This window comes from Trichosurus vulpecula, chromosome 5 (genome assembly GCF_011100635.1).
Source record: "Trichosurus vulpecula isolate mTriVul1 chromosome 5, mTriVul1.pri, whole genome shotgun sequence".
NCBI classification, from domain to species: Eukaryota; Metazoa; Chordata; class Mammalia; order Diprotodontia; family Phalangeridae; genus Trichosurus; species Trichosurus vulpecula.
The window spans coordinates 104491340-104563428 of NC_050577.1; the positions used below are offsets into that span (position 1 = coordinate 104491340).

General features: G+C 41.2%; 3 protein-coding genes across 3 annotated transcripts; all 3 read right to left on the reverse strand.

Moving 5' to 3' along the window:
• Window positions 1-23861: 23861 nt before the first annotated feature.
• LOC118851004 (tripartite motif-containing protein 43-like) lies at window positions 23862-42439 on the reverse strand. The gene is made up of 2 exons (XM_036760600.1): window positions 41249-42439; window positions 23862-24062 (listed from the first exon to the last, which is right to left on the reverse strand). Exons 1-2 carry the CDS (start codon window positions 42437-42439, stop codon window positions 23862-23864), a joined length of 1392 nt encoding a protein of 463 aa, XP_036616495.1.
• Window positions 42440-44853: 2414 nt separating this feature from the next.
• LOC118851005 (tripartite motif-containing protein 43-like) lies at window positions 44854-46233 on the reverse strand. Its single transcript, XM_036760601.1, has one exon. The coding sequence runs from the start codon at window positions 46231-46233 to the stop codon at window positions 44854-44856; it is 1380 nt and encodes a 459-aa protein (XP_036616496.1).
• Window positions 46234-64074: 17841 nt separating this feature from the next.
• On the reverse strand, window positions 64075-64254 carry LOC118850489 (small integral membrane protein 20-like). Its single transcript, XM_036759921.1, has one exon. The coding sequence runs from the start codon at window positions 64252-64254 to the stop codon at window positions 64075-64077; it is 180 nt and encodes a 59-aa protein (XP_036615816.1).
• Window positions 64255-72089: the final 7835 nt, after the last annotated feature.

Genomic DNA, 72089 nt, shown 5'->3' on the forward strand with positions numbered 1-72089 from the left:
GACTATTCATATTTGTTACATTTTAAAAAGAATTTTTCCCAAAAGAGTTTGTGGAAGGGGGAAGGAAGTAAGAGGAAGAGGAAATAAAATTTTATTAATTGAAAATTAAAATAAATTTTTAAAAATAAAGGATATTTTTAAATAAAAGACATATCACAATATATTTTTGTGAGGTGGGGTGGGGTGTGTGTGTGTGTGTGTGTGTGTGTGTGTGTGTGTGTGTTGCATGAGGCAATCTTCTATTTGGGCATTTGTCAAGACCCCTTAATGAGGACAATATCATTTCTTCCTCTCCCCCTTTACCTTTAATATCTTACTTAAATGCTCCCTCCTCTTGGAAGCCCTATTCAATGATTACACATCCTGCATAAGGCCTAACTCTGCCATTGTCCCCCACTATCTTTGAATTCTTTTCGGTTTGTTGCAGGTATTCTTGTGCTCAGCATTGTGCTGTGAGGCAGGTACTCTGAACAGCCAACCCTAGTCACAATTGGTACATATCTGAGGGAGAACAACGTCTTGGATTAGTACAATTGGGGAAATATAACTCATTGTTGTCATATAGTTCTCTTTGTTATATTGTTACCAAACAACTTTAAATTACTAATTAGACTTTCTGAATAGGCTTCTTTCCTAGGAGATTAAGGTGAGAGCCAAAAGGAGCATTTATCTCAACTCAGCAGTTATATTTGTCTTTCTAAGTGAATAAAGTCATTTTCTGGCTTACTAGTCAGTCCTTTTTTGAGTTTGGTCAGTGTGACTACTTTTCCCAGAAACTGATCCCCTCCCAGGCAAGTTGAAAACATTGAGTTCTAGAAGTTGGAATGATGATCATGAGAACACCCACACCCATCTCTGCTAAAGTTCTTCCAGGAAATGAGGTGGGACCTGAGTTTGATGCTCTCCTCATCTCCTAGACCAACATTTCATGTCCCAGGTTTCCTCCTTCTACTTCCTGTGCTGGGGACTGGGGAGGTTTGTGCACAGAAAGCAGGTGACTTTACAATGCTGTGCCTCCCTACTGGCACAGAGATATGTGGCTGTATCCTCTGACTGTAGGGATTCAATGTGAAGATACAAGAGAGAATATTCTGGAGAGCTTGACCTGAAGGATTGGAAATAGTAGTGTTCTAAATAAGCACTTTATTATTGAAGTGAAACATTAGTTGAAATCCCATCTTGGAGTCCTGTCAATACCAGTACAGATTATCATGATCCAAATTCTGCTGGCATGTCAGATTTGTATTCTGTCCAGTCCTTGTGATTAGATGCCATGGGGTCTGGGTGACTCCAGCATCCAAGGGGAGTATGAGAAAAGATTAAAAAAAAAGACAGTACACAAATCTTGAGAGTTAGTTTGATATTAAAAACACAATAGAAAAGCTTGGAGCTAGGCTCCAACAGAGGCAGGACTATGTTATTCCCACAAGTCTAAGCGCTACCTGTCCCCAGGAGACAGGAGGTCACACAACAGAGAAATGTGGTGCTCATGCTGGTGTCAGAGGAGGTTGGGAGCTTCTCTTCAGCATGGGCTCTTTCTCTAGAATGTGCTAGATTCCATTTTATTCCACTCTAGAATGCGGCCAATCAGATCTTCCTTTGTCATCTCCCCTCTCACTCAGGATTCCACATAGATTCCATGGGCATCCTTGTCATCCATGGCTGAAAGTAATCCATGATTGCAGGAACAAGTCACCAGGGTTACCCCCTCCCAGCATCAGACATACATCAGTTTTCCCCTTGCTCTTTTTCTCAAAATCCTGTGGAATATAAAGGCAAATGGGACCCAACTCTCTATCTGTACTAGTTCTATCACCATTTAGTTCTTTCTCCTACCCACCATTCACCATCTCCCAAAAAGAATCATTTGCTGTCCTCTGCCAGCTTCCTTCAGTAGTGGATGTGCAAAAACACACACATACACACACACACACACACACACACACAGAGTCATCCCTTAATATTCCCAGGTTTCACATTTGTGATTTTCTTTATTCATTGGGTTGGCCAAAGATAATTAAGTGGGAATTTGGGGGGATTTTCAGCATATGACAGAAAACTAAAATGAAAATTTAATAAGTTGTAAATGGATAAATACTGTTTGTTTTTAATCTATTTTATCATTTACTACATAAGTATCAATATATAAATTTCTTATAAATAGTTAAATATTGTTAATAATTTCATTGTACTAAAGAATTATGAGCTATGCACTCTCTTTGACGACAGGTATTTTTTGTCTCTCTACCCTCCAGACCCAGTCACATGACTTTGTCCATCAGTGATGATTGTATCATGTACCTTTCATAAAACGAAAGCCACGAAGAAATTGCTGCAGCTACATCCAATACTTTGAAGACTGTAAGCGCTGTGGGAGATGCTAATCTCATGGAGAAACTGCACTTTTTATGTGTGCGGTGTATTGTTTTATTTGTTTTCTGTGTTAAATAAATAAAGGTTTGGTGGGGCCTAGAATTATTCATGGTTTTTCACATTTGCATGGGTCCTGTACTTCTAACCACAGTGAATGACAAAGGACAACTGGGTGTGTGTTGGGTGTGTTTCTGTGTTTGTGTATGTGTGTGTGTGTGAGTGTGTATGAGTGTATGCAAGTGTGTAGGATGACTCTAGGAAAAATCACTTCACCTCTTGTGCTTCCAGGTAACTCTCTCAATACCATAAATTGTAATCTGTATTGTTAAACAAAGTCCCCACTAGTACCTCCCTACATTAGAGCATGCATTATTATAATTCAACAAATATTTATTAAGTACATGCTATGTGTGATATACTGTTGTACATGTTGTATGTGTGTGTATTATGCCGACAAATCAGATAGGTAATGGAGTCAAAGTGTTGCCTAAGGCACCATTAATGGCTCACCTTGGAATCCACAACGGACAAGGATTCAAATGTGCCTGGAAAGAGTTTAGTAGATGGAGTAATTGCAAAAGTTGAGTACTTAAACATGTCGCAGTATCAGTAAAGAACTGGTTTAGTGCATGATGGGGTTGAATGAAAGTTGGAAAGTAAGGGTGCCAAGATCAGATGGGGTAGTGAGGGGAGAGAGTTGAAATACTGGAAGTGAAGCAGTGCCCTGTAGCAGCCCAGTATAGCATCTTCTTGAAGTACACCTGAGGTGGAGTAGAGACAAAGGTCTGTCAAGTCACCAAAATAAGACATCCAAGGAGAGATGAGATTGGGTCATGAGATGGGTTGCCAATGACAATGTTGGAACCAGTGAGGATGATGGCGGGAGACAGGTTGTAGAGAAGAAATATGAACCTGGTGTCAAAGTCATCTGGGAAGATAAAATGAGGGTCAACATCAAGAGGGGGCAATGGATAGCTTGAGGCATTGTAAGACAAGATAGACAGAAAGAGCCTAGGATTCAAATGATGAGGACCAGGGAGAGAATCCAGATCTTGCATTAGATTATTAAAAAGAGGCCTATTCCCTGTCCTTTTTCATAGAGTCAAGGGGAGAGGGAGAAGGTAAAACTTCCAAAGGAATAGCCAAAGAGAAGATGTGTTGTCTTCATCACAGAGAACCATATTTCAGTTAAAGCAAGGAAGTGAAGACAGAAAAAAAATAGGAGAAATTGGATTAAGATATAGGGCAGAGCTTGCCCACAAAATATAACAAAACCAAAAATTTAGTATGCCATAAAGAACAGAAGAAAGAAATACTAGCAGAAAGATGAAGTTATCACAGGAAGCACAGGTGTAGAGTGGGAATGGGTGAGAGGATATTTGTAAAGGTTCAGAGAGAGGGAGTCAGTATGAAAGGTTGGAGTTTTAAGCAGTGGGATTGGGTAATTGAGTGGTGTTGGAAGTCTAGGCATAGGAGACAGAAGAGAGGCATGTGTAAGAGAACAAGAGAAAATCTAGAATGAAGAGTATGTGGAAACTGAAGGATCCCAAATCTCCCCATCCTGAAAAATCCAAACAACACCTTACCAATTCAATTCGATAAACATTTATTAAGTGCCTACTTTGTGCCAAGAGCTGTGCAAGTGCTGGAGACACAAATAAGAAAAAGGAAAACTGTTCCTGCCATCAAGGAGCTTACAATCTAATGGGGGAAGACAATACATAAAAGGAAGCTGGAAGGGGAGGGGAGACACTACGGGTGGGGTGGGGGGGTTACATGGTCTCCCTAAGGTCTTTCCTTTCTTGCCTAAGATTTCATAATCACTAGCAGATTTCTTGGGCCACCTAGGCACCTAGTGTTCTTTATCCATATGTAAATTTATTGTGAACAGTTCAATTCAGCTAAAAGTTTCAGTATGCTAGAGAACTATGGGCTATGCACTGTCTTTGGGAACATCTTTTTGTTTCTCTACAATTAAGGCTCAATCACATGATTTTCTCCATAAGTTGTGGTTGTACCTTGTGCTTTTCAAAGAAGAAGGAGATGCATGAAGTTGCTACGACTATACCAATGACTGCAAAGACTTTTCATGTTCTGTGAAACACTAATCTTGCATAAAACTGCAACTTTTTATAGGGTACAATGTGTTGTTTTGTTTTATTTCTTAAACAAGTATGATAAGAACTATTAAAAATAAGGGTTTGGGGAGACCTAGAGTTATTCATGGTTTTTCAGATTCGCAGGGGTTTTCAACCCCTAACCTGTCAAATGTCAAGGGACAACTGTGTGTGTGTGTGTGTGTGTGTGTGTGTGTGTGTAGCCTCTGACGCTGAGATGCAACAAAGTATGGATCAGTTCTCTGCTTCTAGTGATAACTTTGGCCTAACAATGAACACCAAGAAAACGCAAGTGCTCCATCAGCCAGCATCACACCATCCATATGTGGAACCATTGGTTATAGCAAATGGAGAGGTCTTGAATACTGTGGATAAGTTCACTTACCTTGGCAGTATTCTTTCTGGGGATGTACACATGGATAATGAGATTAAAGCATGCATCACCAGAGCTAGCTCAGTTTTTGGGAGGCCTGAAGGAAAGTGTGGGAGAGAAGAGGTATTAGACTGACTACCAAACTCTGCAGAGTTACTGTGCTGACCTCATTGCTGTATGCATATGAAACCTGGACAGTATACCAGCACCATGCCAGGAAACTGAATGGCTTCCATTTGAATTGACTTAGGTAGATTCTGAAGATCATCTGGCAAGATAGAGTACCAGACACTGTGGTTCTTTCTCGAACTAAACTGCCAAGCATTCAGACTCCACTGCAGAGAGCACAACTCCAATGAGTTGGCCATGTTGTCTGAATTTACAGAGAACTCATATAATGAAGGTGATCACATGGTGATCGGAAGAAGCAATACAAAGACACCCTCAAGGTCTTTCTGAAGAACTTTGAAATTGATTGTGTGACAGAAGAGATACTGGCAAAGGACTACCCAGTATGGTGTGCCCTCATCAAAGAAGGTACTATGTTCTATGAGCAAAGCAGAATTGCAGTAGCTCAAAAGAAATGTGAGATACACAAATGTAGAGAATCTGCCCCAAATGTTCACATGAACTATTTGTGCCCACTCTGTGGTGGAGCATTCCAAGCTCATATTGATCTGATCAGACACAGGCAGACACACTGGAACTTGACTCTAACATAGAGTTGTCATTGACGAAGGACAACAACCAACTAACCATAGTATGTATGCACATGTGTGTATGTATATGTATATGTGTATGGATATGGATATGGATATGGATATGGATATGTGTGTGTATGTATACATATTCTCTCCATATATGTACATATAGAGACTGTATGTATACATGTATACACACAGTATTTCTCTCTCTCTATATATATATATATAAAAGCAACTTCATGTATATATTTATATATATATATAGAGAGAGAGAGATTGTGTGTGTGTATGTATGTATGTAATTGTTGCTATTCAGTCATTTCAGTCATGTCTGACTATTCATGGAACCATTTGGGATTTTCTTGGTAAAGATACTGGAGTGGTTTGCCATTTCCTTCTCCAGCTCATCTTACAGGTGAAGAAACTGCCAAAGGTCCCATAACTAGTAAATACCTGAGGCTGGATTTGAATTCGGATCTTCTTGACTCCAAGCTCAGGCCCCTACTCACTGCTCCACCTAGCTGTACATGTGTATGTGTGTGTATAGTATATGTTTATCTATGCATATATATGTATGTGTGTATATATGTGCAAATATGTATATAGCGTGTATATATGTGTGTGTATATATGTATATATGTATATATGTATATATATATATATATATATATATATATATATATATATATATATATATATACTGTGTATGCATTAATATGTGTGTGTGTACACACATACCCTCAACATTCCAGAGTCTCAAATTCACAATGATTCATGGATTGGCCACAATAAATAAATGGAATTTTTAGAGATGTGCAGCATGCTATAAATAAACTTCCCAAAACTAATGTCATAAATGCATAGATTCTGTATTTTATTCATCTATTTTATCATTTACTACAATAAATTTACATAAAATACATACATTTATTAGAAACAGTTACATTTGCTTAAACATATCATTGCACTAAAGAACCATGGGCTACATACTCTCTTTAGAAAAACCTCCTGTTTGTCTCTCTGCCATCCAGACTCAGTCATGTGATTTTCTTCATCAGTGATGGATGTACCTTGTGCTTTTCAAAGGAGACAGAAATATATGAAGAAGTTGCTATAGCTATACCTAAGACTTCCAAGACTCTGTATGCTTTGCTAGATATTAATATCACATGAGAATTACAATGTGTTAAAGAAATATGATCAGAATTATTAAATATAAAGGGGTTTGGCAGGGAGCCTAGAATTATTCATGATTTTTCACATACACAGAGGTCCTATAGCTGTAACCGCATTGAATGTTGAGGGACTGCTGTGTTTGTATGCCTGTGTGTGTTTGTGTGTGGTGTCTATGTATGTGTATGTATGTGTGCGTGTGTGTGCATGCACGTATGTGTTTCTAGATAGTGAATAATGCTTTCATGCTTTCCCAGTCATCAATAAAGTGAAACAAGGCTGTGTGCTGCTCCCAAGCTTTTTAACATGATGTTCCCAACAATGTTGTCAGATGAATTTCTTCCAGTTGAAGGCAGCTGCCACACCAATGATAACTTAGGTAACTCGGAAAGGCTACAAACCAAGACTAAAGTAGAGGGAGAGTTGCTGTGTGATTTTTTTTGTTCCCGGATGATCGTGCACTCAGTGCAGCCTCTGAAGCAGAGATACAACAAAGTATAGATTGATTCTCTGCTGCTTGTGATAATTTCCGCCTAACAATGAACCCCCCACCCCACAAAAAAACCCAGGTGCTCCTTTAGCCAGCACCACACCATCCATCCATGGAACCACTGATTACAGCAAAAGGAGAAGTTTTGAATACTGTGCATAAGTTCACTTACCTTGGCAGTATACTTTTCGGGGATGTACACACTGATAATGAGGTTGAAGTGTGCATTGCTAGAGCTAGCTCGGTATTTGGGAGGCCTGAAGGAAAGTGTTAGACTGACTACTAAACTGAAGGTCTACAGAGCTGTTGTGCTGACCTCATGGTTGCATGCCTGTGAAACCTGAACATTCTACCAGCGCCATGCCAGTAAATTGCATATGAACTGTTGTTTGGCAAGATAATGGACCAGACACTGAGGTCCTTTCTCAAGCTACACTGCCAAGCATTCAAACTCTACTGCAGAGAGTGCAACTACAATGGGCTGGGCATGTTGTTCAAATGAGAAACATACACTTGCCTAAAAGATTATTTTACAGACAACTCACACAAGGAAGGTGCTCACATGGTGGTCAGAATAAACGATAGAAGGAACTCCCAAGGTCTCTCTTAAAAACGCTGTCGTTGATTGTGGGACATAGGAGATACAAGCGCACAGGACGGCTCAGCATGGCATGCCCTCATCAGAGAAGGTCCTGTGCTCTATGAGCAAAGTAGAATTAAAACAGCTCAAAAAAAAATGCAAAATGCAGAAATTGAGAGAACCCCGCCAAATGTTCAAACTAAACTATTTGTGCATGCCCTGTGGCATCAGCCACAGTCAGACACACCATAACTTGGCTTTAACATAATGATGTCATTTCTGTCCTCTTCAAGAACCAAGGACAACAAACAAACAACCGTACTATGCATGCATGCATGTTTGTATGTATGTATATGTGTGTGTATGCATGTATGTTATTGTTGCTATTCAATCATTTCAGTGACATCTGACTCCTTGTGACCCCATTAGAGGTTTTCTTGGCACGGATACTGGAGTGGTTTGCCATTTCCTTCTCCAGCTCATTTTATAGCTGAGGAAACTGAAGCAAACAGGGTTAAGTGACTTGCCTAGGGGCATATTGCTAGGAAATGTCTGAGGCTGGATTTGAATTTGGATCTTCCTGACTTCAGGCCCAGGCCTCTACTCTACTCACTGTTCCACCTAGCTCTGTGTGTGTGTGCGTGCGTGTGTGTGTGTGTGTGTGTGTGTGTGTGTGTGTGTATGTGAGAGAGAAAGAGAGAGAAAATAACATTTTGTCTATGCTTGTATGTGTGTATGCATGTATGTAGATACATGTATGTATATACAGTATATATATGTATACATATATATATATATATATATTTATATGTATGTGTTTGCACACACATACACACACAGAGTCATCCCTCAACATTCCAGGGCTTCACAATTTTGATTATGCATGGGTTGGCCATCAATAAATAAATGAGAATTTTTGGAGATGTGCAACATACCAACAAAAAACTCCAAATGAATAAGTCATAAATATATATTTTTCAAAAGTTTATCATTTACTACCAAAAATTTACATAAAATACATACATTTAACAGTTAAATTTTCTTAAAAGTTTCAGTGCACGAAAGAACCATGGGCTACATACTCCCTTCGAAAACACCTCCTCTTTGTCTCACTATCATCCGGACTCAGTTATCCATCTTGATGGTTGTACCTTGTGTTTTTCACAGGAGACAGAAAACCATGAAGAAGTTGCTACAGCTACACCTGAGACTTATAAGACTCTGTATGCTGTGCAAGATACTAATATCACATAGAAAGGGCAACTTTTATGGGTTTAATGTATCACTTTATTTGTTTTGTATGTTCAATAAATATGATCAGAATTATTTTTAAAAATTAGGTGTTTTGAGGGGGTCCTAGAGTTATTCATGATTTTTCACATTCAAAGGGGTCCTATACCCCTAACCCTGGTAAAAGTTGAGGGACAACTCTGTGTGTGTGCGCATATGTGAATGTGTGCCTGTCGGCGTGCACACGTAGGCTGACTCTAGGAAAAATCACTTCACCTCTTATGCTTCCAGGAAACTATTTTAATACAATAAGTTACAATCCGTATTGTTCAACAAAGTATCCCCTAGTATCTTCCTACATCAATAAAATCATGTTTTAATCTATTTTTAATATACATTATCATTATTCAACTAATAATTGCTAAGTACATGTTATGGGCATATAGCATTACATATGTTGTCTGTTTGTATTATGATGACAAGTCAGATAGGTGATGGAGTCTGCGTTGGCCAGAGCACCACTAAAATGTCTCAAACTGGAATCCACAATGAATAAAGATTTAAATCTGCCTAGAAGGGGTTTAGTGGATGGAGTAAATAGCAAAAGATTGAGTGCCTAAAAATGTCCCATTATCAGTAACGAACTGGTTTAGGGAATGATGGGCATGAAGGAAAGCTGGAAAGTAAGGGTGCTATGATCAGATGGGGTGGTGAGGGGAGAGAGTTGAAATATTGGAAGTGAAGCAGTGTCCTGTAACGTAGCCCAGTATGGGATCTTCTTGAAGTACACCTGAGGTGGAGTAGAGACAAAGGTCTGTCAAGTCAACAAAATAAGCCATTCAAGGAGTGATGAGATTGGGTCATCAGATGGGTTACCAATGACAAAGTTGGAACCAGTGAGGATGATGGTGGAAGACAGGTTGTAGAGAAATATGAACCTGGTGTTAAAGTCATCTGGGAAGATAAAATCAGTGTCAGTGGCAAGAGGGGGCAATGGATAGCTTCAGTCATTGTAAGAGAAGGTAGACAATTAGAGCCTAGGATTCAAAAGCTAGGGACCAGGGAGAGAATCCAGAACTTGCATTAGAGTATCCAAAAAGGCCCAGGGAAGAGGGAGAAAGTAAAACTTCCAAAGGAATAGCCCAAGAGAAGATGTGTTGTCTTCATCATAGAACCATGTTGCAGTTAAAGCAACGAAGTGACAGAAGACAGAAAGAAAATAGGAGAAATTGGATTAAGATGTAGGGAAGTTTGCCCACAAAATATAACAAAACCAAAAGTGTAGTATGCCACAAAGAACAGTAGAAAGAAGCAGTAAGAGAAAGATGAAGATAATAAAGGAAGCACAGTTGTGGAGTGAGAATGGGTGAGAGGACATTTGTAAGGGACCAAAGAGAGGGAGTCAGTATGAAAAATTGGAGCTTTAAGCAGTGGGATTGGATAATTGGATGTTGTTGGAAGCCTAGGCATAAGGAGACAGAAGAGAGGCATGTGTTAGAGAAAAACAGGAAATATAGAATGAAGAATATGTTGAAACTGAAGGCATCACTTCCAAATCTCCCCATCCTAAAAAGATCCTAACTACTCCTTACCAACTCAATTCAATTGAATAAACATTTATTAAGTGCCTACTTTGTGCCAAGAACTGTGCTAACTGCTGGAGACACAAATAAGAAAAAGAAAGACTGTTCCTGCCCTCAAGGAGCTTACAATCTAATGGGGGAAGAAAATACATAAAAGGAAGCTGGAAGGGGAGGGGAGACACTGTGGGGTACCTGGTCTCCCTAAAGTCTTTCCTTTCTTGCCTAAGATTTCATAATCACCAGCAGATTCCTTGGCCCACCTGGGCACCCAGTGTTCTTTATACTCTTCTGGCTTTCTTTTTAAAAAAAGTAGAATTCTGTCCCACCTCTTCCACCAGATTGCTTCAATTCTCCCACACCTTCACTTCTCTAATCCTCTCATCCCATCCAGGTGTCCTCCCTTTAATCTGTGAATTTTCCAGAAATATTCATAGAGTGATTCACTCTCTCATTTAATATTTCCATTAACCCTTTCTTCCTCTCTTGCTCAGACCAGAGAACTCCCTGACCTCAGTACTTTATCCAATATTGTTCAGTGGCTCAACTGGGAGCCCTCCTTAGTCCTTATTATGCTCATGCCAGTTTTTTAAGAGTTCATGCCCATCTTCCCCCTTCCCCTCCAAGTGGAGTAGGTACAGCCACAAACCTGTTCTAGAGATAGGTTGAGATCCTTAAAAGCCACATTTAAGGTCCCTGAGAGTAGCCGTTGATTGTTGGAGACACAGAAGGTTTGTGCCAATAGAAGAGGTGACTCTGCAGTGCTGTGTTATGCTGCCACCAGCACAGAAGTATGTGGCTGAGTCCCCAACACCTGCAGATGTGATGTTAAGGTAACAGAGGGAAGCACTTGGTCGACTGCCATGGAAGTTATGAGGAGTGTTGTTTCCCCGTGTTTCATACTTGTTATAATAGTAGAAGATTAATTTTGGTTCTTGTCCCATTTCCTGTTGGTACCAATACATATTGTCTTCTTCCTGATCCTGTTCACATCTCAGGACCACAGGCTGACTGGCCACTGTAACCAGGTATTTTGGGGTTTGGGTAACTTTGCCGTCTGTGAAATCTGTGATGGAAAGAGATAGAAGCGAGGAGATTAACAGTAAACCATGAGGAAAAGCTTTCAAACTGGGTCCTGGCCAGTTAAGGTCAGGAAATTTCCCTCATTGGCCCAGACTCACCTACTCTGAGGAGGCAAACAACCACACAGCAGAAAAGACTGGAGCCCATGGTAGGATCAGAGCTGCAATTGGGATATGCCTGTGTGGACTATGGCCGGTCATTTGACATTGCTTGTGTGAAGGCTGGGGCACTGGGAATCTCTTCTCTCTATTCGGTGGGATCTACCTATGATGTCACTGGCCTTGTTAACCATCTTTCTTGTGTCATTCTCTTCACTGCCTTTTACAGAGTAATATGGAATTAAACTAGTCTTTACAGCACCTGGCACATAGTAAGAGTTTAATTAAAGGATTGTTGATTGACTCGTTAATTTAATAAGTATTTATTAAGTGCCAATTATGTGTCAGGCACTATAATGATCACTGAGGATACAAAAAGAGGCAAAAGACAATCCCTGCCCTCAAGGAGCTCAACGTCTAATGGAAAAGACAGTATGCAAAGATATAGAAACATGCTGTATACAGGATAAATAGGAAATAATTAAGAAAGGGAAATCACCATAACCAAGAGGGATCATCTCCCCTGTCACTCAGGATTCTGTGTAGATTCCATGGACACCCTTGTCATCCACGACTGAAGTTTAGGGCTCCTTTCAGGGACAAGTCATCAGAGTTACCCCCAAGATACACACTCACTCTCTCTCTCTCTCTCTCTCTCTCTCTCTCTCTCTCTCTCTCTGTATATATATATATATATATATATATATATAGAGAGAGAGAGAGAGAGTGTGTGTGTGTGTGTGTGTGTGTGAGTGTGAGTGTGTGTGTGTGTGTGTTTTCCCCTTCACTATGCAAAGCTCCTCTCTTTGCTCTTTCTCAGAATTCTGTGGATTCCACAGGCAAGTGGGACTCAACTCTCTCTTTACTTACAAGTTCTATCACTACACACCATTGACTTTATCTCCCACAAAGAGTCATTTGCTGTCCTCTGCCAGCCCCCTTCAGTAGTGGGTGTTTGTCCTTTGTATTGATTGTATTTATATCTCCCATCCTGGAACTGACTTTAGAATTCCTAAAACACAATTAAGCCTTTACTACTAAGGGTCCTTTTTTAATTCCTTCACCCAGACCTAATCTCCCTGTCCCACCTCACACTGTCTCCCCTGGGGGACATTCCCAGTCCCCTCGGCATTTTTAGTGGAACCACAGAGCCTCCTAGTGGCCACCAGGGCAGAGTCAGCAAGCACTAGTCTGTTTCTTGCTCTGTGTTAGCTGTGTCTCCAGGGACAGAACACCTTTGGCAGTACTTTTGATGGGGTACTTGTGTTTGGACCCCAAGGCTAGGAACATATCTCTCCCTAGCCCAAAGACCCTATCTCTAGCAAGAACTCATGAGTGGGCCTTTGCGATTTCCCTTGTATGAACAGGACTATCTTATGCCAGCAGAACAATCATGTACTGATTCCCACAGATACTGTATACAATCCACAGGTCAAGCTATAGAGTTCAATTCTTGAGCCCATCTCGTAACAGATCTAACAGACCAAAGACACACCTCTCAGAAGTACCCCACCGAACTCAGGCCACAGTGCCAAAGGTACAGAAACTTTATGTTCACTGTCTATTTAGCATACTTGGCATACCACTCACAAAACGTTTTCTATATAAACACTAGTGTCACCCTAGCGTACGTTAGGTTGCAAGTTCCCTAAGGAACTCTGTCCACTATGTGTTACTACAATAAACTTTTTGCCACTTTACTGGAAGACTGCTTGAGGCCGAGAATTCTTTCCAGATGACTCTGCCCTGTACCTCGATAGTTTTGGGGTCTTTGTACTCCTAAACCACATCATTTAGACTCGCCTAAATCCTTTTATGCCAGTCTTTCCTCCATGCCCATCTGAGCTACCTCAGCATGTCGTATTAGTTTTGTCAGACTCTCCCATCACTACCCATATACCCACTCCCACAGTCACCTCTGGCTCAGCTGCTCATCTTCTAGCCTCCTCCAAACCAAAAATCCCCCCAACACATTCTTTTTATGATTTCACAACTTCTCTTCTTTATCATTTTCTTCCCCTTCCATGGATAAGAACTGGCATATCTTGACCTCTCAGTACTCGGTAAAGTGAGAAACTAAAATGTTCCCCAAGAGAGCTGTGTAGGGTAAGACTCTCACAGACTGCCCAACACTGCCCAGCCTCCCAGGCCATCAGGGTGATTGTCCAGAAGAGGGCAAAGAGGGCAGCTTCTCACACAGTTATAAGTAAGCTACACCTCTCCGCACCCACACTCCTCACTTGTCCCCATGGCTGTATTGGGAAGTACACTTTGGATGGGAATGATTTTAGAAGCCATGGAAAGAAGCTTTAATCCAAAATTTCTATACTTTCATACTAGGTCCTGGCAAGTGGAGGTCAGGGATTTTCTCTCATTAGCCTAGTCTCACCTATTCTAAGGAGACAAACAACCGCACAGTTGAAAAACATGGTGCCCGTGATGTGACCAGAGCTGCAATTGGGGCATACTTGCTTGGGCTATGGTTGGTCACACACCAAGTGAGAGACACTTAGACTATGTTTTCTGCAACTAAACCCTCCTGTGTTTAGAGGTATCAAGTCTGATTTCTCCCCCTCCACCTTGCATTCACTATACTCATTGAAGCTTGTGGCACAGTGAATAGAGTGCTGGACATGGAGTCAGGAAGACCTGAATTCAAATCTGGCCCCAGGCACTCACAGTTGTTTGACCCTAAGCTAGTTACTTTACCTCACTTTGTATCAGTTTCCTCTACTGTAAAAAGGAGGCAATAATACCAACTACTTCACAGGATTGTTGTTCTGGATCAAATGAGATTTTTTTAAAGCACTTAACACAGTTTATGGTGCATAGTAGGTGCTATATAAATACCTATTCCACTTGTCTCAACTGTCGTTCTGCTTTGCTTTCGTTGGCAGCGATCGCCAAGGCTTGATCATGGTGGGTGGAGGGCTGGGAGGGGAGGTACACAATTTCTCTCTGAGGTCTTTTATCCATTTCTCTTGCTATGTGCACAAATCCTGGAAATACAGAGACTACTGGCATTCCGGTTTACAGCACTCACTGTCAGGGGAGGGGGGTCTAACTATAATTGACCAATAGAGAAGCCAACCCCTCAAAGTCTTCTAATAGATGTCTTGGGAGCCCCGCTCAGAGCTGGAAGGGAACTTAGAGGTATCTAGTCTGGCATGTTCAACTCAAATAGAAACAGGGGACAATAATCCCTGCAAAAAGATCTCCTTTGTCTGCATAATGACTCAGACAACCACACATAACATTATATAAATTTTATTTTATTTTTATTTATTTTGTTAAATATTTCCCAATTACCTTTTAATCTGGTTCAGGCAGCCCTTGGAAGGCTTGTGTACCCTAGGACACCCATGGGCCATTTGTTTGACACCTGGGATCTAGTCCAACCTCCTCACACTGAATTCTAAAGTGGTTGAATGACTCCCCCATGGTCACCCAAATGATAAGGAAAAGGATAGGATTTTAATCCAGGGCCTTTGACTTCAAAATGCAGAAAATTTTTTCATGTCTCTCCCTTATCTTCTTTCCATACTATTAATAACCTCCCCCTCTTTATTTTCACTGCTATCACCATAGTGAAGGCCTTCTATCCAATATCTTTGTCTAATAAGTTTTCATTTATGGAACAAACGAATGAATGAACCCACAACTAACAATTCTGGTTCCTGGGGCAAGTACCTCAAAACCCATCAGTAGGCAAAAAGCATGAAAGGCACCCTTAAACCACCTTTTTAAGAAAGTTCAGCTAAGCAAAGGAGACCTCAGATCTCAGGGCACAAAAGACCAATGCAGCAAGAGTCCCAAGGAAATGACCCTGGGTCAGAGAGTTGGATACCCTGGGACACCATGCGGCTGCTTGGGAATTTCCCACCCAGGCAGAAGGTATAAAAGGCACCAAGCTGGAGAGAAACTCATATGAGGTACAGAAGAATGCCATGTGGTAGCTTCCAGTTTTCACTAACTGCTTTTACTAAATAGGTACTAAACTGTTTTTTTTTGTCCTTCAAAAGGAATAATAGGCCTCTAAAATTCAATGCTGTCAAACAAAGCTCCAGTGTTCCCATGTTATGAGTCTGAATATCAAAATACCAAAAGATACATTTTCATGTTAAAAAGTTTAGAAAGCATAATGCTTTCAAATATCCCTTAGTTCTCTCTGAGTAAGGACATTCTTGGCACAGATAAGCTTGATACTTAAGGATAAATTTATACTTCTAAATCTTATTCTCTTCCCATCAGAGGAATGATATAGAGAGCTTCCCTCACCTGGAAACCTTACATTCACCTAAGTTGCTAGGTGTGTTTGCTCAGCTCCTCTCACCAATGAACACCGGGCTGCTTGCTGTCTGTCACAGGAGGGAGCACATAAGAAATTATATCCAGACTTTCTCTTTGGAAGAGTTTAAGGAAGAGCCTGGAGTAGTGTTTGACAAAGCAGATGGCAGTCTAGGTTATACCATGTAATGTTACAAGATGGCAGAGGAAGCGTTACATACTGGATAGATACAACTGTGTAACAATGGAAAACTTTCTAAGATTCAGTTTTTTAAAGATTGTGAGATGTAATGGACAGAATACTGGAGGAAGAATCAGAGCTGGGTTGAAATCCTGCCTCTGACATGTATCAGCTGTGCTGAAATGGTGTGCTGATAACATATTTAATGATTAGAGTGGAAAGGCACACACTGCAATGTGAAAGAATCTTGTAGATATAAATTTAATTCTAGTAGTATATTTAGAGTTATATGGATTAGTCCTATGATGAAGGCATAAGTCTCTTTCTCACGTGTTTGAAATATTCTGGGAGTTGAGCAATGTTTCTAAGATATTTTGTGAGAAGTAACTTTATCCCAAAATCCCTTGGGGTCCCTGCTTTCTATTGTCTGATTGCACTTCTTTCTCCTTATAGGCACCAGACTCTATCTTTGCCTAAGCCCATGCCCCAGCATACAGAACTATCTTAGCCATAGTTGTGGTTTGCCTTCCTCTACAATCTTATTCAGGTGTCTGAGAGAGAAGAAGCTAATGTTTTTGCTTTGGCATTTGAGCCAGGTTCCTCACTGTGTCCCTGGCACTGCAGAAATAGAGGCCGCTGTCACTAGGATTTACACCAGTCACGTTTAGGAAGGATTCTGAACCTTCTTGCTTGATGGGGAACTTGGCTGAATCAAAGCCCTTCTCATAGTCTGGGAGAGAGCCTAAATTGACAAGGGCAATCAGTACCAGGCTCTGCCCTGGAAGCTGCTGATACCACATAGTGACTAAAACATTGATGTCAATCAGGTGACATTGGATCTGCACTGAATCTCCACTCCTCCATATCCCTTGGTGTGGCTTTTGTGAGATAAGAGCTCCAAGCCCAAAACCTGGTGAAGAAGAGGTCATAAGCATAGTTGGTCTGGAGTCAAATAAATCTAGAACTCAAAAGCTCTATGTTCTCCTTCCTCCCTTTGTTCCTCACTCTTCTCCCATCACAATTTGGTAATTGTCTTCTAAGAACTTAGGACCATGATTCAATCTTAGCTTCAGGGGGTGTTTTCCCAATCAGAACTTTCCTGTACTTTTGCTTCTCTCCTGGCTAGTGAGTATAGTCCTCTCAGGGACCCCTTGTATACTCTACAACACATAGGTCTTCCCTCTTACCCTACCAGTTCTCCGAGTTCTGTGGACTTACTTGGCCCAAGAAGCAACAACAGTCTCAGCATCTCTATTATTGGTCTCCCTTGTTCTCTCGTTTTCCTTAAAGAAAAGATTGTGGATGAGGCAGTTGAGTTATTTTCTCTTCAGCTCTTTTTTCTTCCTCACTCCTCCTCTTTCTCCAGCAATATGGTGGACTTCTACAAAATCACAGGGAGGTACCAGTCTGCCCTCTGGTGGAACACTATGAGATGTTCAACACCCTTTCTAAGGTCATTATTCTTATTTGGCAGTATTATAGTACATGAGGTAGGTGAAACCCTGGACCATCACCAGTCATCTTGACTTTTGTGTTGTTATTAGACTCTAATGACTCTGGAGGAGACAGTGAGGCTGATGATTTTGCACAGCCCTACCTCACTAAAATCCAATTCACTTGCAAATCAAGACGTCATCCTCATGATGTCGTTGGTCCTCCTTGAAAATGAAGGACAAACAACAACAGCAATTGAAGCCTAGACTGGTCAAATGACTTGTCCACACAAGTAGGAAATAATAGACTTGATAATCAAACATGTCTTTAGACTCCAAATCTAGTACTCTCTCCTCTAGATGACTCAATGAATCCAAAATTAACTGCCTTAGGTCATGATCTTTCAGAGTTGGTTATTCAACTCCATCCTCTGAAAGTAAATGCTTGGGACACATTCTGGGAGACAAAATAGAGAATTTATAGCTTCTGTCCAACTATTACTATGAAATTCACTTTCAACCCAACACTTTCTGAACCCCATGGAACTAATTCTCTGGTGATTTCTTAGGCCAACATCTAGACACACGTCATTCAGAGATGACTTGAGTAAACTTCTCTTCCAGAAAAAGGAAACAAATTAGATGAACTCCAAAGAAATATCTTACAAAGTTTAAAGACCTTTTGAAAATCTGATCCTTTGTCTTACTAGAGAAGGGTAAGTGATAAAGGTCGAATTTTGAAAAAAAGCAAGTTTTGGAAAAGCCGAAAACTTTTTAAAAGTTCTTTATAAGTTTGGAAAATGTTAGACTTTTCAAAAGTTATCATCATGGAAAAAATCCAGTGGATTTGAAATTGGATGTGTATTTGAAAAGGTCAAACCACCTCTAACATACCTTAGAAAATCAAGAGTCAAAGTGCGTTTGTACGACATGAAATCATCTCTCTTTTCCTTCTCCCAACATGCCACGTAAAGAAAAGGGCACAAAAGATCTCTGAGCTGTAACATCAATAGTTCAATATCAAGACAGCACATGCAGAGAAAACAGAAGGAAATGCAAAAGGACTATTTCAATTGGAAAGTGAGCTTGAGTCCAGGAGATACAGGCACCAATACAAATACTAAGTCAAGGTTTCATTATAGAAAGTACTTAAGACCAGTGAAGGAAAAGATGAGTAAAGTAGCAGACAAGTCTGAGTGAAGCAAGATCCTAGTCCTAGTTAAGGTCATTGGGTCATAGCTTTACTGCAGAGGCCATCCGATCTAAGCCCCTCTTTTTAAAAAAAAATTGAAAATTTATTAGATTTATTAACATCATCTTAACAGATTTCTTAATTAAGCAAATATTTTCATTAATGATATATTTCCTTGCTCTTTTAGAAGTGAGTTGTAAACAACTTTTGGCTCATTTAAGTTTTTTTTTTTTAAATTTGCAAAATAAAGGTGTTCTTAGGATAGAGCATCCTACTTTCCCAAAATAAGTGATAATTCAAGAAACAACTCATTTACACAGAGCTTCATTGTTTATTTGGGGTTTATGTTGGTTTTTTTTTTTGGAGAGGAGAAGGGAAGGCAATTAAATTGGGACTTTTTACTGTTTTAGAATGATAGATTAATTGTCTTTGATTGAGCCTTACTTGGTGCAAAGCCCCTGGCCCAAACTCCAATCTACTAGGTGCTTAAGCCTATGTGGGCGTGAAGCCCCCAGGGTCCTAAAAGGAGTTGCTAAGACCAGAGCCAATAGTAGGAGACTGAGTTCTGGTCAGATGACATTTGATGATGGCTAAAGAGTGTATAAAAAGCAAGAACAGAGCTATTTGCCACAGGCTCTTACTCCTGGAGGTGTGGGACTCTGGGTAGCCACTCTAAGGGCTCTAAGGGCCTGCTGGCTGAACTCAGATGTCGATGGCTTCTTGGTGACTATGAATTGTATTTGGTTTGTCGGTTGATGTTTGTAATTTGTTTGTATTTGCTCTGAAGTTCAGGGTGCTGGCTTTTCCCCCTGAACTAAGTGAATGGTATTTGTATGTTGGATTGAAATAAGATTGTTAGCCCCTTAACAATGCTTTCCTTAGTAAAGCAGAGCAAAGGATACTGTACTTGCAGAGTTCTTGTTGTTGGGCTTGTGTTGGTTTTTCACCCCCACAGCAGCTGCTAGCTGGATTGATGCAACAGGTGCTCTACTCACTATGCCCCCTAGCTGCCCCGAATGTCATTGTTTAAATCTACTCTTTTTCAAATTTCTATCTATTTTATTTGGAACTTAATGAAATTTAAAAAAAAAAAGATTTCCAAAACATAGTAGAAGAGGAAAAAAAGATGCTCATAACATGGAACTGCAAATCCGTTGTGTGAAACTTGCTGTTCCTTTTAGATATATAATAAAGTTATCATGAAACGTTCTTTTTTCCCCTTTTTTCTGGGAAACTGAGGGACTTCAGCACCTATAGGGCCTGTTAAAAAGACAGGAATATGACTGAATGAAGATAAGGTTTAGAGACAGCCTTCAGCAAAGTGAAGATAAGGAATTCTTATGGGCTCAGACCATATCTGCTTTCAGCAGAAATAACAGTCACCCAGTGAGGAATCTCATGATCCTGACAAGATCTAGGGAGAAATGGACCATTCCATTAAAGAATTTATTACATTAGCTTCAGATGTTGTGGTTTGGGAGTTAGGAGGGAGTTGAGTTTTAATTCTCTTGGTCTCTACGTGCATAATCCATCAGAGAAGGATCAGGAATTATCAGGATCATAGAAATAGAGAAGCTGCCTTGATTCCTTCCCTAGGTACTGTTGATTTTGGTCCATAATATCATATTTTTAATCCTGGTCACATCACAGGGTCACTGTCTGGCCTGTTCCTGCAACTAGACATTTTGGGATCTGGGTGATTTCCTTGGTAACAAAGCCCATGAAGAGGGGGAGAGAAGCTAGGAGGCTAATCCTCAGATGAGCGCTTGTGAGTTAAAGCTTAAATCTGTAGCCTCATTTAGAGATTTGCCATCTATGCCTAGGGCTCACTAACTTCTAAGAGACAACTGGTGACACAGCTATTACCATAGTGGGTTCTGGACTTCAGGACTGTTGTCATCTGAAGTGAGAGAGGTGGAATGTCTCATGACCACTGTATGATGTCTACCTGTATGTCACTTACCCTACTGGTCTCCATACCCAAGAGTACAGAGTTGACTTTGCCATTAAAAGAAATGTCATGTTCTCCACAGCTGTCTATGTTGTCATGGTGGTAAAGCAGAGTTGGACTGGGAAGGCGTGAACTGGGCTGGGCTGATCTGAACCGATTGCCAAAAAATTCAGACTCCCTAATATCTTCATATATATTTCTCTGAAATGGTTGCTCACTTTCCCCATGTTGACTACTTGGACAATTAGATGCATGAGCTCCCACATCCCTTGATCTCTCAAGAACATCCAGCTGAAACCTCTGTCATATATAATAGTATATGAGAGCTGATTGATAGGGCACAAAGAGTTCTTCTCTAGAAAGAGTTGCACATCTGGTTTTCCTCTCCTAATTCTGACCAGATTTCTTTACCTTCCTAAGAGAGCACCTGATTTTCAATGGAACCACAGTGACTGCTAGCTGCCAAGACTTCTGCTCCCCTTGTTGCAGGGTAATCCAGGAAAGGAAGTATTCATAGCCCTTGGTTCATAATGTATAGTGTTGGGAGGAACATTAGAGGAAATCTAATATAACCCTTCATTTTACATATGAAGAAATTGAGATTCATAGAAACTAAATAAACTTGCCCTGGGCCACTCTGATATTAATAAATAAATAGTAGATTCAAGATTTAAACTCAGTAACTTTGACTCCAAATTCAAGGTTCTTTCCACTGTACAATATGCTGCCTTTAGCTTTAGGAGAAGAAAGAAAAGAGATTGGAAATCACTTCTCAAAGGTAAAATCGTTTCTTTTTGTCTTGCAAACAACAAGACTCATCTTTCTGAGCTCATATCTGACCTTAGACATTTACTAGCTGTGTCTCCTTGGGGCAAGTCACTTAACCCCATTTGCCTCAGTTTCCTTATCTGTAAAATGAGCTGGAGAAGGAAATTTCAAACCACTCTAGTAGTTATGCCAAGAACACCCTAAATTGTGTAAGAAAGAGTCAGACAATGGAAAAATGAATAAACAATGACAACAAGAATCTGAAGTTCTAGAGCAAGGGCCATAGACTCATGCTATCCTTTTTTCTTCTTCTATTGAATTGCGTTGTAGGCACAAGAAAGAAAAACTTCTTGTTTTCCCTCATTGCGTGTTCTAATGTCTTATCTTAAGGAATGTAGAAACTTGGATAAAACTGTGAACTGAATTATTCCCTCTCAAATGCCAGCCTGAGTTAAGCCACCCTAGTAATTTCCTGTGGATCCAAAAAATGATAAGAGATAGAGTCTCTTTAGAGTCTAACGTGCAGCCTTTCAACTGAGTCCAAGCCTTACAGAACTAACACTTTTTTAAAGGGGATTTGTTCTGTGAAGTTTGGAGTCAGTCAAAGGGACACACTTGAGTACCTAGAGGGCCAAATGTGGCCTCAAGGCTGCAGATTCCCCATCCCTGCCTTAGACACTGACCTTGAGCCTGACCTTTGAACATCTGATTCTCTTTAGGGTTCCTTCTCCACAGTGGTTCCAGAGTCCTTCATGCTCAACCATAAGCTGGTAAAAAAAGAAAATCCCTCTACTATAGGATGTAGGATTTAGAAGATACAAATGATATGCTGGTAGAAAATTTGAACCCTAGAATCCAGAATCCAGTTTGAATTAGTTTAGCAGACTTATTTATTCCACTTATAATTCCAACCTAGTATCATAATTTATATATTGCAGTTGTAATTCTAACATTTTTATATATCAATCAGATTTGACATCCACTTTTCTAAAGCTTCCTTTGTATTTTCTTTCCCATCACGTTTTGAGAGGCAGGATGACATAGTGCTGTGGTATCAAATTCAAAACGAAACAGGGGCCACCAATCATGGGCAGCTGGTGGCACAGTAGATAGAGCACGGGGACTGAAATCAGGAAGGCTAATCTTCCTGAGTTCACATTTGGCTTCACGCACTTAGTAGCAGTGTGACTCCAGGCAAGTCACTTAACCCTGTTTGCCTCAGTTTCCTCACCTGTAAAATGAGCTGGAGAAGGAAATGGAAAACTACTCCAATATGTCTGCCAAGAAAACCCCAAATGGTGTCATGAAGAGTCAGACATGATTGAAAACGACTGAACAACAAGAACTTCCATTAGGGGTTCCTGTGGGCTGTGTATTAATTTACTTTTGAAATGTGGTATCATATTTTATTGTATTTTTATTTTAAGTATTTCCTAATTACATTTTCATCTTGTTCAATCCAATTCAAGAATATTGGGATTTGACACCTTTGATTTAGTGGCTAAGCAAGCCGGTCAAAAAGCCTGGAAACCCTGATTTCTGCTATAGACTTCTTCTGTCACCCAGGGCAAGTCACTTACCTCTCAGTATTATCACTAGCTCTCTAGGACTCTTTGTTATATGGAAAGTGCTGGTTTAAATTGTAGAGGGAATTTACTCACTTAGGAATTTTCTATACAAATGAAATCACAGGTCCAATACCTATCCATATTGGAAAAGTTAAATTAAAATTAATTATGTATTATTAATTTAAATTATATATATATATGTATATATATATATATATATACATTAATCCCATGATTAAATATGGAAGGTGTTATTTATTTTCACAGTGTCAGGGCTGGTAAGGACAGCAGAATATGGATTTAGGACAGCCTGCAAATTGGTCTTCATTATATAATGGGACAGAAAACCATATCAGATCTCTCTTTTATTTTATACTCTCTGAGGTCTTGACCCCATTCTCCCTGCCGACATTCTCTTTATAAATGGAATAACTTAGTGTTATGGTGACCAAATGTTAAATCGGTCTTTCACATTACGTTATATCATTGCATCTCCTACTACTTAGATATCCCAGGCCATACATCCTCTCTCTCTTCTTCCCACCCACCTCCACCACTCTTTCACTGATTGCCCAACACCCTGCTGTCTGAGTCATAGCTGTGGTTTCCCTTTTCTCAGAATCCCTTAACTTCTCCAGATGTGACTAGGAGAGAAAAAGCAAAGGTTCTTGTTGCAGACTTCAATCCTCTTCTCTCACTGTGTCACTCGTGCTGCAGAAATAGATGCCATTATCTCCAGGACTCACAGCAGTCACTGTCAAAGTGGAGGATTTTAAATCCGGTCGAGTAATAAGGAACTTGGTCTCATTAAATCCTGTCTCGTGGGTGGCTGGGTAGCCCTGGTTGGCAGTCCCAATAAGTTCCAAGCCCTGTTGCCAAAGCTAGAGGTACCAGAACATGTCAGGGAGTTGACCTCCCTGTTCCCAATGAATCTTCACTGAGGCTCCACTCCTCCAGATCCCTCTGCTCGGCTTCTGAGTGATGAGCACCCCAAGACCAGCACCTAATAGAACAGAGAATGAAGAGGTGAGAGAAAGCAGCCAGTTCTGGACTGATACAAAGTCATAACTGGGGAATTATATGTTATTTTTGCCTTTCTCCAACTGCTACTTCTGTCAGAAACCAACACTGTCATGTTACCTTTCTAGCACTTTCTCCATGGAGGGTAGAATGGAGTCTCCTCCACCCTATACTTCACCTACTTGAGCCAGGGCCTTAATATCCCTTGGTATCCCCTCATACCCTCTAAAGAACATGCACCTACTCTCCCCCTTCTTTCTCTAGCACCTTCACCATCATTCTGACCCCAAAATCAGTAGATTTCATAGAACATACTAGGCCCCAAGAACAGGAGGAGGTGCAACTTTTTCTGGTCTTGGCTTCACTCTTTTGCTTTTTGAAGAGGCTGAGATGAAGAGGAGTCTGAGTATTTTTCTGCTCTCCTCTTTTCTTCTCTCCTCTCCTCTTCTGTGCCCTAGAAATTTATTTCCTATAGAAACAAGGGGAAACTATGGTATGACCTCTAGTGGAACTTTGTTACCATTGCACCTAGAAAACAGCCTCATTCACAAGACCTCTCTACCTATCCCAACCCATGTATCTATAGAACCCTAGAATGTTGGAATAGCAATGGACCCATTTTAGATTAGAAAAATTGAGCCCTTGAAGGTTGGGTCATTTGCTCAAGGTCATTCCTTTTAGGAGTCTAAGGTAGTGTCTTCGATGGCTTATGGAACAGAGAGAGAGAGCTCTCACCCACTCACCCTTTTACTCAGAACAACCAGATTTGGTTCCTTGAACAGATTAATCCATGGATGTCCAGACCATGAACCTCAACATATTTTAACCTGAGAATAGAGGCTGAGACCAATCCTTGGGATAAAATGTAGAAGGTCGATAGGTGTTCTCCAAGGGCTTCTTTTCATTTACATGGCTGTAACCCTAATAGGAAGAGCACATATTGGCCCAGTGGATAGAGTTCTGGACCTGGAGTCAGGAAGACTCATCTTCCTGAGTTCACATCTGGCTTAAGAGAAATTACTGTTTTTCTATTACATTAATAGGCTATTATTAAGTTAGGATCCAGGCTTTTTATTTGCTTATTTAAGGCTCAGCAGCTTTAGAGGGTCAGTCAGTCTCTGGAAAACACGACTGACTGATGAGATGTCCCTCACTCTCAGGGAATATGTTTTTCAATCTTGGACCAGATCTCACCCAACTAGGAGACCTTATTTCAGTTTAGAATGTAAACAGAAGTATTTAGAGTGTGAGCAGAGTTCAGTCTAGGTGAGTTCTTGACCCAAGGGAATGAAACCCTGTCCTTGTAATCCTTCATGAGAAGTTAGGGTGACCCAGCTCACGAAGTAGAGAACCAATCAGAGTGGTCTGGGTGGAAATGGATTCCCCTGTCCAGATTATTGAGGGAAGATGAGTTTCATGATCAAGCCATATTCTCAGCAGGGGAAGCTGAAGATACCTTGCCAACCAATTAAGGATACACCAATCAGGGTTGATTTTCACTTACCAAGGGCGTCCCCTTTTACAAAGGTATTTAAAGCATTCAGTGTCTACACTGGGAATCTTTGATTTTCTGAGAGAAACCACTGCCCAAAACTTTATTGATTATTGGCTAGCCTAATTAATAAACTGATTATTAATTACCCAGAAACTCTGTCTCTTGGGTTATTCATTAGTCACAAGCTTCAGACATTTACTAGTTATGTAATCCTGTGCAAGTTACTTAACCCTGTTTGCCTCAGTTTTCTCACTAGTAAAATGAGCTGGAGAAGGAAATGGCAAACCACTCCAGCATCTTTGCCAAGAAAACTCCAAACAGGATCCCAAAGAGTCGGACACGACTGGAAAACAACTGAACAGCTACTCTGATAGAAGTCTTCAGTACCTCTTGTCCAGGCAGTTATAAAAGCCTTCTAAATTGTTCTGCCTTTGCCCAGCTTCTCTCTTCTCGAACTGATTCTCCAGTTAAATACCAAAATGATTTTGCAGCACATGTCTCTCCATGTCATTGTCCTGTTTGTCTCTCATCCATGGGAGTACTTGATTACCTATAGAATAAAGTAAAAACTTCCAAATTTAAAATTGAAAACCTTTCATTCTCCTTCTAACTTTTCTTCTTGGTACTTAAAGCCAATCAGCCTGGGATTCTATTTCCTGCCTCCTACTTTGGCACGGCCTGTCCCTTATGTATATTTAGAACATGTTTTTGCTTCTTGGGATTCTTAGCTTCCTTCAAGGATCAAGTCAGTTGCAGTCTTCTTGATTCCCCTTCTCCTTCCTCAAATTATCTTGTACTTTACCATATGTTAAATTGCTACCAATGTTGTAGGACGACAATGCAGGGAGCATATCATGGCACACTCATTTTAGGAATACAAGGTTCATATGGCCACATTATGTACACATCCAAGTACACACCTCTAATGCTGCACAATTTCCAAATTCAGAATTTATTAGGTCTTCCAATGATGCCACTGGATAAGTTCCTTTTTTTATGAGGGTGTATCTACTAGATATCTCTCTTGTTGCTGGTCTCTGATACCATCTGCTGCACCTCATCTACAATTCTAAAAGAGAAGAGCCTTTCAGCTCTCTAGCTTGATAGCTCCAGGCATTGTCTTTAGTTCTATCATCCCTCTGACAAAAATACTTAGAACTAGTTAGCTCAAGGAGACCTTAGGCATTTTTAAGTCATAGCTAGCCACACTAATAGATGGGGGCAGGAGGACAACTGGGAGAACCAGGTCTAATCATCACTGATTCTATAATAGTCCCAGCTAGCATGTTCTCACCAAACCTTTCAAGGCTGTTCCCTGACTACCCCAAATAAATAGAGCAGTCATACAACAAAACCACATCCTACCTGTGGAAGAACAGTTAGATGGTAAAGTAGGTAGAGTGCTGGACCTGGAAGGAGTCAGGAAGACTCATCTTGCTGAGTTCAAATCTGTGTCAGACAGTTACTAGCTGTGTAACCCTAGACAAGTTACTTAACCCTGTTTGCCTCAGTTTCCTTATCTGTAAAATGAGCTGGAGAAGGCCATGGCAAAACACTCCAGAATCTTTGCCAAGAAAAGCCTAAATGAGAGTCACAAAAAGTAAGATGCAATTGAAATGACCAAACAACAATAACAACAAACCCTGGAACACTTTTGCACAAGCTAGAGGTCATGTGTGAGGCTCTTGACAACAGAGATTGGTGGCTGAAGATGACTCTGCAGTGCTATGTATTTGTTGTTAGCATGGAGATATATGGCCCAGTGCCCCAAATTCAGAGAGCTCATATGCAGATAACAGAGGTAAGTGCCTGGTTGATTGGTTTGGATGTTTTCTGAAATCCTTTTTTTCATTTTGGAGATCACTGTTATAATAATAAAGAATCAATTTTGGTTCCTGCTTCAGGTCCCATCAGTAGAAGTATACAATATATTAGGATTAATCCTGGTCACATCTCATTGTTACTTTCTGCCCTGTCCCTCTAACCAGATGTCTTGGAGATTTCATGACTTCACTGTTAGCATAATGTGTAAAGGAAGGACACAGAATTTGGGAAACTATCTTATGAAGGAACTTTATGCTGGAACCCTGAAGAAAAGGTTTGGAGCTGGAGCCCTACAAGTCTAGGTCAGGAAATTCCCATCTGATCCATAGACTCATCCATTCCCAGGAGATTAATGATCGCACAGCAGAATATCTTTATTCCCACCATGGTAATGCAACAGGACATGCTTAACTAAGAGCTGTCCAGAAATTGGAGGGTTGGAGCTCTAGGGAATCTCCCATCACCATTGAGATATGTCTGTATGTGACATCATGCCTCCCTGCACTGAAGCCCAAAGCATCCTCTGACTGGACTCTTCCTGGTTATTTCCTGATGGCCCCAGCCAAAGTTCATTACTTTTCCTTGGAATATGGCCATGAGACTAAGACTTTCACCTTTTTTCAAGTCTGCTTTACTTACAGGGTCTGACCTGCCACATATTAAGTTCTTAATAAATGTTTGCTATAAAAGCTAATGGTACCATGTCATGAGGAAGTGTTAATCCATCACTCATCTGATAACTGTTCTATATTTCAGTCCCACTCCTCCAGATTCCTCTGTGTGCCCTTTCAGAGATGAGAGCATGAGACTAAGGAGCCTGTGGAACAATGAGTACAGAGAGTAGGGCAGTTCTCTACCCTAGTCAAAGACCTGTTTCACCAGCCATTCCCCTAGAGATGCCAAATACTGTTACTATATCTTAAGACATAATAGAATCCTGCAGTATAGTTAATTTCGAGTCTCTTAGCTGTCTTTCTGGAAAGACCTGAGGTTCTGGTGAGGAGACTGAGAAAACCTGTAATGTCGAAGACAGGAAAAATTAGAGAAGACAGAGAGAAAGGGGATGAGGTAAAATTTTTTGTGAGAATTGTTTTAATTCATTTTGTGAAGAAATTTTCTAAAGATAATTCAGTGAGGAATGAATCTTGTCCTACCTGAGGAAAAGCTGGAGAAGAGAGAGAGAAAAGAGGAGGGATCTGTTTTCTGATGAAGCTTCTTTCACCTTTATTTTGCTAAGACAATTTTTCAGGTGAGGAATTGTGTTTTCATAAATGAAGACAAGTCACCTGCAATTTCAGTGCTAATTTGAAGTTACTCTCAATGTGGCAAAATGCTCAGCACATAGTAGGCACTTAATAAATGCTTGATCAACCGACATTTCTCAGAGCTAAATCATTGCAAATATTTGTATTTTAAAAGCAGCAAGGTGGCACAGCAGATAGAGCACCAGAACTAGAGTTAGAAAGACCTGAGTTCAAATCCACTCTCAAACACTTACTAGCTGTACTTGGGTTTTTTTTTGTGGGGGGTGTGGAGCAGGGTGGCACAGTGGATAGAGTGCTAGACCTTAATACTCATCTCCATGAGTTCAAATCTGGCCTCAGATACTTATTAGCTTTGTGACTCTGGGCAAGTCAATTAACCCCATTTGCCTCAGAGCTGGAGAAGGAAATAGGAAACCATTGCAGTATCTTTGCCAAGAAAATCCTAAATGGGGTCACAACTCAGACATGCCTGAACATCACTGAAAAGCAACAAATTTTTTGTTTTTACGTTACCATTGGTTTTGTTGGTTTTGAATTGTATATTCAGTAACTTTAGTAATTATTAAATCCTAGGAAATGATATTAAATATTTAGGAAAATGTGAGTATGTAATATTGAGAAAGAAATTTTCTCCAATTTATTAAATAAATATTTTATCAGCTGGTGGGGGTACTGTATTTAGTTACTTGAGAGATAATTGAGACATAAGTTGAAATCTTATTAATTAATTAAAAGATATAGAGAGATACCCTTGGATTACCCTAGAGCTCAGGTTGATAAGATTAAATGTAGGCAGTATTAAGTAGCAAACCGAGGGACCGTGTGCAAATGAGTATATTCTATACCAGATTCCATAATTCTTGCTACACTTGAAATTTTCAGTACCTATCCTCCCACACCCACCATTTCTCCAATCTTTCCCCACACAAATCCATCAGCACCAATCACAATGTGTCTCTGAGACCTCTTGATGTCCTTTTATATCCTACAGAGACGATGAGATTACCTTTCCTTTGCTTTGCTCAGTACCATTATATTTTTCTCTTAGTTTTCTAGGACCCATAGTGTATACTGGACCCCAGCAGCAATTACAAGCCCAGCACCTTCTATCTTCATTTCTTCCCTGAGAGGATATCACAAAGACACTAGAAATCCTTGATCTTTGGCCCTCTTTTTTACTTGGATAATGGAGATTTTCCATTTTGTCCCAAGGAAGCACCTCTTTGGCTGCTGGTGGATCTCTGTGATAACTTCCCCTAAGATTTCCACTCAATTGTACTACCTATTCCAAGACAGGCTACATCATAGAAAGACACACAAGAGGAAAAGACCCCAGAGATCACAATCCTCATTTTTCAGATGAGGAAATAAAACCCCTGAGAGGACAAATGCGGTGCCCAAGATTATTCCTATCATGTATATAATACAGAGGTTCTTAATTATTTTGTCTGTTATACACTCCTCAGAGAGTCTAGTGCAACCAATGGATACTCATCAGAATAATGGATTGTTGTTTGTGTTTTAAATCACAATTGAAGGAAATTCCAAATTTCAGCTAGAAGTTACTGAAAATAAAGATGCAATATTTGTCCCATCACAATTCATGCAATCTATGAAATATATATTCCTTATCCCTTCTTTGTATCATATACTCTTTTGGCAGTCTGGTGAAACCTAGGGACATATCATAATAGTGATCTTTTAATCATAATTGGAGGAAATTCTAAATTTTAGTTAGAGGTTACTGACAACGAAAATATAATAATTTTTCCCATCCAGGGCCACAAACTCTATGAAATGTATACATTGATCTCTGGCTAAGAACCCTTGAATTAAAATTTTTAAACCCTAAATATCTAAAGGGAGACAGAGATCTTGTATTCTCAGACTTCTACAAAGAGTGACCAGGTTCTGTTCCTTGAATAACTATTCTACAATTCTTCAGAGCTGGGGGATTGATGTCAGTAAGAGTGAGTACTGTGGTCATTCCCTGGGACAGTGAAGGTCAATTGACAACTGGTCTCTATTTACTTTTCTGTTCAGTCTCAAATCTTTCAATCCCTTGGAACAAAGTGGACTGGCTGAAGGCACAAGACTACTTCCCTTCCCTGGAGTGTAGGAAAACATGAAGCCTGAAAATTAGTGGTTATGTGTAGGAATTGAGAGTTCATCCCTAGAGAGGAAGTTACTCTACAGGGGTATGGTTGTGAATTTCATGCTGGCACAGAGATATGTTGCTGAGTCCCCCACAGCCAGGGAGCTGATGTGAAGGTAATGGAGGGAGGCGTTTGGTGGCTAGAATGGAAGTTAGTGTGGATGTCTTTATCCTTTGTAATGTACTTGTAGTAGAAATAGAGAAGCCTTTTGGATTTTTGATCTAGGCCTTTTTGGTACCAGGACATAATGTCATCTCCTTGATCCTAGTCAAATCTCAAGGTCACCACCCATCCTGTTCATACAACTACTAATCTCGGGGTCTGAGAGATTTTGCCATCCATTAAGCCTATGAGATAGGAGAGAGAAGATAGAATACTTATCCTGGGAAGCCTCCTGACACTGAAGCTTGGGGAACATGTTTGGAGCTGACGTCTGGCCAGAATAGATCAGGGATTATCATTTGTGCCTAGCACTCACCAACTATTAGGAATGTTGCTGAGGATGTTTCTTCCCCACTCCTCTGTTTAGCATCATCAGTATTTCCTCCCAGCTGCCTAGGATGTATGGTGCATACTGGGCCCCAGGAACAACACAAGGCTTAGCATCCTCGATTAAGAGACTGAGATCAACAGTCCCAAAACTTCTCAGCTTTTCATTACTCTGTTTCTGTAGAAGAGTGGTGTATTTCTAAATTATCCCAGGGAAATATCAGTTTGCCCTCTGGCGGAGCACCATGACAACTTCACCAAGGCTGTCCCAACATTCACTACGACTACCCAGGCTAATGCTAGGCAATATTATAGAACCCTGAGATGCTGAAAAGGGGTGTTAATTATGCGTGTTTATTTTTAATGACTATAATTAAGGGGATACTCACCTGGAAGAGGTCTAATCATTGCTTGACATGAAGTGCCATTAGCATAATTTTTTTAATCATTGATTCAGTGATTTGGAAAAAAAAAATCCACAGAGGAATCCTCAGACTCACACAAAATAAGATAATTGGCCACTTGGGGTAATTATTTTTCTACTTTTCTAATCGCTGAAAACAATAAGTGAATTGGCTAAAAATTATGCTGTCCTTCTCAGACATGCCACTTTTACCAACATAGAATATATTAGAATCAATTCTGGTTGAGACATGAGCAAAGAAGGGAAAAAATCTGAAATGGCTAAACTTGAAATGATTGCCAAAAGGTTCTCTCTAGTTTATAATAGAAAATTGAAAAAAAATGATTCGTAAATGTACTCTAGGGATTACTCTCCATGTTTTCTGGAAGAAAAAAAATTAAAACTTCGAGAGGTTAAATGAGTTGCCCAAGGTTGTTCTCTTTATGGGTATAAGTAAATGTTCTGAATGATTTGAAGAACCCAGAGACCACTCCCAACATTCCATGAAAAGTGACCAAGTTCTGTCCTTTGTATTACCTTTCTATGCTCCAAACCTCAAATGATAGTGAATGTAGTGACTGTATTCTTACAAGCTACACTGGTCAATCTCTCTGTCTCTTCCTGACTGTCTCTCTGGAGCACAGAGATTACTAAGGAAACCATAGATTTAGAGATGAAAAGGACCTTTGAGGTCATCTGGTCCAATGTCACCCATTTTACAGTTGATGAAATTGAAGCTCAGAGAAATAAGTGACTTCCCCAAGGCCACATAAGCAGGAAGTGGCCGAGCTAAGATTTGAATCCTTTGACTCCAAACCTACTATTCTTTCCTTTATACCAGAATGCCTCTATCCCCCCAAAAGAGCTGTATTTAAATGCACACAACACCTTAAGTTACTTGCTAACGGGTCACATAGGTAGCACTTGTGGAATTGAGGTGCGGTTGTAACTGAGGTCCTCTTGCCTCCAAGAACAAAACTCTAAAATTTGATATTTTTGAAATAAATATTATTGAGGGCAGAGCCAAGATGGCAGCTGGAAAGCAGGGACTTGCTTAAGCTCTCCCCCAGGTCCCTCCAAACACCAATAAAAATGGCTCTGAACAAATTCTAGAGCTGCAGAACCCACAAAATAGCAGAGGGAAGCAGGGCTCTAGCCCAGAACAGCCTAGATGGTCCCTGAGAAGGGTCTATTGAGTGGAGGTGGGAGTGGAGCAAAGCAGAGCTCAGTGTCGGCCGCACCAGAACCAAACACAGTGGGAGCCAGGCGGAACAGGCCATAGGGCCCTGAATCATGGAGCTGTGGCACTTACCAGATTCTCAACCCACATATGCCAAAGACAACAGAGCAGGTTAGTAGGAAGAAACTACTGGGACAGAGTGAAAGGAGTTCATAGTTGGCCACAGCTCTCAGGGTGGTGGAGGTGGTGCAGCTTTCAGGCTGCTTCCAGAGCTACAGCCACAGTTGTTTCCAGTCCTAGGCCCCCTGGTGGGGGGAATTAAGTGGCAGACTAGAGCTGGAGGGCAAAGCCTGCTTTGCCCTGCCTAGATCTGGGCTGCAATCCTGGTTGGTGGTTCTTGGGGGAGAAAAAGCACTGCTGTGGCAGAGATTGCTGTGTAGAAGTAGCTCTGAAAACAGCAGCACAGGCTTGGGACAAAGTACTCTCTTCTCTACAAGCAGTGATAACTTTACAAAAAGTTCAAGGATCAAGTAGTTGGCTGGGGACATGAACAGGCAGTGAAAAAGGACTCAGACTCAGACTTTGGAATCTTTTTTGGGGGACAAAGAAGACCAAAACATACAGCCAGAAGAAGTCAACAAAGTCATAGAGCCTACATCAAAAGCTTCCAAGAAAAATACGAATTGGTCTCTGGCCATGGAAGAACTCAAAAAGGATTTGGAAAAGCCAATAACAGAAGTAGAGGAAAAAATGGGAATAGAAATGAGAGTGATGAGAGAAAACAATGAAAAACAAGTCAATGACTTACTAAAGGAGACCCAAAAAAATACTGAAGAAAATAACACCTTAAAAAATAGACTAACTCAAATGGCAAAAGAGCTCCAAAAAGCCAATGAGGAGAAGAATGCCTTGAAAGGCAGAGTTAGCCAAATGGAGAAGGATGTCCAAAAGACCACTTAAGAAACTACTGCCTTAAAAATGAGATTGGAGCAAGTGGATGCTAGTGCTTCTATGAGAAACCAAGAAATAATAAAATCGAACCAAAGGAATGAAAAAAATGGAAGACAATGTGAAATATCTCATTGGAAAAACCACTGACCTGGAAAATAGATCCAGGAGGGATAATTTAAAAATTATTGGATTGCCTGAAAGCCATGATCAAAAAAAAAAGCCTAGATATCATCTTTCAAGAAATTATCAAGGAAAACTGCCCTGATATTCTAGAGCCAGAGGGTAAAATAGAAATTGAAAGAATCCACCGATTGCTTCATGAAAAAGATACCACAAAGAAAACTCTTAGGAATATTGTTGCCAAATTCCAGAGACCCCTGATCAAGGAGAAAATACTGCAAGCAACCAGAAAGAAACAATTTGAGTATTGTGGAAACACAATCAGGATAGCACAAGATCTAGCAGCTTCTCCATTAAGGGATCTAAGGGCTTGGAATATGGTATTCCGGAGGTCAATGGAGCTAGGATTAAAACCAAGAATCACATACCCAGCAAAACTGAGTATAATGCCCCAAGGCAAAATACAGATTTTCAATAAAATAGAGGACTTTCAACGGTTCTCAGTGAAAAAACCAGAGCTGAATAGAAAGTTTGATTTTCAAATATAAGAGTCAAGAGAAGCATGAAAAGGTAAACAAGAAAGAGAAATCATAAGGGACTTACCAAAGTTGAACTGTTTTGTTTACATGGAAAGTTGATGTGTGTAATTCGTGAGACCTCGGTATTAGGGTAGGTGAAGGGAATACACACACACACACACACACACACACACACACACATATATATATACACACACATGTATATACACATATATACATACATATATACACACACACACACTCACACACATATATATATATATGTATATACTGAGGGCACAGGTTGAGTTGAATATGAAGGGATGATATCTAAAAAAATAAAATCAAATTAAGGGATGAGAGAGGAATATATTGAGAGAAGGAGAAAGAGAGAGATAGAAGGGGGTAAATTATCTCACATAAAAGTGGCAAGAAAAAGTAGTTCTATAGGAAGGGAAGAGGGAGCATGTGAGGAAGAATGAATGAAACTTGCTCTCATCACATTTGACTTGAGGAGGGAATAACATACATACTCAATTGGGTATCTTACCCCATATGAAAGAAGGGGCAAGGGGATAAAAAAGAGGGGATGATAGAAGGGAGGGCAGATAGGAGGAGGAGGTAATCAAAAGCAAACACTATTGAAAAGGGACAGGGTCAAGGGAGAAAACTGAATAAAGGGTGGCAGGATAGGAGGGACAAAAATATAGTTAGTCTTTCACGACATGAGCATTGTGGAAGGGTGTTGCACAATGATACACATGTGGCTTATGTTGAATTGCTTGCCCTCTTAGGGAGGGTGGATGGGGAAGGAAGAGAGGAGAGAATTTGGAACTCAAAGTTTTAAAAGCAGGTGTTCAAAAAGAAAGTTGCTTTTGCATGCAACTGGTAAATAAGATATACAAGAAAAGGGACATAGAAATCTATCTTTCCCCACAAGAAAGTAAGGGAAAATGGGATGGGTGTGAGTGGGGTGACAGAAGGGAGGGCTCACTGGGAAATGGGACAATAAGAATATATGCCATCTTGGAGTGGGTGGAGGGTTGTATTGGGGAGAAAATTTGTAACTCAAAATCTTGTGGATATCAATTATGAAAACTAAAATAAAATATTAAATAAATAATAAAAAAGAAATAAATATGACTGACTTTCTTGTGCTGTGAGTGATAGCCCTTGTGTATTTCACTGATGTTGATGGGTCCTGATGTCTCCAGTTTCTCTTCCCCTCTGCACCCTCCTGCAGCAGAGATGGCAAGGGTAGGTTTCAATCTGCTTGGTTAGAAGGACTCACCTGGGTGAAATCACAGCTCCATTGGAGCATCATGCAAAGATGGAGACCTGACAGGAACTTATTTTTGTTATTCCACAAAATTCCTTTACTTCTGTATGTACTGTGGAATCTAGGATTGGTTTCTGTGTCCAGTGCTTGCCTTACCTCCTGTGTCTCCTCATGTGACCCTCTACCTTAAGAGTTCTTAACCTTGGGTGTAAACGTTTGTGTCTGTGTGTGTGTATGTGTGTGTGAGTGTGTGTGTGTGTGTGTGATGGACTCCTTTGGCTGTCTAGTGAATCCTGTGGGTCCCTTCTCAGAATAATGTTTTTAAATGCATAAAATAAAATGTATAGGATTACAATGGAAATCTGATTATGCTGAAATACAGTTGACAAAATATATTTTGAAACAGAAAAACCAAGTTCATGGACTCCATGTTAAAAATTGCTGTTTCCTGTGTGGTATTGCTGGAGGTTTATGCACAGAAAGAAGAAGACTTTGCAGCACTGTGGTGGCACTGCTTGCACAGAAATAGATGCCTGAGTCCCCAGACTCTATGTTTTGGATTGAAAACTCACAGGGTAAGCTTTGGGGACATTTAGCTGAGAATCGAGGTTTCTGCATCCCAGATTCATCCATGGGAGAGCGACCCTGGAAATAAATCAAGAATGTAATCTCTCTTTCTAAAAGCTGTTGATACCAATAAATCCAACTATGTCCTTTGATAGGGTCACAGCTAAATGTCACATTTGCTCCTTTCCTTTTGACTTGGTATCTTGGGGTCTGGGTAATTGCAGCATCCAGTAGGCCTGTGGGGAGAGAGACAGAATGAGAAAGGCTGAATTCAAGGGGGACTTCTGTTATAGAGAAAGGTTTGCAACTAGGGCTTAACAAATTCAGAGTGAGGATTTCCCATCTGTACCCAGAATTTACCTGTTCTCAAAAGAATAATTGCCATGTAGCAAAAGAACCGGCTCCTCATGATGTGTTCACAGCATGTGGAATCACATGTAACAGGGCTGAACTACTCTTAACTCTTACCACCTGTTAATAAACTATATTTTTCTTCTTAAAATCTTCTGTCACCCTTTCAAGATGCCTTGATCTGTGCTATAACTCTCTCCAGAGACTGCCAGCCCAAGGGTTACTTTCTTAAATAGAATAGGAACACCTCAGACGAACAGGAAGGAAAGCCCCTTTCTAAGACCAGAAAGTGAGTTTCTTAGTGGCCCAGTGGTTCTCGCATTTGGATTGGATAACAGGGTAAAAGCGAAAGCATTAGTTTACTACATTGTCTAAAGCATTCTTACTATCTCAAATGAGCATGGGCGCACACACCCTCACACACCCCTCAGCAGTTCAGTGCTGGACGTCCTTCATATAGAAATATAAATATATGTTTGTATATATATGTACATATACACACACATGTGTATATATATATATATATATATATACATATGCACAAACGTATATACACACATATCTTACTGTTATCTGGAAATTATATGTATGAGTATGTGTGTAAATTTCCAGATAGATTTACAGATAAAACCCTCATTGAGATACTTCTTTGCATAGAAAGATTTTATCCTGTGCCACTCCACTTGGGTTTTCACTGGAAACTATCTTTAGAGACAAGAAGCTAGTCATAGGATTGTATATTTCCAAATGGTCCCTACTGACCCCTCTCTTCTTTTTCTATTTATTTCATTTCCTTGTCTCGTACCCAAATAGCTCCATGGCTTGTGACTTTCTAGGATGTCTTTTTCTTTCCATCCCTTTCTTCCATGCCGTTCTATGCTCAGTTTTGTTTTAAATAGTCTAAAAGGGGTAAACAGACTTTTGTTATGTTGGTTGCTAATGTTTCCTTGAGCCTTATCTGCTAAGCAGAAGTAAACAACCAATACACACAAAGTCAGAAAGATCTACAGTATTTAACTGTCTCTTTGAATCAGCAATGACAGTATAACTCCATGCTTGTACTTGAACTCCTCAGAACCTATACATTGTGAAGTAATGTCAATTTCACTTAAGAAGATGAAGTCAGGAAGAGAGACTTTACCTTATCAAGTACAGAAGAAATCCATGCTAAGTATAATCAACAGAATTTTAATGGCAGTCTGGGATTGCTTTTGAGCAATTTCAAAGTTGTGATAGCAAGAATGATAGAAAAAAGCATAGACAGTACTGCTCTCTGCTAACCCTCCTTCCCCAAAGGTGATGAAATAGACATCCAGAAATGATAGATCCATATACCTGCCTATGCACATATTCTGAAGCAAAGAGGAGCAGCAGCTGTAACATTCAGTTCTTTCCTTTGTCTTTTCTTTCTGGAATGTATTTCTATCCTTTTCTCAAGAACATTTATACATCTGTGTGTTTAAAGATTATTGTTAATAATAATATCCCCAATATATAGAATTTACTTTAGATAGATTTGCATATTTCTTTTGAGCTAGAATTTCCCCAAAAAGCTTCATTAAGTGTCTCTCCTCTCTCTCTCTCTCTCTCTCTCTCTCTCTCTCTCTCTCTCTCTCTCTCTCTCTCTCTCTCTCTCTTTTATATTAGATGATCTCCAAGAAAACAAACTCAAAAAGCCAAATTTGTAGTAAAACATTTTCTTGGAAACAATAGATCAGAACTAGGAAAATGACCTAACCATGAGGTGTATTTTTCTCCAGTCTGTCCTAAATCAAAACATTAATCTTCAGCTGGGATGGATTTATTAAACCGATTAAAGTACTTATACTGGCTACTCTAGCCAGGGCAGTATCTGGCACACAAAAAACAATTCTCATTCTCCATGCCTCCTAATATTTATCAGTTCCTTCCATCTAGTTCTAAATGTGTGAGCTTATGGTACTGTCACACTCATTATGCACAGTCAATCAATAAATATTTATTGAGCACCGACTATGTGCAATGACCTGGGCTAAGCAGCAAAGATACAAAAAGAGGCAAAAGGCAGTCCCTGCCCTCTAGGAGTTCACAATTTGATGGCTATGGAAATAACTGACAACTGCCAAAAACAGAAAACAAAGATGGTCTTTCTCTATCAAAAAGTAAGTACTCTGACCTGAAAATGAGTACCCCAGTTATCTCAACAGGTATATTTCTAGGGGAGAAGAAAGTCTTGCTTGAGTACATTCGAAAACAAAAAACCCTCATGGTCATGCAGCATTCTTTGTTTTGATCTTTTCTAATTGAACACCTTTTCATTACCAATTTGGTTTTCTGATAGACCTACTTCTTGGGAAGAGATTGCATTTGGAATAAACACTAGACTCATCTTATCTCACTGTATTGCTAATTATCAGTTAATAAAGACTTTTTCTTGCTTAAAAATCAGTCCCTTTTAAGTTTTGGTTAGTGTGACTACTTTCCATAGTAGAGTCAAATTTCTGAGCCTACAAAATCAACATGAAAACACTGTATCTTATGTAACCCAACTTGGACATTTCCAGTGTGTGAGACCTCATTTGAGGAGTTGTGGCTTCCTTGATTAACATTTTCTTTCTCATTTCACCTTCACTTGCTTCCTGTGCTGGAGTCTAGGGAAGTTTGTGCACAGAAAGCACATGACTTTACAATGCTGTGTGTGGCTGAGCTGCTGCTGCACAGATATGTGGCTGTATCCTCCATTCGGAGTGACTCAATGTAAAAATACAAGGGAGAATTTTCTGGAGACTCTGATCTGAAGTGGTTGGAAATGGTAGCCTTCTCAATAAGTACTTTATTGTCATCTGAAGTCCCATCCTAGAGTCCTGTTGATACCAGTACAGAGTGTCATGGCCCATATCCTGCTCACATCCCAGGTTTGCCTTGTGTCCAATCCTTGTGATCTTCTGTCATGGGGTCTGGGTGACTCCAGCATCCAAGAGGACTATGGAGAAGAAAAAGAAAAAGATGGGATACAGATCTTGAGAATTAGTCTGAGATTCAAAGTACAATGAAAAAACTAGGATCTAAGCCCATCAAGAGCTGGATTGTGTGTTACTCAAAGCCCAAGCAGCTTCACCTGCCCTCAGGGGACAAAAGGTCACATAGTAGAGGAACCTAGTGCTCATGGTGGTCATGGGAGGGGAGTGCTCTCTCTTGAACGCAGGACTCTAGACTCTAGAATAGGCTGAGAACCAAGGACTCTGAGGTTGTGCCCAACCCTAGGGGGAGTAAATCTATGATGTCCCGATTGACCAGCTCCAAAAATACTAGTCTTCTTAGCTGAGAGGCTGGTCTGCACTGTGTGCAGGGGAGCAGAGATGTTTTCCTAGACCAGAGCTACACCCAGAAATGGTTGCCTCCTTCAGAAAGACATGATCTTTGTGTTCAGACAGTCATTATTTGCATTTATTTTCCAGTGTTTTGCATGGAGCAGTCATCTGCCCATGCGTTGTCCATCACCTCAGAATGGGGCCACAAATTCCCTCTTGCCTTTAACACTGAGATTGAACCCACCCCCAGGTGGAGTTAGTCAGTGATATCACAATCTTCACTACCACCAAAAACAGTAGGGTCATCTATGGCCTCTACTGAGGGCAGAGCAATAAAACCTTTTTCTAGACCATGGACACACCCAGAGACTTTTGTCTTCCTCAGAAAAGGATGGTCTTTTAAGAACTCTTACCAACTTATTAATCAACCATGATTCCAGAGGACTCAGGATGAAGCATGTTACCCACCTACTGACAGAGAGGTGATAGGCTCAGGGTACAGAGTGAGAGATTTATTTGTTGGACACATGCTAATTTGTTTTGTTTGACTATTCATGTTTCTCTTTACCTTTGCCCAAAATACCAAACCTAAACAAAGAAACCAGAAACAAAACCCAAATGGGTCACAAAGTGTTGGACAGGAGTGAGATGCAATGAAAAAATAACACTCAACAAAAATATGTACGAGCGCATTAAATTATAAAGTTTATTTCATTTTGTATCAAATAGAGTTCAGAGTTGGGTTGACAGAAATTCTAAGGTGATAGGACTGGGAAAAATTCCAATCAGCTTCCACTGTGGAAGACAATCTCCAGTTGATGAGCAGGGAAGCTCTCCTCCATCATGAAGGTGGTGATGATCCTCCTCTTGCAGGGAAGCCTGGAAATGGAAGGCCCCCAGCCAGTGAGGCTGGTGGTGGATGGAGATTTCCTCCTTGGTGAAATGCTCAGAGACATGAACAGCGGCAAGCTCAAAGATGAGAGTCGACTGGAAAGAGAGTCATGGGGCCAGCCTTAGTGCCTGGAAGTGGGGGACCAGGAGAAAAGAAGGGTGTGACGGGCTCTGTGAAAGCAATCGAGTGGAATGCATAAATGAGAGAGCTCTGGAGAACATTGTAAAAGACAAGAGTGCCAGAAGAATATTCCAGGTACACCCCAACCCTGGGCACAGGGCACTTCATTCGATGGTTCAACGATCCAGGATAGGCTTGTAATAAGTAATCCTCTTCCTTCTTGACACAGGAAAGCAGGAACAGAGAGTCACAGGAGTCCACATTCCTCTTCCTTTTCCTCCTCAAATAGGGGGTATGGATCCCCAGTATCCACTGAGGTAGTTGAGTCACATCCACTTCCCAGTACTGTCTGCCTGAGCTGAAGGCCTGCTCAGCAAGGACAGCATGGACAGCAGAGTGTTCAGGATGCTTGGTGTTCACCTGCCAGCCTTCTGCAGCCTTCACACTCTTCAGGTCTTCAGAAATAGTCACACAGGGACTGGCTGCTGTGGGATCCATTGTGATGTCCACTCTGAATCTTCTGAGCATCTCGATCATGCCAGGGATGGGGTATTCCTTCAGCTCTGGGAAGACAATCTTGGCCCTTTGGGACAGCACTGACTCAGTCCTTCCCAGCAACTGCTTGACTTCCTGTAGTAGATTCACATTGGGTTGGTGGTCAGCTTCCTGCAGAACTAGCATGAGGTCCTGGAGGGCTTGCCTATGCTGGGATAGTCTTTCCTGGCTTGCCCTTTGGTCTTCCATTATCCTTTCAAGACATTGGCATTCTGCCTTCTTCAGGAAGTAGTGTAGCTTGTTATATTCTCCTGAGATCATCCAGGCCCAATCAACAGCAGGTCTCTCCTCCTGATCAAGAAGTTCCTCAGCTTCCTCCAAATGCTTCCCCAAGTGGCTCTGAATGTGCTGCAGCTTCTTCCTGCACTTGTGAGCAGCCTCTTCCACAGGAGACAGTTTGTGAGCCCCATGCTCTGGGCTCCGGGAACATCCCACACACAATGGTGTCTGGTCATCTTCACAAAAGAGCTTGAACCCTTTCTGGTGCCTGCCACAGTGGCTCTGCCCTTCAGTACTCTGCAAATGCAGGGAGCAGAGCTCTTTGCCCATGTCAGTCAGCTGTGCTAGGAGCCCATTGATTCCTGGGAATTTTCTGACTGGGGACACTTGCCTGCATTCAGGGCAAGAGAAAGCTGTAGCTCCAAGTGTCCAGCTCTGGGAGAGACATGCTCTGCAAAAGCTGTGCCCACACCAGATGGTGACTGGCTCAGAGAAGTAGCTCCTACAGATGCTACAGGTGATTTCCCTCTGAAACTCCTGCAGCTTGTCCAAAACAGTAGCCATTCCCCTCTCTCCAGTGGCTTCTTTTCTGCAGGGGCTGAGATGAAGAGACTTCAGCTTCAGTGAAGGTAGTGCTTTGGGGAGGAAGGATGGTCTGCTTTTATAGGAGGTGGCCCCTCCCCTGTAGGGCCTCCCAGAGGAGGTGTGAACTCTTCTAGCCTGCAATTCTGCCCTGTTAACCCTTGCTGGTTCTGGCAGCGCTGAAGTCCCAGGGTTCACCTCTCTGATGGACTCCCTTGGATGGCCAGGTTTCACCGAGCCGAGAGTGCTCTTAGGAGGACTGTTAGGAACGCATGGAGGTTCAGCTCAATGGATTTTCAAATCGGATTTGTCCACAGATGCCTTGTGGACAGAAGAGTCTATCAGCAGCTTCTTTCCTTTCCCCTTCCTTACCCAATGGGTTCCCCAGTCTTCTCAAGAATCCTTTTCATCCTTCCCTTTCCATCCACTTACTCAGAGTCACAAAATTTGAGATTAGCAAGGGACCTCTCTGGCCATTTATTGCCCCCACATATGAAGGCCATCCCCTGGATAACAAATGCAAGAAGTGGCTGCCTGTTCTGGGCTGCCGGAGGACAGTGGCCACCCACATTGGGATTCTCTTGACTCTTTCCTATTGCGGTGACCTCCACATCTGCTTCCCTGCTAACTGGCTCAAAACCTCAAGGCCTACCCACATGCCAGCCAGGATTAGGATGCAGGCAACTCAAGTCAAGGACTTTTCCCAGTTTCTCTACAGAGAGCAATGGGCACCTCCCATAGCACTTAGGATCTCTAAGAATTTTCTGAGGAAATGAGATGTGAAGTGACTGTCCTGAGCTAACACACCCAAAAGTGGCCCAGGAGAGGATTTGGACCTAGGTCTTTCTGACTGCAGCCAAGCCCTGTCCACTGCATCTGTGAGCACAGGTAATATTGCATAGAAGTTAGAATGTTGCACCTGGAATCCTGAAGAAGGGATCAAGGTGTTGCCTCTGTGACCCTGAGGACATCTGCCAACTTCTCTGATCCCCCAGAAGCTAAAGGCAAAACCCTTAGCTTAGAATCTCAAGGGAATCTGGAGGGCCTGGATCCACTGAGCCTGCTTGGATGACTTGTTTCTACTCCTAAGAGATCTGAGAAGGACTTAGAGGTGCAAATGGAATGTAAAGCTGGGAGACCTCATCCTTGCTACTCTATTGTCTCTTTTGGCTTGGAAGTCCTTCATAATCCTCAAGCTTTCTCTTGCTCTGCATCCTCAGGGTCAGCAGCAGCAGCAACCGTAGCAGCAGGAGAAGCAACATCTCCATGAGGCAACTCCCTGTTTCCAAGGAGCCCCTGCCAGAGATCCAGGGGTTCTGCCCACAGAAAAGAGGGGTTGGCTTGTCTCCCATCATTTTGAAGTTCTCCCCCATGGCATTGCTGCTGGAACCCAAATGGGAAGAGACAAGGAAGTGCTGTAGCAGGACTCATGTCCCATTCCTAGTATGCTTTCCTTTCAAAAGTGGAGAGTCATCATGCAGATGAGTGAAAAGAGAATAGAATCCCGACCCAGATGAATAGTGATGACAGAGAGGTTTTCTTTCTGAATTTTGGACTAGAATGTTCTACACAGGTTTTCACTCTCTGTTTGTATACGTGTCCCCGAGATATATATATATGTATGTATGTATGTATGTATGTATGTATGTATGTATGTATCAGAAAGCATTCCCCATTAGGAATATGAATATTCTCAGGGAGTCGAGGAAGTTGATCATGGGGCATTGGGAATACTTGCCAACTAATACTATGATCCTTTTGAAATTCATTTTATTTCTGATGTGCATAAAGGAAGGGGCCAGTAGATGGGGGGGGGGGAGGGAAATGGATAAAATACATGGCCTGGAGTCAGGAAGTCTTATTGGTCTGAATTCAAATCTAGCCTCAGATACTTAGTAGTTCTGTGAACCTGGACAAGTCATTTAACCCTGTTTGTCCCAATTTCTTCATCCTTAAAATGGTGTGGAGAATGCAATGCCTCACCGCTCCTTTACCTTTGCCCAAAATACCAAACCTAAACAAAGAAACCAGAAACAAAACCCAAATGGGTCACAAAGTGTTGGACAGGAGTGAGATGCAATGAAAAAATAACACTCAACAAAAATATGTACGAGCGCATTAAATTATAAAGTTTATTTCATTTTGTATCAAATAGAGTTCAGAGTTGGTTTGACAGAAATTCTAAGGTGATAGGACTGGGAAAAATTCCAATCAGCTTCCACTGTGGAAGACAATCTCCAGTTGATGAGCAGGGAAGCTCTCCTCCATCATGAAGGTGGTGATGATCCTCCTCTTGCAGGGAAGCCTGGAAATGGAAGGCCCCCAGCCAGTGAGGCTGGTGGTGGATGGAGATTTCCTCCTTGGTGAAATGCTCAGAGACATGAACAGCGGCAAGCTCAAAGATGAGAGTCGACTGGAAAGAGAGTCATGGGGCCAGCCTTAGTGCCTGGAAGTGGGGGACCAGGAGAAAAGAAGGGTGTGACGGGCTCTGTGAAAGCAATCGAGTGGAATGCATAAATGAGAGAGCTCTGGAGAACATTGTAAAAGACAAGAGTGCCAGAAGAATATTCCAGGTACACCCCAACCCTGGGCACAGGGCACTTCATTCGATGGTTCAACGATCCAGGATAGGCTTGTAATAAGTAATCCTCTTCCTTCTTGACACAGGAAAGCAGGAACAGAGAGTCACAGGAGTCCACATTCCTCTTCCTTTTCCTCCTCAAATAGGGGGTATGGATCCCCAGTATCCACTGAGGTAGTTGAGTCACATCCACTTCCCAGTACTGTCTGCCTGAGCTGAAGGCCTGCTCAGCAAGGACAGCATGGACAGCAGAGTGTTCAGGATGCTTGGTGTTCACCTGCCAGCCTTCTGCAGCCTTCACACTCTTCAGGTCTTCAGAAATAGTCACACAGGGACTGGCTGCTGTGGGATCCATTGTGATGTCCACTCTGAATCTTCTGAGCATCTCGATCATGCCAGGGATGGGGTATTCCTTCAGCTCTGGGAAGACAATCTTGGCCCTTTGGGACAGCACTGACTCAGTCCTTCCCAGCAACTGCTTGACTTCCTGTAGTAGATTCACATTGGGTTGGTGGTCAGCTTCCTGCAGAACTAGCATGAGGTCCTGGAGGGCTTGCCTATGCTGGGATAGTCTTTCCTGGCTTGCCCTTTGGTCTTCCATTATCCTTTCAAGACATTGGCATTCTGCCTTCTTCAGGAAGTAGTGTAGCTTGTTATATTCTCCTGAGATCATCCAGGCCCAGTCAACAGTGGGTCTCTCCCCCTGATCAAGAAGTTCCTCAGCTTCGTGGAAATGCTTCTCCAGGTGGCTCCAAAGGTGCTGAAGCTTCTTTCTGTGCTCATGAGCAGCCTCTTCTACAGGAGACAGTTTGTGAGCCACATGCTCTGGGCTTTGGGAACATCTCACACACAGTGGTGTCTGGTCATCTTCACAAAAGAGCTTGAATGCTTTCTGGTGCTTGGCACACTTTCTCTGTCCTTCAGTACTCTGCAAATGCAGGGAGCAGAGCTCTTTGCCCATGTCGGTCAGCTGTGCTAGGATCCCATTGACTCCTGGCAATTCTTTGCCTGGGGACACTTGCCTGCATTCAGGGCAAGAGAAAGCTGTAGTTCCAAGTCTCCAGATCTGGGAGAGACATGATCTGCAAAAGCTGTGCCCACAGCAGATGGTGACTGGCTGAAAGAAGTAGCTCCTACAGATGCTACAGGTGATTTCCCTCTGAAACTCCTGCAGCTTTTCCAAAACAGTAGCCATTCCCCTCTCTCCAGTGGCTTCTTTTCTGCAGGGGCTGAGATGAAGAGACTTCAGCTTCAGTGAAGGTAGTGCTTTGGGGAGGAAGGATGGTCTGCTTTTATAGGAGGTGGCCCCTCCCCTGTAGGGCCTCCCAGAGGAGGTGTGAACTCTTCTAGCCTGCAATTCTGCCCTGTTAACCCTTGCTGGCTCTGGCAGCGCTGAAGTCCCAGGGTTCACCTCTCTGATGGACTCCCTTGGATGGCCAGGTTTCACCGAGCCGAGAGTGCTCTTAGGAGGACTGTTAGGAACGCATGGAGGTTCAGCTCAATGGATTTTCAAATCGGATTTGTCCACAGTTGCCCTGTGGACAGAAGAGTCTATCAGCAGCTTCTTTCCTTTCCCCTTCCTTACCCAATGGGTTCCCCAGTCTTCTCAAGAATCCTTTTCATCCTTCCCTTTCCATCCACTTACTCAGAGTCACAAAATTTGAGATTAGCAAGTGACCTCTCCAGCCATTATGTCCCACCCACACATGAAGGCCGTCCCCAGGATAACAAATGCAAGAAGTGGTTGTCCGTTCTCCCTTGCGGGAGGAAAGTGGCCACCCACATTGTGGTTCTCATGACTCTTTCCTATGGCAGTGACCTCCGCATCTGCCTCCCTGCTAACTGGCTCAAACTTTCAAGCACTATGCAAATGCTAGCTAGGATTATGATGCAGGCGACTCAAGGCAAGGACTTTTCCCAGTTTCTCTACAGAGAGCAATGGGCACCTCCTCTGCCACTTAGGATCTCTAAGCATTTTCTGAGGAAAAGAGATGTGAGGTGACTCTCCTGAGCTAACACACCAAAAAGTGGCCCAGGAGAGGATTTGGACATAGGTCTTTCTGACTGCAGCCAAGCCGAGTCCACTGCATCTGTGAGCACAGGTAATATTGCACAGAAGTTAGAGTGTTGGACCTGGAATCCTGAAGAAGGGATCGAGGTTTTGCTTCTGTGACCCTGAGGACATCATCCAACTTCTCTGATGCCCCAGCAGCTAAAGGCAAAACCTTAGCTTAGACTCTCAAGGCAGTCTGGAGGGCCTGGATCCACTGAGCCTGCTTAGAAGAGTTGTTTCTATTCCTAAGAAATATGAGAAGGACTTAGAGGTGCAAACAGAATGTAAAGCTGGGAGACCTCCTCCCTGCTACTCTATTCTCCCTTTTGGCTTGCAAGTCATTCACAATCCTCAAGCTTTCTCATCCTCTTCATCCTCAGAGTCAGCAGCAGCAGCCTCAGCAGCAGCAGCAGCAGCCAAAGCAGCAGCAGCAGAAGCAACATCTCCATCAGGTAACTCCCTGTTTCCAAGGAGCCCCTGCTGGAGACCCAGACATTCTGCCCACAGAAAAGAGGGGTTGGCTTGTCTCCCACCATTTCAAAGATCTCCCCCATGGCATTGCTGCTAGAACCCAAATGGGAAGAGACAAGGAAGTGCTGTAGCAGGACTCATGTGCTGTTCCTACTATGCCTTCCTTCCAAGGCTAGAGAGTCATCATGGAGATGAGCGAAAAGAGAATAGAATCTCGACCTAAACGAACGGTGATGAAAGAGAGGCTTTCTTTCTGAAATTTGCACTAGAATGTTCTACCCAGACTTTCACTCTCTGTCTGCAAGAGACAAACAGCACCCTTAAATTAGCCATACGTGCAGCCGATATATACATCGGGCATTCCCAATTTGGCATCTGAATATTCTCAGGGAGTAGAGGAAGTCGATCATGGGGCATTGGGAACGCTTGCAGCTAATACTATGATGCCTTTGAAATCCATTGTATTTCTTTTTTTTTATTTCTTTTTTTTAATTTAATTTAAATTTATTTATTTAACATATTTGGTTTTCAGCATTGATTTTCACAACAGTTTGAATTACAAATTTTCTCCCCATTTCTACCCTGCCCCCCACTCCAAGATGGCTGATATTCTGGTTGCCCTGTTCCCCAGTCAGCCCTCCCCTCTATCACCCCCCTCCCCTCCCATCCCCTTTTCCCTTCCTTTCTTGTAGGGCAAGATAAATTTCTACGCCCCATTGCCTGTGTATCTTATTTTTTAGTTGCATGCAAAAACTTTTTTTGTTTTTGAACCTCCGATTTTAAAACTTTGAGTTCCAAATTCTCTCCCCTCTTCCCTTCCCACCCCCCCTCCCAAAGAAGTCGAGCAATTCAACCTAGGCCACACATGTATCATTATGTATAACCCTTCCACAATATTCATGTTGTGAAAGGCTAACTACATTTTGCTCCTTCCCAACCCATCCCACTTTATTGAATTTTCTCCCTTGACCCTGTCCCCTTTCCAAAGTGTTTATTTTGATTACGTCCACCCCCATCTGCCCTCCCCTCCATCATCCCCACCCCACTTTTTTTTTATCTTCCTCCCTCTTCTTTCCTGTGGGGTAAGATGCCCAACTGAGTATGTATGGTATTCCCCCTCAGGTCAAATCTGATGAGAGCAAGGTTCACTCATTCCCCCCTCACCTGCCCTCTCCCCTCCTCCCACAGAACTTCTTCCTCTTGCCACCTTTATGCGAGATAATCCACCCCATTCTATCTCTCCCTATCTCCCTCTCTCAGTATGTTGCTCTCTCATCCCTTAATTTCATTTTATTTCTTTTAGATATCTTCCCTTCATCTTCAACTAACCCTGTGTCTGCTCTCTCTCTTTTACATATATATATATATATATACATACAAACACATATATATACATATACACATACATACACATACATACATATACACATAGATATATACACACATACACATTCACTTATATATATATACATAAACATATATCTATATATATATCCACCTATACATATTTATATATACATACACACACACACACACACACACACACATATATATATATATATGCATATTCCCTTCAACTACCCTAATACTGAGGTCTCATGAATCATACACATCATCTTTCCATGTAGGAATGTAAACAAAACAGTTCCACTTTAGTAAGTCCCTTGCAATTTCCGTTTCTTGATTACCTTTTCATGCTTCTCTTGATTCTTGTGTTTGAAAGTCAAATTTTCTATTCAGTTCTGGTCTTTTCACTGAGAAAGCTTGAAAGTCCTCTATTTTATTGAAAATCCATATTTTGCCTTGGAGCATGATACTCAGTTTTGCTGGGTAGGTGATTCTAGGTTTTAATCCTAGCTCCATTGACCTCCGGAATATCGCATTCCAAGCCCTTCGATCTCTTAATGTAGAAGCTGCCAGATCTTGGGTTATTCTGATTGGGTTTCCACAATACTCAAATTGTTTCTTTCTGGCTGCTTGCAGTATTTTCTCCTTGATCTGGGAGCTCTGGAATTTGGTGACAATATTCCTAGGAGATTTCTTTTTGGGATCTATTTGAGGAGGCGATCGATGGATTCTTTAAATTTCTATTTTGCCCTGTGGCTGTAGAATATGAGGGCAGTTCTGCTTGATAATTTCTTGAAAGATGATATCTAGGCTCTTTTTTTGATCATGGCTTTCAGGTAGTCCAATAATTTTTAAATTATCTCTCCTGGATCTATTTTCCAGGTCAGTGGTTTTTCCAAGGAGATATTTCACATTGTCTTCCATTTTTTCATTCCTTTGGTTCTGTTTTATAATATCCTGATTTCTCATAAAGTCACTAGCTTCTACTTGCTCCAATCTAATTTTTAAAGTAGTATTTTCTTCAGTGGTCTTTTGGACCTCCTTTTCCATTTGGCTAATTCTGCCTTTCAAGGCATTCTTCTCCTCATTGGCATTTTGGAGCTCTTTTGCCATTTGAGTTAGTCTGTTTTTTAAGGTGTTGTTTTCTTCAGCGTATTTTTCAGTATTTTTTTGGGTCTCCTTTAGCAAGTCATTGACTTGTTTTTCATGGTTTTCTTGCATCCTTCTCATTTCTCTTCCCAATTTTTCCTCTACTTCTCTAACTTGCTTTTCCAACTCCTTTTTGAGTCCTTCTATGGCCTGGGGCCAGTCCATGTTTTTTCTTGGAGGCTTTTGTTGTAGGCTCTATGACTTTGTTGTCTTCTTTAGGCTCTCCTCATCTCCTAGACCAACATTTCACGTCCCAGGTTTCCTCCTGCTGCTTTCTGTGCTGGAGACTGGGAAGGTTTGTGCACAGAAAGCAGGTGACTTTACAATGCTGTGCCTCCCTACTGGCCAAGAGATATGTGGCTGTGTCCTCTGACTGTAAGGATTCAATGTGAAGATACAAGAGAGAATATTCTGGAGAGCTTGACCTGAAGGACTGGAAATAGTAGTGTTCTCAATGAGCATTTTATTATTGAAGTGAAACATTATTTGAAGTCCCATCTTGGAGTCCTGTCGATACCAGCACAGATTATCGCAATCCAAATTCTGCTTGCGTGTTGGATTTGTATTCTGTCCAGTCCTTGTGATTAGATGTCATGGGGTCTGGGTGACTCCAGCATCCAAGGGACTATGAGAAAAGGTTAAAAAAAGAAGCCAGTACACAAATCTTGAGAGTTAGTCTGATATTAAAAACATGACAGAAAAGCTTGGAGCTAGGCTCCAACAGAGGCAGGACCATGTTATTCCTACAAGTCTAGGCCCTACCTGTCCCCAGGATACAGCATGTCACACAATAGAGAAATCTGGTGTTCATGCTGGTGTCAGGGGAGGTTTGGAGCTTCTCTTCAACATGGGTTCTTTCTCTAGAATGTGCTAAGCCTGGAGCTAGGACACCGAGGTTATACCCACTCCTATGTAGTCTAAGACTGTGACATTGCAGTTTTGACCAAATTTTAAAGCACCAGGATGTGTCAAGTTGAAATGCTGGTCTGCAGTGGATATAGAAGAGGAGAGATTTTTTCTCAGGTATGAGGCACTCCTAGGGACTGCTGCCTCCTACCAAAAGGGATGATTGTATGTTTAGTCAGGTCATTAAAAAAAGAGAGAGGGAATTTTGAGCTTTACATTAATCAATAGTCATCTTTATGCATTTTCGATCAACCCAGAAGGGGGCCAATATGTAGCCTCATTCTCCTTTCTTACCTTTGAGAACTTACTTAAATTTTCTTTCTACTAGGAAGCATTTCTCAAATAGTTCAAATGGCCTATGAATCCTAAATCTACCAATACTGCAGATATTCTTTCAATTATTTTTCTTCTTTTTAAAGTTTTATTGATGTCTTTTGTTTTTACATCACAGACTTTTCTGAATATACTCTCTCCCTTCTCCCCTACCCAGCAAGTGTTTCTTTGTCACAAAGGAAAAAAAGAAAGGGAAAAAAATCAAGTAACACATTATCCAATTCTGGAAGCATGCTGATTTCTCTATAGCCATAGTCCCTCAACACTCAAATGAAAAAAGGAGGGATTTCCTCCTTTCTTCTCCAGAACCAAATATATGTATTATAATTATATGATATTATTTTTCTATATTCTTATAGTCATTATACATTATTTTTCTGAACTGATGCAGAGTGAAGCTTCACTTTGCATCAGTTCAGAAAAATCTTCCTGTGTTTCTCTGAATTCCTCATAGCAATTGTTTCTTTTGGAGAAATATTATTCTCTTACCTTCACTTACAACCACTTGTTTAGCCATTTCTCAGTTTGTGGTGTCCCAGTTGAAGTAGTTCCTAGTTCTTCGTTGCCACAAAAAAAGTGTTGATATGAATATTTTTAGTATACATGGGACTTTTCTTTCCTGACCTCTCTGGGGTACATGCCTAGTAGTGAGATTTCTGCATGCAAGAGGATGGACAACTTAGTCACTTTCTTCAGCATAATTCTAAGTTAATTTTCAGAATGAATGGAACACCCACCATCATTTCAGTGTGCTAGTGTTTCCTCATCACTTTCAACATTGACTTTGTCACCTTTCTCAATTTGTGCGGGAATGAAGTGACCTCAGACTACTTTTGTTTTAATTATAAGTGATTTGAAGCAATCTTTCATTTTTACTGTTAGAAGATTGTAATTCTTTTGAGAATTATGTTTATTTTCTTTGACTGTGTATTTATAGCCCTTGATTTTATGTATTTGTATTAATGCCCTATGTGTTTTGGATATCAAACCCTTATCAGAGATATTTGATGCAAAGATTCTTTCCCATTTGATAGTTTCTCTTCTCATCCTAATTGCATTGATTTTGTTTGTTCAAATACTTCTCAGTGTTGTGAAATAAAAATAATTTGTTTTATTTATTTTACCTCTGCTGTCTTCTTCCTACTCATCATTTTGATAGATGCTTCCTTCCATTTCCATCCATTTTTTTAAAAATAGTATTTTGTATTGAGGTCAAGTGTACATTTAAAACGTATTAGGGCAAGCTAAATGTTGGTCTAAAAGTTTTTATAAGATAAACTGCTTTCTGGTTTTTTAGTCATTATTACCAGATAGAGGTTTTCCCCCAAATTGTTTGTGTTCTTGAACTTACTGCACTCTGAGCAATTGAATTCAGTTGTTTCTGATTCTTCCTTATCTAGCCAGTTCCATTAACCTCCTTTCCTTGTGTATGTATATACACACATATATGCATATATACACAAATATATGATATGTACATATATCTGTGCAATTATATTAATCTTTATTTCTATAAAGAGTGTGTATAGTCTTATTATATTGAATGTCATAATCTATTGATTCCCAAATAATTTGTGCTTTATGAAATTATTTTAAATGAGCTTTCTCTTCTTGTCATTTTTCTCCCTTTTAATTGCTATATTGAAATGCTAATGCCTTTGGAGATCTACTTTTTATCCTGCTAAATTACTAAAGTTTTTATCTTAATAAGTTTCTTTGCTGACTTTCTTTGTTTTTCTAGTATATTTCATAGTTGTTTTTTTTTTTTTTCCAGAGTGGTTGCACTAATTCAGAGTTCCACCTCCAGTAGTGTATATGTCACCACTCCATTTTTTTATTCCTTTGCTTCAGCCTCAGATGCAGAGATGTGTCTTCTCCTTGGCAAGGTCAACCCTTTTCCTATAGTCTTAATCTAATCCCAACCTGTTTACTCTGAAAACATCCCACCTCTATCATTCTTTCTTATCTTTAATTTCTCTTTATCCACTCGTCCCTTCCTAGATACTTACAAACATGTCCAGGTCTTCTTCATCCTTTAAAAAAAATTCTGCAATTGATTCCACCACTTCCCCAAACTTTTGTGGTGTTTTTATCCCTTTTACAAAGCACTAGGAAGAGTATTCTCTTTATTAACTCCATTTCATTGCCTCCAACTCTTAATATGTAGCTTGGGACATCACCATGCAACTGAAATCTCTCTAAAGAAATGAAGAAAACCTTTATCAGCAAAGGAACCAATGAGAAGCATAGGGCCTAGTTTTGGGTTTGCTTGTTTTTTTTTTTTTTTTCATGAGATGGAAGGAAGGATGGAAAGAGCATTAATGTCAGGAGCCACACAGCATGGAGGCAGGGGAAATAAGGGGGAATCCTGTGAACTTTCAAGTTCCATGGAAAAGAATGGAGTTCAGGGTGTGGGCCCATATGCCACTGGTTATCAGCTGATTACAAATGAAGAATGATGCTACCCCAAACTGAATATGATCTTGAACAGTTAAAACCTTGTTTGACTCACTGATCCTCTTAAGGAGTGATCTGCCTGGATAAAGCTTCCTGTTTGCCTGTCTCTACCAGCCTTCCTGCTCTGTGGGACCTAGAGAATTGCATCCATTCTCCTTCCTCTTCGTCATCTACTGCCTCATTGATGGCTGGAGAACTGGCACTGCTGCTGTTAGTAATTGTTTGCTCTTTAAATATCCTGTGTATTTGCTTTACATCCTTGTAACAGGCTTTGTCTCAACATGAGGTTAAGCTGATTTTTATTTTATTCTGAACAAATATCTGCCACAAGAGAATTGCTAAGTTTGGGGTGGGGGGAATAAAAGACTTATATTAACTTCTTTCTTTGGTGAAACAAAGGGGAAAGAGGTAGCTTTCTCCAACCACCACCAAAAAAAAATCAGACACACACACACATCTCTAATATTAAATCCATTAGCCTTTTCTAACTTTCTTGAGTTTTTTGTTTTTTTATTTTTTTCATTTTTGTTTGTTTGTTGTTATTTTCTAAAAGTTTTCATGTACAACTGCCCTTAGCAAGTGTCACAGGTTGCTGTTCTCCTGTTCTGTCTTTGCCTTCCACAACTTCACTATCTATAGCTCAATTCAACTTCCCACCAATGGTGGCCATTCATCACTGATCACTTTCTGACCTTTCTAATTCTGTGCTTTTTCCATACTCCTCATGCACCATTATCTACCAATGATTTCCTACTCAGGGGACCAGCTCTCTCATATTCAACACAAAGAAGAACATTTGGTGTAGGTTTCTGGCATAAAAATGCACATTTTAACTAGAGTATCTAGAGTATCTCTGTTCCTCTTTAGTAGAATGAAAGAAAGAAAGAAAGAATGAAAGAAGGAAAGAAAGAAAGAAAAATAGATAGATAGATAATTTCTCTCTGGCCCCAGGCTTTGGACCCAAAAGGTAATTGAAGGGCTTTAGGAACTCTCCTTGCACCTTGCAGAGTGGTTCTGCATCTACAAAAGCCCATAGCTTAAGAGTCCCCATTAACCTTATACTTCTTCACAAACACTCATGGAGCGAGATATCTAACTAGGTATTCAGCTGAAAAGTCAATCTTCTTTCCAGTTCTAGGTATGATGGAATTTTCAAATGGGAAACTTTGTTGTCCTTCCCTCATCTATTCTCTTACTGCTGATTTTGCAAGCATTGTGGGGTTTTGATGGGCTTTCCCTTGGCCCTGATTTGGCATTATCATAAGAGACTGCAAGAAGACTGGAAACTGAATGGGGGAGCTGTATTGTTCTTGGGGAGGATCCAAAAGCCAATAAGGGGAAAAATGGAATGCTTCTTCAAGCTGAGCTTGCTCTCATGAAGTAAGAAAGTGGTGGAAGTCTGATACTTTGGGAGCAAAGGAAAGCACGAATGGTATTTTGTTGGCATTGCATTAAATCTTTACATAGAGTGGTAGGGAAGTCCCTGGGTCCTTGGCCCCCAAAAATGAATTCCAGGAATATCCTTACATCTCTGAGAGAAAGTACCTATTCATTGAGGCTGAGTCACCACTGGCAGAAGGCAGTGGATTAGTACAACAGAATCTCTAAACAAAGCATTGAGATAAACTTTGGCCCCTGAGAGTCATAAACAAAGATGGCAGGCATTAGCTGAGAGTTGAGAATAACTGCAGGGAAAAGGACATAAACGATGATGGGTCATGGTTCTAAGAGATATCATGGGAGCTTTTAGAGGAGGCACGTATTGTAGAAGAATTACTATGAGAGCTCTAGCTGTTTGCATACTGTGATTTACACTGGACTTTGTAGGATGATCGTTCAGTGCTCACCGTTCTCATCTCCACTGGTTCATTTCTTTTTCCATTGTCCTTTAAATAAGTGTACTCATTCTTCAAGCTTTGGGAACCAGGGATGTACCCAGTGATTTGGGGAAAACGCACTAATTTGTGTAAGACAGAAGGTTTTTACATTGTGTTGGGTGGTTCAACAAACCAGAATAGAGTCCCCTAAAGAAACCTGTGTCTTTTTCTTAGCAACCTCTAACTTAAGGGCTACATAAGTGTACATAAAGCTTTCTGAGGTCCCAAAATACTAAACAATTTCATGTAAAATATATAATGCCACTTTATTTTACTGTGAATAAAGAAATTTTCAGTGAAATTTAGTTTTAGTAGAATATCATGGCTTCGTTTACATGTGTCTTGCTAGAAAAACAAGGCAGCTCTGGGTTCCAGAGGGTCCCAAATAATTCAACAAATATTTCATTTAACATGTTTATTGGACATCTACTTTGTACATAGGCTTGTATGCTGCTTTAGTCAAAATTGTCCACGGCACTGGATAGGTCCTATGTGGGAAAGAAAAAAGGTGTAAGGCTAGGTATCAGCACTAATGTGTCTTTCAAACTATTTAAGAGGAGTAAACAGGGGTGACTTCAAAGTTTACTTCATCCCGACACCCATAAAGCCAAAGAACAAGTTTAAGAAATAGGATGTCACAAAGTCATATATGATACAAGGCCAAATGAGTGATGCTAGCAATCAGTACTATGAGAAGTAAAGGAAGGAAAATATCACTGTGGCCTGAGATGATCACAGAAGATTTTTTGGAGGAATAGGGTCTAAGCTGGTTGCTTTTGTGCATGCCTATAACCTCAGCTACCTGGAAGGATGAAGTTGGTGGATCACTTAAATTTAGGAGTTCTTAGGTACAGTGGGGCTGAGACAATTGCATGTCTACATTAAGTCTAGGGTCGATATGGTAATAAGGGGCCACCAGGCTTCCTAAGGAGGGGCAAACTAGACCAAGTTGGAAATGGAACAGGTCAAAGTGTTCATGCTGATCATTAATCATTAAGAGGGCTGTGATTAATCCTTGTACATCCAGCCTGAGCAAGATGGGAAGACTCAATTCTAAAAAGGGGCAGGGGGAGAATGGAATCAAAGTGTTACCATGGAGAATTTTAAGTTTAAGACTAAGAAGAGCAGGGAAGGCCTTCCACTTGAGAGGGAAAAGATCAAAGTAGTGAGTTATATGCATGTGTATGTGTATGCAGAGTTTTCATGGAGGAGTGAGTCGACTAGCCTATCAGACATCAGGGAAGGATAATTTGTGTGTGTGTGTGTGTGTGTGTGTGTGTGTGTGTGTGTGTGGTGTGTGTGTGTGATTTCAATAAGCAAATAAAAATCCCATTAAAAAAGGAACTATAATAATAAGACTTAGATTTGAGGCTAGGAAGTGGGCCTTAGCCATAATCTACTTGACTCCCTCCCCCTTGTTTTACAAAATAGGAAAACTATAACCTAAAAAGATTAAGTGACATCCCAAATGTTATCGTGCTGTAGTGAACTTCGATGTGAGCCCAGATCCCTTGCCTCTAAGTCTTATGCTTTCTCCTATAATACAGTATTGTCATTCCCGGCTGAATCTGAAAATTTAACAGGAAAGGGCTATATCCTATACTGTGTACAGATATAGATATGTATGTATACATATTATATACATAACCTATCCTAACAGTAGTGTAATTATATAGCTATATAATAGATATTGATACATCAATGCATACATATATATATATACGCAGAGTATGTATACATTATATGTAATATGTATGCACATATACTATACATACAGGTAAAACTAAATAATATATATTGTTATATCTATATAATTATACAACTTGTATATAATTATACAGCTATATCTATATAATAGATATCTCTATATATCTATGTGTATACATATATTACGTACAGATATATACATACAAATATATCTATATAGATATTTATTATACAGATGATTATAGATATATTTGTATGTATAGATGTCTGTGCATAGTATATCTGAGTGTGTAGTTTAAAGTATACACTATACTACATACAGTATATACCAAACTGTGTACATGTATAGCATTAATATATATTACATGCATATATGTTTAAGCTATTAAAGCTTAACATTGCACTACAATTTTTGGGACACCTTGTATTTACAGATCAGGTCCTGAGAGTCAGAAGTCAGGATGATAAGATGAGGGAGCCTGCCTCTTACTCTTCTAAGCTATTGCTTTGTTTCTGTTACTGTACAAGGCTGGTACAGATGCGACAGCACCTGGTTGACCTGAGTGGTGACTAAGTGATTCATTAAGAGACTGTTACATGACAATATTTAGCGTCTTTGAGACAGAGGTAAAATTATGAAAGCACACTGTCTTCCTTGATATGGCTTCTTGGTCTGGGGATGGGCAAGTTTATGAGCAAAGGGGAGAAGATTCCCCAGCTCTGAGACTTTGCTACTGACACAGAGAGGCAGGGCTGAGTCATCCTGCTCCTAAGAATGGTGGACATATTGGAATGAAAGTGCGTTTACTGCTCAGCAATGAATCAATCAGAAATTATTTCCTTTTGCATTCAGTTTCTTATTGTAACAGTAAAACAGCATCTGGAGACTCTACTGCTGATGGTACCAAGACTCTGTTGGGTCCAGAGATGGGCTTACAACCCCCAGTCACTGCCTATCCCTTTCCAAAGATTTAGGTATCTCAAAATTTGGCCAGGGGTGTGCCGGAGACAGTACCTATCTACTGGTGAGAATCAACTATTAAATTTTCAGTATGAGCATTTATACCTCAGAAATTGATAAATACTCAAATCAAGGCTGGATTTATTGTTGTGTTGATTATATAGACTTAAGAAAGTGTTGGATAAAATGTTAATAATACAGATTAAACTAATAAATTGCTTAATACACTTAGGATGTGTGTGACAGGGTGTGAAGCCAATTGTTAGATATTTACCAGCACGCTCTTGGGTTTGAGTAACTAGTAACCATTGGATGTGTGCAGAAAGAAGAAAGAAGTGGACACATGTATACTAGGATGAAATTTATATTGGAGTCATAGCAATTTCTTTTCTATGCCAAGAACAAACTTGTTCTTGGAAGAGGTTATCTCAGCTCTGGGGTGAAAGGGGTAGTGTTCTGGGAATCCTGCCCATGATAGGTATAGTGTTTCTGCAATGTTATTGCCCCTTCTCATTCCCCAATCTCAGAGTATCCTGACATGACACAGGACCTCCTCTTTCTCTTGCCTCCCTCATCTTTTTTCTGTTCTATCCTCTCTCTCTCTCTCTCTCTCTCTCTCTCTCTCTCTCTCTCTTTCTCTCTCTCTCATTGCCATCTGCCCAGCAGGTGAGGCAGCCCTTGGCTGGCCAGCCAAGTGAATGTATGGGATGGGTTATGAATCCCATTCCCCAGCAGCTTTAATGGTGTTTATCTGTGACAGTTGCTCCTCTGCCACCAGGAAATAAAGACCTCCTCACCACAAGCTCTCTGTCCTTGAGTACAAAGTTATAAGTCAGGGCTAGCTGCCAAGACGTGTTTTCCTTCTCAAAATTAGCTGATCATCAGTGGTAGATAAAGTAAGCAAGTCTTTGAAGGCTTCTATTTCCCTTCCCGCATGGACACACGGTTTCCCCTCCCCAGACAGCCCTGAATTTTAATGTAACTACAGTGCCTCCTAGTGGTCAATGGGGTAGAGTGTGGGTCTATGGGCATGGAACATTACTTACCAGTCTTGATTGATGCCTTGATTACTTTTGCTGATATGATCTTTTCTTTCTCTTTTATATCCTTTGTTACAAAAAGAAGCATTTGGAAATGAATATTAAAATGAAATCCAAAGCCAGATAGAGGCTGAGGAGGACTTTGAACTTGTTAGTAGGAAATCAGTTCAAAAATAAATTTTTTTTCAGGCTGTAGTTTAGTGATTGGTATGTGTTCAAAAAGAAAATAGCCCCTACCACTTAAGACTCCAAGCCCTAAAAGACTTAGCTCTTTATGGTGAACCTATGACAACATTGTATATGTAAAGGAACTTCTTTCTCATTAAAAGCGCTGGTTCTTAGACACTGGATTATACTCTAAAAAAATAGAGCAGAGCTTATTACTGCTCTTATGAGCAAAAAGCATAACTCAGCTGAAGACTTTGGCTGAGACCCCGCAGGTGGAATGACTGGGACCACCAGCTGCTTACATATATGGAAGCTCAGGACATGTGAGCTGCCTGTGTACACCCATATGTGATTCCTAAGTGTAAAAATTCTTTCAATGTGAATGTGAGTACGTATAGAACAAGGTGCCCCAGTTTCAAAGAAGACAATGTTATATTGCTACTTTGTGTTTGACTATGGTACTTCATTAAATGCTGTTGCTTCGAATGCCTTTCATCCTCCTCCTGAGAAGAAAAGGAAATATACACATGGGGTCTCATAAGATACCGTTTTGAGAGGCTAGGGACCTCAAAGCAACATAGCTCTGCTGGAGTATTAAGAGTGAGAGAGTGTCCCAGGTGCCACAGTGAGAAGTAGATAATGTCATTAGCAAAGGGAAAGTGATAGGTGACCTCAGTCCCTGGGGCTAAACTGGAATTGATGTCAGTCTTCTCCTTTCTTTGTTCCCTGCCATTTCACGCTGGCACTGGGCCACACAAGTTTGTGAACAGATGAGAGGTGCCTCTGTGACACTGTGTCTCTACTGCTGGCACAGAAATAGAGGGCAGTATCCCCCTGCTCCAAGGAACTGATGGTGAGGTTAAAGTGGAAATTTTTATCCTGTTTAGCTTCAAATCGCTCAGAGATTTTTCCTTTCTCCTGCACTTTCTTATAGTTGAAATAAAAGAGCATGTCAAGGCCCTGATCTTGTATCTGACGGTACCAAAATGCATCGTCATGTCCAGAGATGGGGTCACAGTCCAGGGTCACTGACTGTCCTGTCCTGGATATCAGGTAACTTGGATGTTGAATGACTCTAGTATCCATTTGACCACCTGCAGAATAATAAGAAGAAAGAAACTGGATAACAGATACAAGGAGGAGAATTTCTATGGAAGCCCTAAAAAAAATATTTAGAGGCAGAACCTAAAAAGGCAAAATCCTAGCTGAGGCCAGTATTCACCTGCTATTAAGACATAAACCATCATGCTGAAGAAAACCTTGCTATGCATAATAGAGTCAGGGCTGGAACAGGGGATTTCCCCCCTAGGGCATCTGCAGAGAGAGAGGTTCCTGTCCTGAGCAGATGCAATGTGTCTGTGATATAACTGTTCCTCTTCAACTCCCCACCCCCACCCCTGGGCTGAGATCCTGCTCAGACATGGTGCAGGCTCAGCCCTGTGTCTGCCTCCTCCTCATCTCCATGTCATTAGTGATGTCCTACCCAGTGGGTGTGACTGGCCTTGTAGGGCATGTAGGAAGTGAGCTCAATGTGGGGGGGAAGCGATCTCCCTTCTGCCAAACCTTAAATGATACTTAGCTGAGATAGTAGTTCCCTCTGCCAACTGATATTTTTTTTGAAAACCAATTACAATCTCCTTAGTCCGTCAATACACAGCTGTGCATCATGGCTAGCTTCTAGGACACAAGGTGTCCTTTCTAGACAGAGATGTACATGTGGGGTGGATACAACAATAAAATCTTTGTTTGAAGATTCTCTAGGGTCTTCTCAGAAACTTCTGAAATTAAGGGAACCTTAGTTCCTCCTAGGGGTCAAAGGTAGTAGAATCACTAGGACTTGGCCTTCCTCCTTAGGGGAGTTGGGTGCCAGGGGAGCTGTGGCCTTAGGAAAGAGCTGAAGAGATGGTCTCAGGGATTCTATCAGCTCCTCCACTTATTCCTAGTAGTCAGCACTCTTTAAAGCCAAATCTGAGGTTCAATCCTTCCTACTCCTGAAAATTCTTTTAACCTGTACTTATATGATTCAGGATCTATCTATCCATTCATCCATCCATTTATTCATCTGTCTGTCCATCTGTCCATCGGGATGGCCATCCATCCATTGGCCCATCCATTTGTCTGACTGTCTGTTTGTCTATCTGCCTGTCTCTGTGTGTGTGTGTGTGTGTGTGTGTGTGTGTGTGCGTGTGTAAAACAGCTAACATTTAGATAGCACTTACTTTGTGGCCAGCACTATGCTCAGCACTTTAAAATGATTATCTCATTTGATCCTCATAACAACCCTAGGAAGTAGGTGCCATTAGGACCCCTATTTTATGGATGAGACAAACAAGGGTGAAATGACTTAACCACAGTCACATAGCTAACAAAGGCCTGAGGCCAGATTTCCCCTCATGTCTGCCTGATTCTTTACCTGGTGTCACCAGATCTTTAAGTGTATGTGAGCTCAGCATAGTTGAGCTGCTTATGTATGCCCAATATACAACCATCATTCCTCTGGGTAGTCATTCTTCCAATGTGGATAGATGCAATTGTGAGTCAAACGTGTCCCAGCTCCAGAGATAATACTCTACTGCTTTGTATTTTCTTATGCTCTTTCATTAAAGGTGTCTGCTTTGAGTTAATTGCATCTTCTCCCTGAATAGAAAAGCAAATATACCCACGGAGGCTTGTAAGCCATGGTTTTGAGTGTGAGAGGGAGTGGCCTGTGTAGCACAGTGAGAAGTTACTAAAATCAGCACTACAGGGAAATTAAATGACCCTAGTCCCTGGTGCTGAGCTGAAATTGATGCCAACCTCCTGCTCCCTGCCTCCCCTGTTATTTTGATCCGGTCTTTGGCCAAATAAGTTTGTGAACAGATGAGAGGTGCCTCTGAGGTACTTTGTCTAGGCTGCTGGCACAGAGAAAGAGGACAGAATCCCCCCGCTCCAAGGAACTGACGTTGAGGTGAAAATGGAAATTTTCATACTGTTCAAACATGAATAGCTTAGAGAGTTTTCATTTCTCATTCATTTGCTTAAAATTTAAGGAAAAGAGCATTTCAAGGCCCCTACCCAGTATGTGACAGTACCACAATGCCCCACTGTGTCCAGAAGTGTAGTAACATCCCAGGATCACTGACTGTCCTGCCCTTTTGACCAGGTAACATGGGTTTTGTATGACTCTAGTATCTGGTTGGCCACCCTTGAGGTAAGAAAAAGAAGAAATCTGGAGAACAGATCCAAGGAGGAGAGCTTACCAAGGGAAATGTTTAGAGCAGACCTGAACACCATAATGGCCCGTGGGCCGCTTGTGGCCCGCCAAAAGATTTCAGGCTGCCTGGAAAAAATGTAGAGGACGTAAATGAAAATAAAGATGTAACAAGGGCTTTGTCAGTGGGTGCCCCCCTTAACCCACCTTCCATTAGTCACTATTGTGCCCATCATGTAACTTGGCAGCTGGGTTGCCACTGCTCACTCTCCCCTGTGTGTCACATGACCCACAGCCACCAACCATCATCAGTCTGTCTCAACCATTTTTGCTGTGTTTTGAAATGTTACAGGCATTGAAAAGGAATAAAGTGAGTATGGCCACACTCTAAAGCAACCAATGGCCACTATGCGATGAGCAGCAACAAGGCAAGGATTTCTTCTTCTCCTTCACTGCACAGCTGCGCTCCAAGTTACATAAGTGTCTGGCTTTCTCTTCAAGGTGAGACACTACTTCAGTATTTCTTTTTTTAAGTTAAACAAATGACTTTAATGTACACATTTATACCTGTATTGATCCTACATCTACTTCTACCATGTATGCAAAGTAACTTAATCATAGAATGTTAGAGCTAGAAGGGATCATATTATCTTGTCCAATGCACCCATTTTTGCAAGAGAAGAAACTGAGACCTAGACAGGATCTAGTATCACATAGCTTGTAAGTGGGAAAGTTGAAACACAAATTCGGGTATTCTGACTGAAGACCCAATACTCCTTCCACTAAATCATGTTACCGCTCATTTACAGTACTTCATATTTACATTCAAAAACTAAATAGTCTTCAATAAGACATGACTGAAATGAACTGTGCTTGTTAATAAACAGAACAGAGTAGAGTCCAAAATGGTTTTCTTGGCTCTGGCATTTTCATATCCCATGAAGCAGCTTATTGAAATCTTCATTTCAGTATCTTATTTGAGAAATGGCAACACACAAGACACTAAAAGGATCTTCCCAAGTATGCCATACTTCCCATATTTAAATCATAACAATTGGGTTGTAAAGACTGCATAAGAAGTAGGTCTATTTTCTACCCAGAATGGAGAGATTAACAAATTCATCCCCCGCCCCCAACTATCTAATAGTGTAGCTTGCATTAAAGGTATTGTGAAACGTCGGGAAAAATTAATATTAATTCTTGGAATTAATATTTGTGGAAACTACTAGGATTAACTCCATTATAAAAATTGTGTCTTCTTCAGTTGTCACTCCACAGAGATGATCTATATTTGTTGCAGCACAGAGCATATGAAGATGTTTATTTTCCCATTCGGATCAGACACAAGCCTCTTCACTTCCTTCCAAAGGGAACAGATCACACTTTCAATCCTGGTGACTGCACATCTGCTTGGACAATACCAGCCCGATTTATGGCTTGTTCTAGCTTGTACTCCTTGGTTCTCATCAGGGGCCAAAAATAGATGGGGTAGTGGGCTGTGCCCAAGAAGAAGGCAAAGCTGGCAAAAATCAGTGCTGAGAGCAGGTTGTAAAACATGACCAGAGATCAGGACGCCCTGCACAAGTCACCCACCCAGAAGCGCTGGCCATGCTCACCACACACGTGAGGCATCCACAGTATTTCTTTATATGAGATCAGTTGCTGTGGAGATTTTTTGGTTCTAACATTAAAGTTTTGGGGGTAACTTTGTAAAATGGGTGATAAAGAGAAATGTAAGAGCAAATCAGAACACAGAGTGTTTAATCCAGAGAGACAAAATATTGTGCCTTATTTGCAGAGAACTAATAGCCACTCTGAAGGAATACAATCTTCATCACCATTTTGAATCAAAACATCCTGAGTTGAGCAAATTGGATACTAATGAAAAACAAAATAAAGCATGGAAATTGTTGAAAAATCTCAGTGGGGAACAATGGTTTTTCAAGAAAGGAAACTCAGAAATGAGGCAGCTAGTCAGGTTAGTTTTCGGATTTCTAAAGAAATCTATTTCAAGCATGATTCCAGAGTACAATAAAGTGATTGCTGAAAAGAAGTGTAATAAGGCCCATTAACTAAATTTTAGTAAGCAGTAAGAAAATCTGAAAATGTATTGAAACTTGTACTGCTTAGCAAAGTGGTTTTTAACATTAATGTGATTTCATGATAGATAAAAATCTTAAGGAATAGTATAATTAATTGATATAAACTGAAATTTCTCTTTGTAAAAAAATTATGGTTTATTTGCAAAATAGTTTAATCATTAATTATACCTTTACTTGGAAAGTGAGCCACTAAAAACCTATTTGTGACCTGAAGAAGTTTAGCCTATTTTAATTTTGGCCCCTGTCTACTGTCAAGTTATGCAAGTCTGGTTCAGAGGTAGAACCTCTGAATGCAATTTCCCAACTAGGACCAGTATTCACCTATTATTAAGAAACAAATCACCATACAGAAGAAAACTCTGGTATATATGGAAGGGTCAGGACTAGAAAAGGTCATTTTCCACCTGAAGAGTCTACAGAGAGAGAGGTTCCTCTCCTGAAGAGGTGGAATATGCCTATGATACCCCTGTTCCTTACCATCCCCTCTGAAAACTCTCTGGTCTGAGATCCTGCTCTGACATTGTGCAGGCTCAGCCCTGTGACTACCTCCTCCTTCTCTCCATGTCATTAATGATGTTCTAACTAATAGGTGGGGCGGCCTTGGATGGCATGCATGGAGTATGTGTTAGTGTGGGAAGAGGTGACCCTTTTGCTCCAAAGACTTAAATGATGTTTATCTGAGACAGTTGATCCCTCTGCCTATAGAAAAGGGAGAGAGAGAGAGAGAGAGAGAGAGAGAGAGAGAGAGAGAGACAGAGAGACAGAGAGAGACAGAGAAAGAAGGGAGAAAGAAAGAAAGAAAGAAAGAAAGAAAGAAAGAAAGAAAGGAAGGAAGGAGGAAGGAAAGAAATAAATGCCAAAGGGGAGAGAGGGAGGGAAGGAGGAAGGAAGGAAGGAAAGAAGGAAGGAAGAATGGAAGAATGGAAGGAAGAAAGAAAGGAAAGAAAGAAGGAAACAAGGAATGAACGAAGGAAAGAAGAAAGCTAATTAGAAGCCTCATACTCCTTCAATATACAACTGTACGTGAGGGCTGGCTTCCAGGGTACAAGGTCTCCTTTCTAGAACTAAACATGAGTGGTGGCTATAGCCATCACATCTGTATTTGAAGATTCTCTACGTTCTTCCCAGAACCATTATAATTTAAATGTCATCATCGCTCCTACTAGTGGCCAAAGGTGGTAGCATCACCAGAACTTCCCTTGCATGTTAGAGGAGCTGGGTAGGAGGGTGGCCTTAGGAGAAGGAAGAATAGGGGCTAAAGAGAAGGTCTCAGAGATTCAATCAGCACCTCCTTCATTCCCTGCTAGTCAGCACTCCTTAAAGCCAAATTTGAACTTCAACTCTTCCTGCTCCTGAAAATTCCCATTACCTGTACTGATCTACTTCAGAAACCCTTGATATAACAAGAAAAAATAACTGCAGTCATAGTCAGAAACAGCACTAATATTAGCTAGCATTTTTGGAGTCCTTACTATTCACCAGACACTGTGCTAAGAGATTTACAAACACTGTCTTATGTGATCCTCACAACAACCCTGGGGGGTAGATGCTATTATTAACTCCATTTTAAAGATTAGGAAACTGAGGAGAACAGGAAAAGTGGCTAACCCATAGTCACATACCTAATGAGTGTCTGGGCCTAAATTTTAAACCGTGCCTTCCTGATTCCATACCTGGTACTTTTTCCATTGTATCATCTAGGTGCTTAGGGATATGTGAGTTCAATATATGGGAACTGCTTGTGTAACCCCCTATATAATTCCTATATGTAGTCATTCTTCCATTGTTGGTGCACACACATGTGATACTGCAGCGCAGCTTCAAAGGAGACAATGTCCTGTTAGTATTTTGTGCTTGACTATGCTACTGAATTAAATGCTTCAGCTTTGGATTCATTGTGTCCTCTCCCTGATGAGAACAAGCAAATATATCCATGGAGAAACATGAGGTATGGTTTTGAGTGGATAGATACTCAGGGAATCCTGAAACCAACACAACTTTACTGGGTATTACAGGAGAGGGAGTGGCCCAGGCACTTCAGTGAGAAATAGCTAATGTCAGCGCTAGAAGGAAAGTGACGGGTGAGCCCAGTCCATGGTGCTGAGCTAAAACTGATATCAGCCTCCTGCTTCCTGCCTCACTGCTTCCTGGGTTCGGGCCACACAGGTTTGTGAACAGATGGGAGATGCCTCTGTGGCACTGTGTCTTTGCTGCTGGCACAGAGATAGAGGGCAGAATCTTCCTGCTCCAAGGAACTGATGGTGAGCTTGAAGTGCAAATCGATGTCCTGTTTGGCTGTGAATCGATCAGAGATTTCTCCTTTCTGAGGCTCTCCCTTATTATACACATAAAAGAGCATCTCAGGACCCTGACCCAGTATCTGACAGTACCAAGATGCCGAGGCATGTCCAGAAATGGGGTCACATCCCAGGGTCACTGACTGTCCTGTCCTTGAAACCAGGTAACTTGGATGTTGAATGACTCTACTATCCAGTTCAGCACCTGTGAGGTAAGAAGAGAAAGTAACAGATTGAAGGAAGACAGTTTCTATTGGTACCTCAAAGGTAAAAATTTGGAGATATAATCTAAAAGGTAATTTTTTCACCTGCTATCAAAAGATAAATTATCAAAGAGAAGAAAAACTTGGAATGCATAGTAGAGTCAGGTATGGAAGAGGAATTTCCCCCCTAAGGAGTCTGCAATGAAAGATGTTCCTCTCCTGAACTGGTAGAATATGCCTGAGACATAACTGGTCCTGGTCACGCCCCTCCCTTCTTCTGACATGCTGTTCTGAAAAGGCTGGCTCTTCCTCATCAGCCTGTCATTAATGATACCCTGCCCAGCAGGTGGGGCTGGCTTTGCTTGGCAGACTGGAAGTCTGTGTGAGTATGGGGAGGAGTCATTCCCTCATCTTCTAAGCTTTAAATCATACTTCTCTGAGACACTTGTTCCCTCTGCCTCCTGAATTTATTTGAAAAAGTCAACTACAAGCTCCCTACTCCACCAGTACACAGCTGTGCATCAGGACTGGCTTCGAGGATACAAGGTCTCCTTCCTGGAACTAGCTAAACAGGAGGAGTGGATACAAAAGTCAGATCTTTATTTGAAGATTGTCTATGTTCTTCGAATGGGCAGATGAGAATGGTTTGTTCCAATGGCCATGAAAGTAGCTGAAGCAGATGCTGTGGATCCCTTGGAGCTTGTTCAGATATCCCAGATGCCGAGGTCAGCTACTACATCCAGGGTTATGGCCAGTCATCTTGACTTTAGTCTTCTCACCGAACATGGATGACTCTCAAAGAGAGAATCAGTCTGACAACCTTGTCCAAATCTACCTTAGCCTAATCAAATTCACCTGCAAGTCAAGATATTACTCTTCTGATATCATTGGTAATCTTCAAAAAGGGGCAAACAGCAACAACATGACTTCCCAGAACAATCCTCCTAGTGGCCAAAGGTGGTAGAATCAATAGAATTGCCCTTGTTCCTTCAGCTAGGTCAGAAGGTAACTGTGGCCTTAAAAGAAGAGGAAGGGGCTAAGACGATGGTGTCAGGGCCTCAATCAGCTCCCCCTTCTATTCCTCTGCATCAGTGCTCTTTAAAGCCAAATTTGAACTCTTGCTACTGCAGAGAATTCCCTTTACATGTACTTTTAGGTTTCAGGATCCACACATGTATCTGCCTGTGCATAGAACAGCTAACACTTCACTGTGCCTCCTCTGTGGCTGCACTTGTGCTAACTGCTTCACATTTATTATCTCATTTGAGCCTCCCAACTGCATTAGAAGGTGGGTCCTATTATCATCCCCATTTTACAGAGGAAACAGGGATGAAGGGACTTGCCCACAGTCAATGAGCTAGAAAATGTCTGAGGCCAAGTTTCCACTCGTGTCTTCCTGATTCCCCACCTGCTGTTCTATCTACTATGTTATCTAGATGCTTTTGTGAGCACAGTAAGTGTGAAGTACCTGTGCACACCCCACATATAATGTGTTATCATTCTTCTAATATTAATGAGTGTATTTCTGGGAAAATATGCCCGAGCTTCAAAATAGACAATGCATTATTGCAATTTTGGTTTGTTACTACACTATTTCATTAAATATTTCTACTTTGAAAAAATCAAATCCTCTCCCTCCCTAGAAAATGCAAATTAACCTGTGTGGACTCGGAAATGTGGTTTCAGGTAGATAGGGACCCACAGAGTACTTAAAGGGGACTAGATTGGTTGGGGTATTATTTGAGAGGGAGAGTGCTGGGTAATAAAGTAAGAAGGAACGAAAGACAGCTGTAAAGGGAAAATGTTAAGGGGTCCGAGTCCCTGGTACTAAGCTGAAATTGATGTCAGCCGCATGCTTCCTGCCTCCCTGTCAGTGCTCCCTGGGCTTGGAAAGAACAAAATTATGGACAGATGGGAAGTGCCTCTGTGGCACTGTGTCCTTGCTGCTGGCATCGAGATGGAGGGCAGAATGCCCCTGCTCCAAAGATCTGATGGTGAATTCAAAGGGGAAATTTTCATTCTGTTTAGCCATGAATTACTCAGAGATTTTTCCTTTCTTCCTCAATTACTTAAAAGAGAAGGAAAAGAGCATGCCTGGGCCCTCATCTTGTACCTGAAAGTACCACAATGTCCCATTGTGTCTAGAGATGGGGTCACATCCCAGGGTCACTGATTGACCTGTCCTTGAGATCAGGTAACATTGGCCTCGATTGACTCTGTCATACGTCTAACCCCTCTGGGGTAAGAAGAAAAAGGAAATTCAGTAAGAGATCCAGGAGGAGAGCTTTTACTGAAACCCCAAGGGAAATATTGAGAGGCAGAACCTCAAAAGGCAATTTCACAACTGGGACCAATATTTACCTGTTAATAAGAAACAAATCATAACACACAAGAAAAACAGGATATGCACGGGATGGTCAAAGCTGGAAGAAGCCATTACACCATCACCCCAGGAGTCTGCAAGGAGAAAGAGTCCTCTCCCATACAGGTGGAATATGCCTGTGATATCACTATTCTTGATCACCACCCCTTTCCCCACCTTCCACATCTATCCAGCTCTGACATGGTGCAGGCTCAGTCCTGTCCCTCCCGCCTCCTCCTCTCCATGTCATTAATGACTTCCTACCCAGCAGGTGGTGCTCATCTTGGATGGCAGGCAGGGAGTATGTGTGAGTGTGGGGAGGGGTGATCCCCTTTCTGTGAAGCCCCAGATACTTGTCTGAGACAGTTGTTCCCTCTGCTAAAGATATATTTTTTGCAAAGCCAATTACAAGCTCCCTACTCCTTCAATGCCCAGCTGTGCAGCAGGGCTGGCTTTTAAAACACAAGGTTGCCTTCCCAGAACCAACTAAACAGGAGAAAGTGATAAAAAAGCATGTCTTTATTTGAAGATTTTCTTTTTTTCCCCGCAGAGACATCCAAACATGAGTGGAACTAAAGTTCTACTTAGTGGCTAAAGCTGATAGGACTTGTCCTTGAACCTTAAGGGAGCTGGGTCAGAAGGGAGTCGTAGCCTTACGAGCAGGAAGAGAGTAGGGGGTTGAAGAAATGTTCCCAGGGATCCAATCAGCACCTCCTTCATCTTTGCCTGTACTTCTAGGCTTCAGGATATAGACAGATGGATAGATAAATAGACAGACAGATAGATAGATAGATGATAGATAGATAGACAGACAGATAGATAGAATAATAAAAGGATACTGATTGACATAGAAATTGAGAGATACAACTATGTAATAGCTAACATTTACAGAGCGCTTTCCCTGTGGTTGCAGCTGTGCTAAACGCTTTACCATTATTACCTCATCTGATACTCACAACTACCCTGGAATGTAGGTTCTCTAATTTCTCCCAATTTACCAATGAGGAAACTGAGATGAACAGGGGTGCAGTGACTTGTCCAAGCTCACGCAACTAGGAATGTTCGATGCCAGGTTTCCACTCATGTCTTCCTGACCCTTTCCCTGGCATCCTATGTTCGGGGTCACCTAGACGTTTATGTATATATGATCTAAGTATAAATGAAGTGCCTATGTACATCCCATATATAACTCCTATATGTAGTTATTTTTCCATTACTGAGCCATGTTTTGTGGGACAACATGCCCCTTCTTCAAAGGAGCCAATGCCCTATTGCTACTTGTATTTTACTATGCTATTTCATTAAATGCTTCTGCTTTGAATTATTAATTGCATCCTCTCCCTGACTAAGAAAGCAAATACAGCCACGGGGCCTTCTGAGCTATGGCTCTGAGTGGGTAGCTATGGTGGGTATTACATGACAAGGAGTGTCCCAGGTACTACAGTGAACAGGAGCTAAACTTAGCACTTGAGTGAAAGTGTTAAGTGACCCCAATCCCTGGTGCTGAACTGGAAGTGTTGTCAGCCTCCTGCTTCCTGGCCTTGCCTGACATGCTTCCTGGCCCTGGGCCAAATAAGATAGTGAATAGATGGGAGGTGCCTCTGTGGCACTGTGTCTGTGCTGCTGGCACAGAGATACAGGGCAGAATCCCCCTGCTCCAAGGAAGTGATGTTGAGGTTGAAGTGTCAATTGTTGTGCTGATGAGCTGTGAATCGATCAGAGACTTTTCCTGTCTCACTCTGTATCTTATTATAGAAGTAAAAAAGCAACTCAGGGCCCTGATCCTGAATCTGACGGTACCAGAAAGCCCTATCATGTCCAGAGATGGGGTCACATCCCAGGATCACTGACTGGCCTGTCTTTGACACCAGGTAACTTGGCTGTTGAGTGATTCTAGTATCCAGGTGACCACCTGTTGGGTAAGAAGAAGAAAGAAGCTGGCAAACAGATCTGAGGAAGTGGGATTCCATTGAAGCCCCAAGGGAAATGGTTAAAGGCAGATTCTCAGAAGGCAATATCTTAACTGGAACAAGTATTCACCTGCTATAAAGAGATAAATCACTATGTAAACAACAAATCTGATATGCATAGCAGGGTCAAGTCTGGAAAAAGGCACCTTCTCCCTTAGGAGTCTTCAGGGAGACAGCCCAGTCCTGAACAGGTTGAAAGTACCTGTGATATCACTGTTCTTGATCACCTCCCATCCCCCAATCTGAGAGGCTGTTCTGACTTGGCTGCGGCCTGTCACTATCTCCTCCTCCTCTCCACATCATTAATGACATGCTATACAACAAGTTGGGTTGGACTTAATTAGCAGTCAAGGAGTATGCATGAGTATGTGAAAAGGTAGCCCCCATTTTCTTAGCTTTAAATAATATTTATTCAATTCAGTTCCTCCCTCTACCAATTGAAGTTATTGTAAAAAGCC

What these genes read in the sequence shown, in the direction of transcription:
- LOC118851004 (XM_036760600.1), bottom strand. Translation starts at nt 42,439, where the DNA reads ATGGCTACTGTTTTGGACAAGCTGCAGGAGTTTCAGAGGGAAATCACC. An exon ending in TGAAGTGCCCTGTGCCCAGG is followed by an intron (nt 24,063 to 41,248) that starts GTTGGGGTGTAC and finishes TGGTACCTCTAG; the next exon opens with CTTTGGCAACAGGGCTTGGA.
- LOC118851005 (XM_036760601.1), bottom strand. Translation starts at nt 46,233, where the DNA reads ATGGCTACTGTTTTGGAAAAGCTGCAGGAGTTTCAGAGGGAAATCACC.
- LOC118850489 (XM_036759921.1), bottom strand. Translation starts at nt 64,254, where the DNA reads ATGTTTTACAACCTGCTCTCAGCACTGATTTTTGCCAGCTTTGCCTTC.